Source organism: Malania oleifera, chromosome 10 (genome assembly GCF_029873635.1).
Source record: "Malania oleifera isolate guangnan ecotype guangnan chromosome 10, ASM2987363v1, whole genome shotgun sequence".
Classification (NCBI taxonomy): Eukaryota; Viridiplantae; Streptophyta; class Magnoliopsida; order Santalales; family Ximeniaceae; genus Malania; species Malania oleifera.
The window spans coordinates 79,122,347-79,194,435 of NC_080426.1; the positions used below are offsets into that span (position 1 = coordinate 79,122,347).

Below are 72,089 nucleotides of genomic sequence, written 5' to 3' on the forward strand. Positions count from 1 at the left end.
CACTGGAATGAAATTGCTCTTTTATATTTCTTCCATTTCTAACATAACAAACATTAAATAAGAATCAAATCGATCGTCCCAATTTAAAAATTTATGGAGTGAAGTGCAATTCAAAAAAGAAAGTTTAAGAATTATGTGTTTTCTTGTTATTATTTTTTTGAAGCCTTTTTTTTTTTTTTTTCAAAGGAAATAAAATTTACATTAATTGATGAAAGCACCAAGCTGCCAAAAAGAATGAATTTCAATGAAGTTAAATTTGTAATTTAGTTAATGATCCGGCTAAACTGTTGATCAATGGTTTATCCTCTTTTCATCTGTACGTGTCTTGAAAATTCTCACCGCAGGTTGTGAATTTGCAAACGGAGCTTTCCTATCTGCAAGCCCACCTGTCAACATTGGAGCTCCCATCTCCGCCGCCGCCACCACCTCCAACACCTTCGAGCATAGTGCCACCACCTCCTCTCTCCATAGCAGACCTACCCCCTCCAGCTGCCTCCATGCCCGCCTCCTACGACTTATCCTCTCTTTTTGATCCATTGGTGCAACCTGCATGGGCCATGCAGCAGCAGCAGCTGCACCGCCAAATGGATCCAGGTCCATTCAGAGCCACCAGAAATCCGGCGGAGACTGCCGGAAGAGCGGGCGATCTTCAAGAATTAGCAAGAGAACTCGTCCACGGACATGGCACTCCAGCGGCGGCGATGCAGCCCACTGAAACATCGTCTTCGCCGCACTTCTCAAATTGATGAGACACACCTCTGTGGACTGGAGAATAGAGAGTGAATCTATCTGCAGTGATCAGATAGATTTAGTGGAATTCAATTTTCTTTTTAATTTCAGGGAGCCATCCAGTAATTAATTAAGTTGATGAATAACCAATCTTTATTTTATTTTATTACTACCTTTTTTTCTCTATCTAGATCTATTCTTACTTATTTATAAATAATTCCATAGATAAAACACAAAAATTAATTAGTCAGTTTATGCTTATGTAGCCATGCATGCATGGTTTTTTATGTGCTTTGGTCTCTTATTTAGTATGTACTAAGTCTGCTCAGAATTTGGTTTCTAATTCTCAAAATTAATGGCCAAAATTTGTGGCCCAAACCATATACTAATCCCATATTTGGTTGGGTAATGATTCATTTCATACTTCCACCATGATCAATTATGAAGAAACAAATTAGTATGGATGGAACATTTCATTTGTGAAATAAAAAGAAAAAGAAAACTTAATTTTATAGTATTATCAAATATTACTAAGAATAAAAAGTTATTCAAATATGATTAAAATTAGGACAGAAGTAATGATAGACAAAATAAATTCTTTGTTTCTTTACTTCGTATTTATTTTTCTTTCTTACTTTATAACAAAACATGAAAAAATGAGACAAGTATTTATGTTTTCCTTGATATATATTCTCCACGTTCTATATTTTTTTAACATGGGGTGCAACATACCTGAAGCCCTATAAAAAATAGTACAAACTGTTTGGTGGTTGTACCTTAATTTTTTAGGGATTAAAATTATTTGATGTTAAGCTAGACATCGAGTACAATTTGGAGATCGTAATCATATATAGGCTCCGCTATCTGTGTACAAGATTGAGTTTCTCATTCTCCAAGTATAGGAGAATGGTGATGCCCAAACTGTTAAGATTTAAATATTTTATTTCATATTTATTAATATTTATTGGAAGCTCTAGTCATTGGTAGGAGTTGTGGTTAGTGCTAGCATGTGATCCTATTTTATAGGAGTTGTAGTTAGTGCTAACGTGTGATCTTATAGGAGTTATAGGAGTTGTGGTTAGTGGTAGCATGTGATCCTATTTTATAGAAGTTGTGGTTAATACTAGCATATGATCCTATTTTATAAGAGTTGTAGTTAGTGCTAGCATGTGATCTTATAGGAGTTATAGGAGTTGTGGTTAGTGGTAGCATGTGATCCTATTTTATAGGAGTTTGTGGTTAGTGTTAGGATGAAGTGTTCTGATGTAAAGCCTATTTATAGGCCTTTTTCGTATCAATTTGAAAATATGAGAGTTTTACCATTTTAACTTGTCTCTTTTGTTTTACTCTTACCTTTGTATCAGTGGTATCAGAGCTAGAGTTCTCAAATAAAATCAATGGCTTTAGATTCAAATTTTGTGCAGGCGGCAATCTCACGTTTTGATGGTCACTATGACCATTGGAGTATGCTAGTGGAGAACTTTCTACGGTCAAAAGAGTATTGGCCGATTGTTGAATCTGGAATTGAAGAACCAGCAACAAATACAATCCTGACAGATGCCCAGAAAACAGCATTGGAAGGGAGAAAGCTAAAAGATTTGAAGGCAAAAAATTACCATTTTCAGGCCATTGATCGTCCCATCTTGGAAACAATTCTTAGCAAAGAAACTTCCAAAGATATTTGGGATTCCATGAAGAAAAAATATCAAGGCTCTGCTAGAGTGAAGCGTGCACAGCTTCAAGCTTTGAGAAGAGATTTTGAGACTCTACAAATGAAGGATGGGGAATCTGTCACCAGCTATTGTGCTAGGACAATGGAGATCAGCAACAAAATGCGATTTCATGGTGAGAAGATGGACGATGTCACCATTGTGGAGAAGATATTGCGTTCCCTAACACCAACGTTTGATTATGTTGTGTGTTCAATTGAAGAATCGAAAGACATAGATGCATTCTCTCTTGATAAACTACAGAGCTCCTTGTTGGTCCATGAACAAAAGATGAACCGAAGTTCAACTTCAGAGGAGCAAGCTTTGAAGGCCTCTACCTCTACTCATTTCTCAAAGTCTAGAGGAAAGGGTAAAGGTAAAGGAAGGGGAGATCAAGGCAATAGAAATGGCAGCAGGTATTTCAAAGCAAATGATAATCAATTTTAGGGCAAAGGTAGAGGACGAGATCAACATTTTGACAAATCCAAGGTAGAGTGCTTTAGATGTCATAAATTTGGCCATTATCGTTCTGAATGTTATACTAGGTTGCCTAATGACAAAGAAAAGGAAGAGCAATCGAATTTTTTCGAAAAGAAGGAAGTGGAAACTTTGTTGATGGCTGTTCAAGCTGATTGGGAACCTGAATCTGATGTTTGGTATGTGGATACGGGTTGCAGTAACCACATGTGTGGAAGTAAGTCTTCTTTTTCTTATTTAAATGAAGGCCTTCATTCTACAGTAAGTTTTGGAGATTGTTCCACTGTGAGGGTGATGGGAAAAGGTGATATTGAGATAAGAACCAAGAATGGTTTTGTAGAAACAATTTCTAATGTCCTTTATGTTCCTGACTTGAAAAGCAATTTGTTAAGTGCTGGTCAATTGCAAGAAAAGGGATATGTAATCACTATTCAAAAGGGTGTTTGTGAGATTTATGATCCTACTAGAGGAGCTATTGCTGTTGTGCAAATGAGTTCAAACAGGTTGTTTCCATTGAAGATTGAAAGTGTGCAATCTTGCTTGGTAACTGAAGTAAAAGATCCTTCTTGGTTGTGGCATTTTCATTATGGCCACTTGAGTTTTGGAGGATTGAAGACCCTCCAACAGAAAAATATGGTGACTGGTCTTCCCCAGATTAGTATTCCTTCCCAAGTTTGTGAAGAATGTGTTGTTGGCAAACAATATCGTTCTCAATTTCCCCAAGGGAAGTCATGGCGAGCAAAAGGTGTTCTGGAGCTAATTCATTCCGATATTTGTGGCCTGATAACACCATCTTCTAATGGAGGTAAAAGATACTTAATAACCTTCATTGATGATTATACTCGAAAAACCTGGGTTTATTTTTTACAGAAAAAATCAGAAACTTTTTGTGCATTTAAAAGCTTCAAGGCTCGTGTGGAAAATGAAACAGGAAAGACCATTAAGACCCTCCGAACAGATCATGGTGGAGAATATTGCTCAACCAAATTTGAAGTTTTTTGTGAAGTTCATGGCATTCGAAGAGCGCTGACAGCTACTTATACATCACAACAAAATGGTGTATCAGAGAGGAAAAACAGAACCATCCTCAATATGGTGAGAAGCTTGTTGGCAAGAGGGAGAATTCCAAAACTGTTTTGGCCTGAAGCAGTAAATTGGAGTATTCATATCTTGAATAGAAGTCCTACATTTGCTGTTCAAAATATAACACCAGAGGAGGCTTGGAGTGGAAGGAAACCAGGTGTTGATTATTTTAAAATTTTTGGCTGCATCACTTATGCACATATCCCGGATGAAAAAAGGAAGAAACTTGATGATAAAGGAGAAAAGTGTGTCTTTCTTGGTGTTAGTGAAGCATCCAATGCATATAGATTGTTTAATCCACTAACCAAGAAGATTGTGACTAGACGAGATGTTATCTTTGATGAGGAAAACACTTGGGATTGGAATAGGCAGCAACCTACTCAAGTTCTTTTTGACAAAGATTCTGAAAGAGAGCCAACTCCAACAGCATTTATGCCTGAAAATTCATCAGAAGCAACTCCAACAGCTGCTGAAATTTTGCCAACAGCAACAGAAGCTATTGATACAGCAGCACAATCTCTTCGTCATATTCGAAAAAGGCCCGTATGGATGGAAGACTATGAGATCATGATCCAATCACTCATTTTGCTTTATTTTCAGATTGTAATCCTACAACTTTTGAAAGTGTTGTCAAAGAAGCAAAATGGCGGAAGGCAATGGATGATGAAATTGATGTCATTGAAAGAAATGATACTTGGGAGTTGACTGATCTTTCGAAAGGGCACAAAACCATTGGTGTAAAGTGGGTCTTCAAAAAAAAACTAAAAGAAAATGGTGAAGTTGATAAGTATAAGGCGCGTTTGGTAGCGAAGGGATATAAGCAGGAATATGGGATCGATTATACAGAAGTTTTTGCTCCCGTTGCAAAACATGATACAATCAGATTAATGATCGCATTGACGGCGCAGAACTCGTGGTCTATTTTCTAGCTGGATGTCAAATCGGCATTCTTGCATGGAAACTTGGAGGAACAGATATTTGTAGAACAACCCCTTGGTTATATTAAGATCGGAAATTAGCATAAGGTGTATAGATTAAAGAAAGCTCTTTATGGATTAAAACAAGCTCCACGAGCTTGGTATAGTCGCATTAAGACTTATTTTTTGAAAGAAGGCTTTCACAAATGTCCATATGAGCACACACTTTTTGTTAAAATTGAAGATAAAGGGAAATTGCTCATTGTTTGCTTATATGTGATCTTATATTTACTAGAAATGATGGTGTCATGTTTAAAAAATTCAAGAAATCTATGATGGTTGAATTTAAAATGTCTGACCTTGGTATGATGCATTACTTCGTTGGCATAGAAGTAGTACAATCAGCTAATGGGATCTTTATTTCTCAAAAGAAGTATGTGCAAGATATTTTGGACAGGTTTCAGATAAAGGATTGCAATCCTGTAAGCACTCCAACTGAGTTTGGTTTGAAGCTAAACAAAGATTATGAAGGGAAGAAGGTGGACAGCACACTTTACGAGCAAATTGTTGGCAGTTTGATGTATTTAACTGCAACAAGACCAGACATAATGTATTCTGTGAGTTTGATAAGTAGATATATGGAGAATCCAATAGAAATGCATTTGTTAGCTGCCAAGAGAATCCTTCGTTATTTGCAAGGAACTAGAGATTTTGGGCTGTTCTACAAGAAGGCTGAAAAGTTAGAGTTGTTCGGGTTTACTGATAGTGATTATGCAGGAGACCAAGATGATAGAAGGAGCACTTCGGGCTATGTTTTTATGTTGGGCACAAGGGCTGTTTCATGGTCTTCTAAGAAGCAACCAATTGTCACCTTGTCAACTACAGAAGCTGAATTTATTGCTGCAACCGCTTGTGCTTGTCAAGCTATCTGGTTGAAAAGAATTCTTGAAGAGCTACAATTCAAGCAAGTTGAAGCTCTACAATTTTTTGTGACAAAAACTCAGCAATCAAACTCTCCAAGAATCCTGTGTTACACAGAAGAAGCAAACATATCGATGTGAACTATTATTTTTTAAGAGATCTCAGCAATGATGGAACAATCAAACTGGTTTATTGTCGAAGAGAAGACCAAGTTGCAGATATACAAACCAAGCCTCTCAAGCTGGCTACATTTGTGAAGTTGCGTGGTCTACTTGGAGTTTGTTCACGTGCTGCTGTAAAGGACTTTGGAGAGGGTTGATTTTCTTTTAAACTGATTTCTGTAGATTTCAGTTTAAGGGAGGGTGTTAAGATTTAAATGTTTTATTTCATATTTATTAATATTTATTGGAAGCTCTAGTCATTGGTAGGAGTTGTGGTTAGTGCTAGCATGTGATCCTATTTTATAGGAGTTGTAGTTAGTGCTAGCATGTGATCTTATAGGAGTTATGGGAGTTGTGGTTAGTGGTAGCATGTGATCCTATTTTATAGGAGTTGTGGTTAGTGCTAGCATGTGATCCTACTTTATAGGAGTTGTAGTTAGTGCTAGCATGTGATCTTATAGGAGTTATAGTAGTTGTGGTTAGTGGTAGCATGTGATCCTAATTTATAGGACTTTGTGGTTAGTACTAGGATGAAGTGTTCTGATGTAAAGCCTATTTATAGGCCTTTTTCGTATCAATTTGAAAATATAAAAGCTTTACCATTTTAACTTGTCTCTTTTGTTTTACTCTTACCTTTGTATCACAAACTACCTAAGGAAGCTCATCTAGACCAGAGCTTTCCAAACTATATGGCCTTCTCAAATTACCTTCCCAATCCATGAGGCCCCTTGAATTCCTGGGTCTGCATTTGTTTTGAAGTAGATTTTCTTAAATATGGTTGATCTCTTATTTCATCATTTGTTATGCAAAGTGTTTTTTTTTTTTTTTTATAACCCCAAAACTCCAGTCACCATTGCGCCACTTTAAACACTATGATGCGACACCAAATCCAAGGGAGTGAAAGCCGCCCATCCATTGACGTTTGTTAAGCAAAGTTATCACAATGAGTTATCCGTTTTGCTCGAGAGACCCATTTGCCGAGGGCGATTAATTAGTCTGTTAAGGAGGCTAACTAGGCTATAAGTGAGTACTTAGGGATGTTAGTCCTTTGTCCATATTACTTTGATCCAGTTGACAGGAACATTTTTTCAATTCTAATGGCTTCTCATGTCGAATGAAGTGTAAAGTCGCCAAATGATTATGCATGTCTTCCTCGGATTGGTTTGTGCAGAAGGTGGAAAGAGAGAAGGCATTTGATGAAGGGGTAAAGCATGCATTCTTGCATTGAGAATGAAAGTGAGAAAGAAAATTGATGTAGGGAAAACCATAGAAAATTTAATTGAATTACAAAATTAAATTTTTTTTTTTTTAAACAAAATAAGAATTTGAGGAACTATAATTATATAAAACGAAAAACATAATGTATTACCATTGCATGGATAGTATAGTATAATATAAATAAAATAGCGTGTACTATATATTGTAATTTAGTATATCTTATGAAATTATATTGTACTATCCAAAAAACTTAATAAAAAATCATTTAAACTTAATAAAAGAAATATTTTTCATTTATTTATGAAATTTAATGCATTTAACATATAGTGAATATAATGATATTTGAAACTTCAACACAATTCTAGCAATATTGTTATTCTTTGATTCATACCATTGTGAACTTCCTACCAAATTAGACGGGAGTAAAATTAAAATAAAAAGGTATTACAATATTTTTATTTTATTAACTCCATTACTCCTTCAATAGTCTAGGATGTAAGTTACTTTTAAAAGTTTAAGCCGATGTTTATAATGGATGGTATAGTTTAGGAGATGTAAGCAATAAAAATTAAATTTCACACATCGTTAATATTTTATTTTTTTCTAATTTTTTATCATATTAACAAAATTACATTTTAAGTATATGAAAAATAAACTCTACATATCATTGACCTTTAATATTTTATAGTTATCTAACATATTACAACAAATATTCAATTTTAAGCACAATCTAATGATATAAAGAAAAATATATTAAATAATAAATTTATTTATTATTTTTTTTCTTTTTCCTTCGTTCAAATAAAATCTTTATCCAAACAGAACACCAACCAATTTTTTAAAATTTTAAAAATTCGAAGGCCAAAGCCCCAGACAATGTTTGCAAAATAAAGAGAATCAAAGGTAATGGGGGTAAATGATAATTAAACATTATAGCCCAAACATGGAAATATTAGAGAATGAAAGAAAAGTGTGATAAAATTTACTTTTTAACGTTTGATTATTTAAAAACAAGGAAACAATAGAATAAAAAGCACTAACTTCCCTTGAGATTTGACAAAAAAGACAATGACCCCTTAGGTTTCAAAAATTCTAAAAACCTCCCCTAAAGTTTTAAGATTGACCTCCCCTGAGATTTGTCAAAAAGATACAAATCTTTTCCTATATTTCATAAAAATATATATTTTTTTTTTTAAGAGATGTTTGTTTCTTTTTGACAAATTTAAAGAGAGACCTATGATATTTTTAAAACCTCTGGTAAGGTCTATAATATTTTTAAAACCTCAAGAAAAGTCTTATCTTTTTGTCAAATCTCGGGAGAGGTGAATATCTTTTGCCCAATAATAAAATTTAATTTTATACTTTATTGACTTTAAATTTTTCTAAACTTTTAATTATATTTGAACAAATTTTTATTCATGAGTATTTGACATAGAGGGAATACTACATAAAATGAACCTTTTTTTTTCTTTTTTTTTCACCTCACTATCTAGCCAACAGCAGCCACTGTTAATCGAAAACCCAAGCTATCAAGCTTGGCCATCCCAACACTTGGGGTTAAAACGCCTATTGAATCAGCTTTCACAAGGACAATAATCATGACATCGATTTACAATCTTACATATCCCTTGTGCAAGGTTCCTCTTTATGGTGGCTCTTCACATCCTGCACGCACAGAAGAGCTGGTTATTCAAACTTGGACATGCTGGGGAATGGGAACAAAAAAAATGAAATTACAAATCATTACATGATCCACACTACAAGGAGTCATACATCAAAAACTGAGCACAATTAGATGATTAAACGTGTAGATCTATTTGGTCATTTCGGGCGCAGACTGGACATCTCACCAGAAGATTTGATTTGAGAGTGGAGCCGTGGCCTGTGGAGACGCAACAACACGAGCTTGAGACCAAAGCTAGAATGCAGGGGCTTCCCATTCTGTTCCCTTAGCAGCATACTCTCTCAGCACAAGATCCACCTCTTCGACCAACCCAAGTCGTCGAAACCATCTGGCCAGTATTTCTGAAGCTTCTTTACTGACCAAAATACCATCTCTTTCCAAACCTACCAGAAAGTCTAATGCCATGTTAAGCTTGTTCTCTTTCTCGTATACAGCCAACATCAGGGCTATGCATTTATCGTTAGGTCTAAGACCAGCCCTTCTCATATTCTTGAAAGCAATATGTGCCTCTTGACTTTGACCTGCTACTCTATAAGCATTTATGAGGAGGGCACACAGCTTAGCATTGGGAGATATACCAGCAAATTGAATTGCATCAAAAACTCTCTGAGCTCCCTTGGCATCACCAATCATGGAGTATGCTCTTAACAGCGCTTTGTAAACTTCTCTTCCAGCATAGATTTCTTGTGCTTCCATTTCTCTGAGCATACTCTCTCCTCGGTCAGGTAATCCAGCTCTAATGTAGGCCATAATAATAGAGCCATATGATCTTCTATCCAACGGCTGACCAAGCAGCTTCATCTCTTCAAATGTTTCTTCAGCCAGCTTAAGATTGCCAGCCTTACTGTACATGTGAACCAGAGTAGTTAAAATAACCTGATCACAGGTGACGCCTCTTCTCTTCATAGCTAATAGGGTGTTTTCGGCATCTTGCAGTCGATTTTGTCTTCCATAAGAATCAATTAGCTTTGTGTAGTCACGAACATTAGCTTCAAAAGATTCTTCCAGGAGGGCAACTTCCGCCACCTAAAAATGCAGAACCAGATTTCAATATGTTTTCTTAACAATTTGAATACTTCATTACCCACTACAGAAATATAGATGTGAAACAGAATCCTTCATAGAGCTCAAGGCCTAGATGATAACTAGAAAACAAAACTAGATGACCACAAAGATCTGCAGTGATCCAAATTTTCTTTTTCTTTTTTTCTTACGGACACCATTATATTGGAAAATATTCTTCTCCTGTAAATCATGTTCGTATGTTTTCTTTCTGAACGTTGTTCAGTTACTCGTATCTTTTGCATGTTGTCACCAGCTCCGACTTTACATTGTTCAATAGAGGCTTTAGAATCTAGAGGCGTTAAGATAAGTATTATTGCAATAAACCATATGAAATGCAATTTTATCATTTCTAGAGGAATGACAGAAAAAATAAATAAATAAAGAAACTTGATGATTAAGAAATTCCTAAAAGAAATAGATTTTGTGCCTCGGATTGATCACGCAAGGAAAAACCAAGATGTTGTGCGTGCACTTACAAGTGGATTGATTGATTGAGAAGCACACCTAGTGAGCTAGGTGATCAGCAAATCCATCAAAATTTTAAAAGGTAAAGATGGGCTATATTATGTGGTCAAAAATTGTTGGGCAACTAAGAAACAAAAAGTGAGTATACCTCAAAAATCAGGCAATATAACTTTAGGGTTGTTTGGTTCACAAAATTTCTACTCTTAGAAACAAAACCATCACAATATAAGGATTTGAAAAGACTTACAAAAAATATGTGCTGTCATCCTAAAGCAAATGACAATGCAAAAATTTTTATGAATTCACATGGAATAGACACTGACGACTATTCCCAAATTTCACCATAAGAATATCTACTTATATCCTAGTTTATGTTGAATCACAAGCTTTTGCATGAGTGACTTTTTTTTCTAAATTATTATGTGTACATGATTTTTATTACATTTCCATTTTATTCCAAGGAAAAGCAAATGTACCCAAAAAGAAAAAGTAAGAAATAACACATCAATGGTGACTCCAGAATAACAATTCTCCAAGAAGAAGAATGAGAAGAAGATTTGAACACTTGCAATGTAGATTTGTGACCGTAAGTGATTCGAGGGAAAAGTGTAGACATGGAATAACTTCAATGGAGGAACTAAGCAGTAGTGGACCCACATATTGACAGTGGGGAAAGGTGCCCCACTGAAATTTTGAAAATAAAAAGCATTTTTTGGTAAATTAAGGGGTTGGCTCCAATGAAAAATATACCTAGCCCCCACTCTCAAAGGCAACAAATATGAAAGACCCACAACTTTTAAGTAAATTAAACAAAATAGGGAAAAACGAAATTAGAATCTTCAAACCCCAAGACACTACTAAATTTTTATTGCTGCCCCTCACCCCACTTTCCCGGAGACAACAAGAAGCCGTCAGCCCCTCAAATTTCTCAAATTTCAGGCCATCAGGCAGCAGCCTGCAGCCAGCAGCAACATGCCAGGGAGCGGGCTGCAGCAGCAGGTGCTAACCCAGAGCAGCAGCAAGCTGGAAAGCGCGTTTGACGCCATCCTAAACTGAAATCCTAGCGAACATTCCAAATTTTCAAATTATCATCCTAATCAAAGAACAAAACTCGAATGGCTTATTTGAAAATCCTTGTCAACTGTTGAAGTATAAATTTTCGACAATCAAACTTTGGAAATTCTCTATGTTACTTTAATCCAAATGAATTCAGCAGTTGACCATAAAATCAAAAGATGCAGTCAATATTGTTATAGGTCTGATTCTAGAGAACAAGGGGGTGGGACTCTTTTGTTACTAATGCTTTTTCAAATTGGAGGATAGAGTGCAAGTTCACATTGAAGGTCCTAACAATTCACATAATCAAGCTTGGAGAAAATGTCAAGCTTTAATGAATCAAAAGCAACATATGAAGTTGCCATTTCAAACCGAACATATCAACCCAAACAAGAACACAGGATTCACTTAACTGAAATTTGTTGCTTTCTTTTATGTCAACAACTAGCATTCCAGATTCATTATGAATTTGAGAATTCAAGTAATTAAGGAAACTTTCTTGAACTTTTAATTTTTGCTTATCACAATGGGGAGCCTTGGTGTAACAGTAGAATTGTCTTCAATGTGACCTGGAGGTCATAGGTTGGAGGCGTGGAAATAGCCTCTTGCAAAAATGCACGGTAAGGCTGCTTATTATAGACCCATCATGGTCCATCCCTTCCCCAAATGCCACATATGCAGGAGCTTTATGCACCGGGCTGCCCTTTTTTTTTATCACAAAGGAACATTGATGAAGTGCTGAAAATTGTTCAAGAAAATCTCCAACAATATTGTTAGTGATAACATTTGCCCCATTTTATTTAAGACTTCGGAGATGAATTATTTGTAGTTTTAATTGATGAAGCCAATGATAAATGCTAGAAAAATAGGGAGGGATGTATCATTGAATGGTTTCTAAGCCTCGTTCATGCTTTAGATATAATTGCTCTGTCACTTGAAAGAATCATGTAACCTTCCAAAAACTTCCAACACCCAACTCTTGCTCAAGAAGGAGAAAACATGGCATATTTAGGTGAAGATCATGTACAGGAACAAACTTTAAAAGATTTTTCCTCTCACACAGCTCAGATGGTACAAATGTTTCAATCCTCACAAAAAAAATTGTTCTCTATCCTCCACAAGACTACAAAGTTGATTAATCAAGATGTGATCACCATTAACCAAATCCTCCCTATATCAACTCCCACCATCCATCCAAAGGCAATTCGGCACTTCCTCCAATTAACTTCACCCAAAGTGGAAACAAGGATGCTGCCTCACTCCTATTGAATTTGGAGACAATGACATTACCATGGCTCAAGGAGCCCCCCTTTATTAACACCCCCCCCCCCCCTTTTTTTCTCCCACCCACAATGGTTTCCCAAATGCCTATCCTAAATAGATCATCCCTACCACATCCTCTATCCCCACCGTACTCCCACAAAGCCAACCTACTTGATTCATCTCAAATACAACAAAAACAGCAAACCAAGCCTTAAATCCCACTAAGTGTGGTTGGCTATATAAATCATTTTCCACCAATTTACATATGATCATAGGCAATTTCCTCTAACAAATTTAGGGCTATTAAATCCTTACTATCTCATTCCAAGTTATTCTACATTTTTACCCTTTCTACTGCCCTTTACAATAATTAGCTCACTCCTCCTCACTAGTACACTATTACATTGCACATGCCCAAACCATCTAAGACACCCCTCTATTATCTTATCTTCAACAAAAACTACGCTTAGCTCATCGCAAATATATTCATTCCTTAATTTGTCTTTTAATGTTATACCACACATCCAACTTAGCATTTTCACCTTGGCAAAATTTACTTTTTGGATATGTTGATTCTTAATTGCCCAACATTTTGATCCATATAACAAAATTGGTTTTACAACTGTCCTATAGAACTTCCTTTTTAATTTTAAGAGTATTCTACAATCACATAGCACATCGGAAGCACTTCTTCACTTTACCCAAATTGCTTTAACTCTAGTATTACATCTTCTTCAATCTCACACATGTGCCTCCGACTCCTACAACCACCCACTTCATTCTTGACATTATTAAAAAGGAGTTTGACAAATCCTTCAACAAAAGCAAAAAAAATCCCTTCAGTGTAGATTGGATTTCAAATTTCCCTACACAACCCAAGTTGCCATTAAATCTAACCCCAAAGACTATGTAAGTCTAAGTTTGAACTCTTCAATGAAAGACTAACAATGCTAAGGAGCATCTTATGAAGTTCAAGCAGATAAGAAGCTCAAGCAGATATTTGAATTGCTAGATGATGAGCTAAAACTCAAATATTTCTTTAAACCATTTATGGAGAAGACATATACTTGCTATGTCAATCTCAAATTTGAGTCTATGGAATCGTGGACACATATGTGCCACCTTTCTTGTGAAAATTTCTTTCAAAATTAGGAAAAACCGATGCTATTGGATGTGGGAAAAGAACATCAAAGATCGAAAGAGGACCTTATGCATTATGTTGAACACTTCAGACAACAAATTCTAGACATCCAAGATCATATTAAGGAAAATGAGTTGGTCAAAGCCCACATCTATTGGACGTTAATTGAATACAAATTCAATCTAGAAAATCTAGCCCACCGTCATTTGCCACGTCGGCAAAAGGAGCAACATTTCTATTTAGAAACATAAGAATGACAACTTTTATTTTGAGAGAAGTGCAAGTGTCAATTCCATCTAAGGGGAGAATTCCTAGTTCAATAAGGGGCCAAAAAATAATAGTATGAATGATGGACCCAACCCTCTCCCTTTTCCCCATGTTATGAACAAGGTGAATTTTCTCCTTGATGATGGATTAAGGATATAGTTGTTCATCTTCCCAAATTCCAATGATGGGAAAACAAATCAAATCCAAAATACTGCCATTTTTATTAAGTAGTCAAACACCAACAAAAGATTGTAGAATTCTACTAATAATCTTTGAAGGAAAATATCGTATAAAGAACTTCTAAACAGAATGTTGTGGAATTCTATTTAAGGAGGTTGATCCTTTCTTTGGGAAAAACCTCCACCAATTCATTCTTTAGTGAAAGGAATGTTTCTTTTAGTAGGGTGAGGAAAAAAAAAAGGCTTTTTGACAAAATCAAGAACATCCTCACCATGAAAGGAATGTTTCTTTTAGTAGGGTGAGGGGGGAAAAAAAACTTTTTGACAAAATCAAGAACATCCTCACCGTGAAAGGAATGTTTCTTTTAGTAGGGTGAGGGAAAAAACAAAGGCTTTTTGACAAGATCAAGAACATCCTCACCTCCCCAATCACCATGACAATGCTGGTTAAAGATATTCCTACAAGACTTTGTCTAACCTCTACCAATAATTTTTTAGGCACTTCGTTTGCATGAGAATTGGACAAGAACATCCAATCTATTATTCGAGTCCATCTCTACATAGAAGTAAATTTAATTAACTATTGAGATACATTGCTTTGCACTTTTCATTGCCACTCGGAAGCTTTGCCACCACATCCTTACCCACAAGTTGTTGCTAACTACTAAGTTCAATCCAGTATCTTCTCACCCTAGCTCTATTCACAAGAATATTTAAGTGATTATTATTGATCATGTAAGATGGCATTACCGTCATCCCCCAAGGCAATCAAGACTCAAGCTCTTTAAGATCTTCTCGCTCAATTTTCCTCTCAGTACTATTAAGGCATACATGCCATTATTACTAGTGATCAAGTTCCACAATAAAAATATCATCTATTGGCAGTAATCAAGTTGTAAGGTTTATAATTTGATAGCTCTTCAACATCCTTGGGAGGTTTTGAGATAGTACAATACCCTAATGTCTAGAGTCTCCCTAAGTTAAGGTCAAGAACTAATCTCCCTGATCTTGGGTCAAGAAACCCAATCCGTAGAGCCAACTTGAGAACCCACATCACTGGTCCTAGGTCGAGGATCAACCTCACTGACATGCATGATCTAAACTTTGATGGCTCTTTAACATCCATAGAAGGAGGTGTCGATGTTAGCAGGATAGACAACAAACTTACCATAAATTGTTCTACATTTATTTAGGAAACAAATCTGTGAAACCTACCATAAATTGTTGTATAGTTATTTATGAAACAGATCTGTAAATATCTTTCCGGAATTAGGGATCAATGCTTAATGTTAGAAGATGCCGTAATTAGGATGCTTAATGTTAGGAGATGCTGTAATTAGGAGATATTGTAATTAAGGGATATATTGTAATTAGGGAAAACGACTTCTATATAAGAAAAGGCCCACTCGATTGAGGGTCATCGAGCAAATCTGACATGGTATCAGAGCCACTCTCTTAATCAACCTTGTATTTAGTCCAATTTTCGTGGTTTTAAAATCTGGTTTTATGGTTTCTTGGGTGCGGGTTCTGGTTTGCAGTTTTTTGGTGAATTTTGAGAGATTCTAGTTATGGCTAACAACTCCAACACAGAAGTCTTTCAAACTCGGTTTGCAGGGAAGAATTATGCTGCCAGGGAGTTTCAGTTTCAACTTTTTGTCATGGGAAAGGAGTTGTGGGGTCATGTTGAAGGGAGTGATCCAGCACCTACCGATCCTACGAATTTGGTTCAATGGAAGGTGAAAGATGCTCGCGTGATAACTTGGATTCTTGGGTCTGTTGATCCACTGCTTATTCTCAATTTAAGGCCTTACAAGACGGCTAAATCGATGTGGGAGTACTTGAAAAAGGTCTATCATCAAGATCATTCCGCCCGGCAATTTCAGTTGGAAACTGATCTTGCTGCCTATTCCCAAGGTACACTCTCTGTTCAGGAATATTTCTGTGGTTTTCAGAATCTTTGGGCTGAGTTTTTCGACATTGTATAAGCCAATGTGTCAGCCAAGTCTCTCTCTGCTATTCAATCAGTCCATGAAACTAGCAAAAGAGACCAGTTTTTAATGAAACTAAGGCCAGAATTCAAGTCTATTTGCTCTAACCTGATGCACAGGTTCCTTCACCATTTCTTGACGTATTGGAGCACTTCTTCGAGAGGAACAACGTCTTCTTACTCAATCTTCGCTTCCGCAAGAGAATGTCGTCACATATGCTGCTCAGGGCAAGGGGAGGGGTCGAGACATGCGTACGGTTCAGTGCTACAGTTGCAAAGATTATAGGCATATTGCTGCCCAATGTGCTAAAATGTTCTGCAGCTACTGTAAATAGAAGGGGCACATAATCAAAGAATGCCCAACACGTCCTCAAAACCGACCCATGAATGCTTATCATGCTACTGCTACTGACAGATTATAGTTTACATGTATAGGGCTAGAATCATGCTGGAACTTATTTGCTTCCCATGTATAGCATTCTTGTAAAGTCTATATAATATACAGAACTCAAGGCCAAACCATTCGGCCATTCACACAATACTTGAACATGGTATCAGAGCCAGCCGACTGCTAATTTTTTTCCCCCTCGAATTTTTTTTCTGGTCTTCTTGGTTTCGGAGGTGTCTCTCATTTCTGTGGCTATCGTGCATCTATTCTCTTCTAGAATTTTTTGGTTCTCAATTTTCGGTATTTCTGTAACTGAGTGGCTGTTGGAACAGCTTTCTGTTGCTGTTCTGGTGCTTCTCTGTCCTTGTGATTCTCAGCACAGCAGGTTTCTTGGTTCACAATTTATTTTTAGTGTAGGAAGGTCGATCGGAACAGCTTTCTGTTGCTGTTTCTGGTACTTCTCTGTCCTTGTGATTCTTGGCACAGCAAGTTTCTAGTTCAAGATTTATTTTTTAGTGCAGGCAGGTTGATCTTGGTTTTCTTTGTACCTGCGTTGATTTATTTTTGGGCTTCTCGATTTTCTGGTAGTATTTTTCTTTCCGCACAATCTGTTTTTTTGGGCTTCTCAATTTTCTCCTTTATTTAACATGGACTCCACACTTGTTTGTGTCAAGTTTATGGGCAACAATTATTCTACGTGGGCTTTTCAATTTGAACTTTTCCTTAAGGGATAAGATCTTTGGGGTCATTTTGATGGCATGGATTGTGCACCCAATCCTGATAAATCCAAGGATTCAGCGACTTGTCCTTCATGGGTTGTGCTTGATGCTTGGATTATGCCTTGGCTTCTTGGCTCGGTTGAGCCACATATTGTCCCCAACTTGTGGCCTTATCACACCGCTCAATCCATGTGGACTTACTTAAAAACAGTATATCATCAAGATAACGGTGCCCGTCGTTTTCAGTTAGAGCATGCGATTGCCATGTTTCAACATGACAATCGCTCCATCCAAGACTATTATTCGGCGTTTCTAACTCTTTGGAACGAATATTCTGATCTAGTTACCGCGGATGTTCCTATTGCCTCTCTTTCCATTATTCAATGTCTTCATGAGACTAGTCCTCGTGACTAGTTTCTTATGAAACTCCACCCCAAGTATGAATTTGTTCGCTCTTCTCTGCCAAATCGCTCTCATGTTCCTTCCCTTGATGTTTGTTTTGGTGAGTTACTTCGTGAAGAACAATGGCTTAGTACTCAAGTTACTCTGGCACAATCTCATGGTAGTTCAAGGTCCGTCCCTGTGACTTATACTACTCAACTACGAGAACCGCCTGCGCATTCTAGCACCTTGCAATGTTTTTGCTGCAAAGAATTTGGGCATATCACTACTAATTATTCCAAGAAATACTGCTCTTATTGCAAGAAGGGTCACATTATCAAAGACTGTCATATCCGCCCGCATAATCGTCAGGCCCAGGCATTTCAGACTTCTGTTATTGTACCCCCCACAGTGACTTTTGCGGCCCCTGACACTTCTTCAGGTGACTCCTCTATTCTTGCACCTCCTATAGCGAATTACTACACACCTGAAATGGTGCAATAGATGCTAATTTTGGCATTATCAGCAATGAGGCTCCAAGGTAACAATTCTACAAAACTCTGGTACGTGGACTCGGGTGCCTCTAATCACATGACGAATAATCCCACTACTCTATGTCATGTTCGGCCCTACACTGGTCAATCTGCTATTCAGACTGCCAATGGCAATTCTTTGCCAATAGTTGTTGTTGAAGATGCCTCTTCTAAGTTCACTTATGTGTTCTTGCTCCTCAACTTTGCACGAATCTTATTTATGTTGGTCAATTAGTTGATAACAATTGTGCTATTAATTTTTCTGGTGATGGTTGTGTTGTGCAGGACCAAGGGAACCAATTGCGAAGGGACCTAAAGTAGGCTTGTTTCCACTACTTTTTCCTATTCCAGCACTTTCTCCAGTTTCTTCTATCAAGTCTTTTGCTTGTAATAATGTTTCAAATCTTAGCATGGTGTGCCATTTTCATTTAGGTCATCCCAATACTCAGATCTTATCTCATGTATTGAAATCTGGTTTACTTGGTAATAAAGAACGTTCTCCTTTATCTCTTGAGTGTGCTTCTTGCAAATATGGTAACAACAAAACTCTTCCCTTCCCTTTGCATGGTAGTCGAGCTTCTCAGTGCTTTGATCTTATCCATAGTGATGTTTGGGGACCTTTCCCGGTTAGTTCACATGAAAAATTTAAATACTAGATGACTTTCATTGATGATCATAGCATATTTACTTAGGTCTACTTTCTTCGCTCTAAATCTGAGATTTTTTGTACTTTCACTGAGTTTTAGCGTATGTAGACAATTAATTTTCTACTTCTATTAAGACATTACGCATAGATTCCAGTGGTGAATATTTGTCTACTGAGTTTCAGGTATTTTTGGCTTCTAAAGGTATTATTCATCAACGTTTATGTCCCGCTACTCCCCAGCATAATAGAGTAGCCAAATGCAAAAATCGTTATCTCCTAGATGTGGTACGTACTCTCTTGCTAGAATCCTCTATTCCATCCATGTTCTGGGTTGAAGCTCTGAAAACTGCTAATTACTTGATTAATCGTTTACCTTCTCAAGTCCTACTCATGGAGTCTCCCTATTTCCATTTATTTGCTGACTAGTTATGATAACCTTCATACCTTTGGTTGTGTATATTTTGTTTATTTACCTCCTCATGAGCAACATAAATTACCTGCTCAATTTGTTCGATGTGCATTCTTGGGATATGATGTGTGTCAAAAGGGATCTGTTTGCAATGATCCTACATTATCGTACACGCATTTCTAAGAATGTTATTTTCTTTGAAAATCAACATTTCTTTCTTTTGTCCTCTGTGCCCCCCTCTTCAACTGTGTTTCTCCCCTTCTTTGAGGAGCATTTCTCAGATCCTCATCAAGCCAGTTCTTGTTTTAAACAAGGTATTGTGTATACGCAATGCTCCCGCCCCTAGTCTCTTTTGGTGGCTCATCTGATATCTAATCCTACCACGCTCCAAATTCAGCCAATTGCGGCACCTCCAAAGCCTTTGGTACGTCGCTCTCCCCAAGTGTCTATACCCCCAGATAGGTATGGGTTTCCCTTTTCCAGTTCTGGCAATTCTGTTTCAGCTCTTACGGCTACATTGTCATATTTAGATATTCCCACATCCTACTCACACGCTGCCGAGCATGATTGTTGGCGACAAGACATGTAAGAAATTGCCACTCTAGAGGCCAATCACACCAGAGACATTGAACCTTATCCTCCCACCATTGTTCCTCTAGGTTGCAAATGGGTTTACTCAATCAAGGTCCATTCTGATGGAAGTTTGGATCGTTACAAAGCTCGCCTTATTGCACTTGGGAATAATCAGGAATATAGTGTCAATTATGAAGAGACCTTTGTTCTTGTGGCTAAGATGACTATTGTTCGTACGATTCTGGCTATTGCTGCTTCCAGTGATTGACCACTACATTAGATGGATGTCAAGAATGCTTTTCTTCACAGGGATTTTAACGAGTGTATTTATATGAAGCCACCCTCGGGCTTGTTTCCCTCTTTGACTTCACATTTGGGTAAGCTTCGTCGCTCTCTTTATGGTCTCAAACAAGCTTCAAGGGCCTGGTTTGATAAATTCCGCACCACTTTATTACAATTTTCATTCAAGCAGAGCAAGTATGACACTTCATTGTTTCTTCAGAAATCAAACATGGGTATTGTTGTTCTTTTGGTTTATGTTGATGATATTGTGATCACTGATTCCGATTCTTCTTTACTTGTAAAACTCAAGACTCGTCTCTCAGAGTCCTTTCATATGAAAGATCTTGGGTCTCTCATATATTTTCTTGGCCTTGAGGTGCATCGTAGTCCCTCTGGTATTTCACTCAATCAGCATAAGTATGCTAGTGATTTGGTGGCTACAGTTGGCCTTCAGGAGGGTACTTCTATTGATCCTCCCATGGAATCAAATGTCAAGCTTCGCAAAGAGGAGGGTGACTTACTTGTTGGTCCCAGTTTATACCGAAAGTTAGTGGGTAGCCTTGTCTATCTCACCATTACTAGACCGGACATTTCTTTTGCTGTATAGCAAGTCAGCCAGTTTCTTCAGACTCCTCATCATGTTCATTTGGCTGCTGTCCGTAGGATCATACGCTATGTTCAGGGCACTTCTTCCCATGATTTATTCTTCCCTACAGGTAATTCTACTCGCCTTGTTGTGCGGATACACGTCGCTCCATCACTGGTTGGTGCGTGTTCTTAGGTGATGATTGTCACTATATCCGTGAAGCATTTGAAGCTTGTGTTATCACTCTTCCACATATTTCTACTGAATTACAAATTGCTGATATCTTCACCAAGGATCTCACTCGTCAGCGACATTGCTTCATCAATTTGAGAAGGGCTGTCAATGGAACAGCAAACAGCAAAAGCCTTGTTGTCCACACTTCTTTCCTTATTTCAGCCCACAATTATTTCCTTATTTCTCTATTCATTATTCTGTACAGTTAGCATATATTTTTGACAGATTATAGTTTATATGTATAGGGCTTAACAGATTATAGTTTACATGTATAGGGCTAGAATCATGCTGGAACTTATTTGCTTTCCGTGTATAGCATTCTTGTAAAGACTATATAATATACAGAACTCAAGGCCAAACCATTCGGCCATTCATACAATACTTTGACACTCCAAACCTTCCAATGGGACAAACAAACGAAGATAAATCCCCTACTTTGTCGCAAGAATAAAAAATGTACCCATATTGTTTTCGAATCTCATTCCAACAATAGCCCCCGCCACAGTCAAATTCACTGAAGTTATCACTTTCTGAATCCAAAAAATCGCCCCGCTCACTTCCTTTTCTTTCCTTTCCCCATTGTTGCACCCAACTCCTCCTTTGCAAGAGTCTTCCACTATGCTAACTTCTCCTCTAGAGTCTCTCCTTGGAATCTTTGTCCCTGTCGCACTAGAATTTTCTCTCCTCTCATCAAACACCTTCCTCATCTTGGCACCTATATGAGCTACCTTCCAGCAAGCATACACCTTACTACCCTCAATTCTGTCAAAATTCGGACACAAGATATCATCAATCTCCCTCATAATTGCTCCTGAACTTTTCATCTTTCTTTATTTTTTGAACACTTTTCCGGGCTTGTTACATTTTTAATACTAAATCCTAATTCTAGCTCTAAGCTATTAATAGTCTGGATATGTTCCAAAGTTCAATCAGCCCAATTCAAAGTCTGGAGTGCTAGAAACTAAGCGTGAAGTCTAACCTCCTCTTTCCACTACTTGTTTCTTGAGCTCTAAAGACTGAAATCTAGTCCTTCTTGTTCTTGAAACTCAACACTAACTTATCTAATTACCCATCTCCCCATTCAACATCCTTATTGTCGCCATTTACTTTCCAAATAGGACCCAAGGAATGATGACCGCCCTTAGCTCCTCATTAAAGCCCAACTGAGATACACCTAAGTCATGGGCTTGCCAAGTAAATGACCCAATTTACATTAATATATATATATATATATATATCCAGGTTCAAAACTAGAAGCATACCACCCGGCCCATGTCTCTTCACATCCTCCCTCCTAAGTGCAGCCCTAGCAACCTCTGAGAAGAGCGAAACCTTCGTCAAAACCCTAGCTACCTTCTCAAGAAAATCCAACTGGTATGATTGTAGTCTTCAAAAGTCGAGCATTCTTCATCTGAACCCTAGGCTACTTCACAGACAGTTCCAGCAGATTAACGACGACTGCTACTTGATAAATAAATTCCATACCACTAAATGTGTGCATGCTCCAAATTAACCCATTGCCAAGCAAATGCTCTCACCACTTTACCATCCAAAATCCACTATTAGATAGCCAAGACATATATAATATCTAAATTTTCAAAAGGGCATTCCCTTGCAAGATTACTGAACTTACAAATTTTGATGATAGATACAAGGATGACTAGCATACTCCTATAAGGGAAGAACTCCTCTACCCTTTGACAGAAAATATTTCAGCAATTAAATATTTTCTCCTTATACGTGATGTCCTCTACCTCAGTCTAATCATAAAATAAAATATTAATCATATATTAGATGCTGATTTTACTAAATTTTAGTTCACAATTTTTTGTAGGAGTTGGACCCTCAACGTGCAGTTGGGATTGATCACAAGACATGTGATAGGTCTCCTACCACTCTCGGGTTTTGGGATGTTGTAGGGAGATTTGGATTAAGGGGCTCAAACCAGGGCCCATTAAAGATGGCCCACTCCCCTTAATCGTTCCTTAGCTAGCTCTAGTATCACCCAAAACTCATGGCGTTTCCTTATTATTTTCTTTCTAGCTTCAAGTCGTTATACAATCGAATGACTCAAATTGTCTTTTTCCAATTGGCAGAAACCTCGTACACAACCATGATTCTCCTCTCTTGACAACCTCTATTACATCACCCTTTTCTTGTATGCAACACTAACCCCCCTTCCACATCTAAGAACCCGCATTTTACTACATTATAAAATGGGAGATGAATCGTTAAACGATTGTATGGCTACATATATTGAAAATATATGTTTGAGAATGTTGATAATGAGTAAATCAGTCAAAGGTTCAAAAACAAAACTCGCTACGGACAATTGTAGAAGATGTTTGGGGGAGAGTTGCTTTATTTACTTTTTTATGCTTTTGCTTCTTTTTAATGCAAGCACAAGAACAATGATGTGGAAAGACATACGAGAACAACTGTACAAGATATTTGGGTGAGTGTTGCTTTATTTAATTTTTTATGTTTTTGCTTCTTTTTTATGCAGGTATAAGAACAATGATGTGGAAAGACATACAAGAACAATTGTACAAGATATTTGGGTAAGTGTTGCTTTATTTACTTTTTTTATGTTTTTACTTCTTTTTTATGCAAGTATAAGAACAATGATGTGAAAAGAAATACGAGACCTATTGTGTTGATACACATGGAAGTGTTTCTTTTAGATTTTTTTTGGTAAATAAATATTAGAAATAGTTACTACTAGTGTTAAGTGTGAATATATGTGCATTTTTATCCCTTGCCAAGGTAAACGTATAATATATTTATGGTCTATTATTTATATATTTCTTTGCCCCCAGTGAAGAAAATTTCTAGCCTGCCACTTTGGAGTAAGAACAGATTTGGTGGCACTCCAATTTCAAAGAATGTTACCCTAGATTGATTGATGGAAAAGGATTCATGCAGTTTGGGGCCTTGTTGTTTTTGTTATATGATACCAGTGCGGCAACAAACAGAATCACTTCAACAGTTTGAAAACATTGATATATCCAACAAAATGGAACAACCAGCCAGCCACAAATAATATTGGTTATTGGCATACATATTCCCTGCTGCTGTAAAATCTGAAAATATCTAGAACAGTAAGATGATGAAGATAATAGATAAATTGTAGCCAAATTCTCACACTTTCAGGAAAGGAGTGAAAAAAAAAAAAGTAACAAGAATTAATGGTGTTATATAAAGTTAGAGATGGAGAGAAGGGAGAGAAGAGAAGAGGAGAAGAGAAAAAAGGAGGAAAAAACTGAGCTGCAGTTTCTTGGAGTCTACATATAGCTCCAGGTCTGCCCTATTATATTATAAATAATAATAGTCTTAAGGACAAAAATACCCCCATTAACACAACCTAATTATTAAAATAACATATTCTATTCTAATGCTCCCCTTAAAGTTGGGGGTGTATAAATATCACCTAATCCCAACTTGTAACAAACATTAGACAAGGCAAACTTAAATAAAGGCTTCATAAAAACATCGCCTAACCAATCGACACATTTCACAAAGGGAGTCCTCACAACTATCTTCAACACAGCATCCCTCACTAAATAATAGTCAACTTCTATGTGCTTTGTCCTCCCAGGAAGCATTGGATTGCTAGCAATATAAACAGCAGATTGAATATCACAAAAAACATCTATTGGCTTCATTCCAAGATTTGCATACCTGACATAAGAGACTTCAGCCACATATACTCACTCACAATTTGAGCCATAGCTCAATATTCCACTTCAGCACTAGATTTTGCTACAATAGTTTGTTCCTTTCTGCACCAAGTAACAAGATTACCTCCCACAAATGTACAATATCCAATAGTAGACCTTCAATCATCAACAGATCCAGCTCAATCTACATTAGAGTATCACACAATCTCACAATTTCTATTGCATTTATATATCAAACCTTTGACAGGAGAGCCTTTGAGATACCACAAAATCCTACAAATGACATCCCAATGAGGTTGTTTGGGATTTTCCATAAGCTGACTCACCACCACCACTGCAAAAGATATGTCAAGTCTAGAGATAGTTGAGTTGATCAACTTGCCAACCAACTGCCTATATTGATGTTTGTCTTCGAAGTCAGATTTGAGGACTGATTAGGGGAGGATAAGGGGGAAAAAATGAAAAACAGAGAATCAAAACCAGTTCAGATAAATCAGATCCAAAGGAGATCAATGCTCGGATACCATGTTGTAAGGTTAGAGATGGAGGACAGAAGAAGAGAAGATGAGATGAAGAGAAAAAGAGAGGAAAAAACTGAGCGGCAGCTTCCTGGAGTCCAAGTACAGCTCCAGGTCTGCCCTCTTATATATTATTAATAATAATAAAATCTTAAAGACAAATATACCCCCATTAACGCAACCTATTATTAAAATAAAATATTCTCTTCTAACAAATGGCAAACATCTAGACATGAGGACAAAAGTTAATATAGGTGCATTTTAGAAAATTCACAGAGCGAAATAATAAAGAGTGTCCAACAGGCCAATCATTAGCAGGGGGGAGCACCCTAAGAAAGCATAACTAAACATGAAGTTTTCCACTAAAATATATAATATGTTTTGTTTGGCTCCACATTGAGAAATTGAAATAAAGACCTCTGATCATTTGAAAAAAATTATTCAAAATTTCTCCACCTTTAGTTCTTACTTTTCAGAATTCAAGGAATTGTATCAACAAAATACAGAAAACTACGAGGCACAATCACACAGGGTTACTTCGCCATACTCAAAATGCCATAAACTCAACTTAGGCAGCTAACATTGGAACAAGTTTGGCTAAAAACCAATGAAGCAGATTATATTCTTTAAACAGAAAATTAAAAGCTGACAGTAATATAACCCAATAAAAATACTCATACAAATAGCAAGAATGAAATATATAATTTAAGAAGAGTAATGGAACCAAGCAGAAATTTGCCACCAAAATCAACGGGGAAATACCTCAAGGAGCAGTGGATGGTCCAAACTCCTCAAATGTTTGAGAACCACAAGCCAGTCAGCCCTCCTGGGCTTCATTATCCTCACCCAAGCAGCCAACAAATCAAATAGACTAGTTTTTCGAGGAGAGAAGCAAAAAATCTGTCTCAAAAGGGCCTTGCATCTTTTGGTCATCTTGGGTGGGAGTTGAGATATGGCCAACTTTTGGTCTTCTGTCATTTCAGGGCCAATCTCTGTCCATTTAAACCTTGGTCTCTCTTCTTCTTTGATTTCAGGTTTTTCTCTCTCTTCTAAGTTGGTGACAGCTAATCCAGCTGGTTGAGGATCAAATTTACAAGCACCGAAAGGAATGTGCTTTTGCAAAGTAGATTTCCTCCATACATAGCCGTGGTGCCTTTTTGTAATTCCATTGCTCAGGGTACAACCTACATAGGAACAGGATAGCATGCTACAAGCAAAGAAATCCATGAGCAAAACAAAATATCACAATGCCTATCACTGAAATAAATTAAATAGAGAAATTGGCTTTCTATTCAGATAACATATGTGAGAAATCCATCACATCTAAAGAACACCAATAAAAGAAGGCAGCCCGGTGCACAAAGCTCCCGCATATGCGGGGTCCGGGAAAGGAGCGGATCACAATCGGTCTATAGCATGCAGCTTTACCTTGCAAATTTGCAAGAGGCCGTTTCCATGCCTCAAACCCATGACCTCCAGGTCACACGGCAACAACTCTACTGTTGCACCTAGGCTCCTTTCTAAAGAACAACAATAAGAACTGTAGGAGGAAAAAAAAAAAAAAACAAGCAACATCTCCAAATGGAAAAAACAAATAATACTTCAAGTTGACAGAGACCAAGCAATGCAGTGTTTGAAACCCAAAAAATAATAAATAACAACCCTAAATTAGTGAAAGAACAGCTCAAATTACAAAAGTTCAAACATGCATGCCATTGTAGGAAGCAAAATATGATAAGGCAGACAACAGTAATACTAAACAGATAAAATTGGTTTTTCATTCAGAGAATAAAACGGTACAATCTATGACAATGCAGATCTAAACAGAACCAATAAGTACTGAAGAACAAAAAAGAAAAAATGATATACCCTCTGTGAAGAAACAAGTGACATAGCAAATTGGGCACAGAAGAAAATAATACAATGGATGAAACAAAACCAGAAATTTATGAAGAAAAAACTAGAAAAATTCATTTAAAAGGGCATTAAGCAATGGCTTGCTGATGAAAGAGTAAAATCATAAGAAATTTAGAAAAGGAACATGCCAAAGAAATAATCATCCCATTTAGAAACCATCAAATTCTTTTTTAATCTAAGCACCAATAACAAGAAAATCTACGAGTAATCAACACCACAAGCAACAGAAAATCCTGCTTTGACCAATGAAGAAAGAAAATGATGGATAGATTAATAGTGAGAAAATTCTTGGAATGGTATTGCACTTTTGAATCTTTGAACAGAGGAACTAACAATGAGAAAGTACACAGCTCTTCTTATCTTTAGGAGCAGAAAACACCTTTGTATAGCCTGCACGTACTACACGCAAGCACACACACATAAAATAAAAAAAGTAAAATTCCTGGTGAGTTTGACTGGAACACAGTTAAAAAACTCATTGACATCCTATATTTATCAACAATATATCAAGTATCAACTAGGATTGAGAAAAATACCAAGGGAGATACTTTTTTCCAGTACCTCCCAAAATAATATTAGCAAGCTGCATTTATTGTGAGCAGAATTTTGTTTGTCGGAGACATTCCTGCAGATTGATTATGTCATTAATATCTCATACTATGATGAGATCATGTCACCTGCAATTCTGCAAAGCCACAAGTTTATGCAGGCAGCCATAATACATGTGATTGTGATCTCTCTCTCACATACACACACCCACCCAAACATGGACACATGCTTGTCCCTTTTCTCTTCCCTTTATTTTCTCTTTTTCAGAAAAATGCAAGACAAAATAAAAGGGAACAAACCTTTCCATATTTTTTTCCCTATTGTTATGTCACCATTAAAATCCATTTAGTTAAGTAAAAAAAAAATCAAAAAAAATTTGTAGACTGCAGTATCATAGGGCTAACAGTAGTTTGTATAAAACATATTATCTTAAAATGATGGATACATATTAAATTTGAACACTTTAAATAAATGTATGGTTTGTATTGTATTCATTAATTATTACTATATGTTAAAAAGCAGTCACTGTTTACATATATCACTGACTCATTATCCCTCCATTTATTTTATAATATTGTATCTTTAAATTGCAGTAAGTCTACTTAGTGTTTCTTCAAAGTTCCACTAAAATCCCTGTTTATCTAATAATTTTCATCAATTTCTATTATTCAATATCAACTTTCAATAATGATATCTTCATGTTTCAACTCTCCTTACCTCCATCAATATAATTATTTTAAACCTTGATGGGATGTGAGGGGAGCTGCTAGGATCCTTTCCAGCCCCAAAATTTCAGTTTAATTTTGAAGAGTCAATTTTTCAACTAAATTAAGGCCTCTCTACAAAAATAGGATCCTGCAATTTATATTTTTTCCTTTCAAATTTCACTGAAGTCACGTGTCAAACAGGCAACTCTAGTAATTTTCATAAGATTCTATTCAAGGTAATAATTTCAATATTTCCAATTTTCCATAGATATTCATTGCATAAAACTTTAAATATAGCTACCAGATTGACAACTAAACATAATAGCTAATTTTCAATTGCAACTATTCAAAAGAACTTTTTCTTTTAACATTTTTTTAAAGGTTTCATTCTTAGCATTGCCCAAGCTTAGGCGCAACGGTAAGGCTGTCATCGTGTGACTTGGAGGTCATGGGTTCGAGGCGTGGAAACAGCCTCCTGCAAAAATGCAAGGTAAGGCCGCATGCTATAGACCCATTGTGGTCTGCCCCTTCCCCAAACCCCGCATCCCCCCCCCCCCCCCTCATTCTTAGCATTGCCCATCCTCGCATTAATGATATTTTTATCCTTTAGCTAATCAAAGGAAAAATATTTCCAAACATTCCTCCTACGCACAACTATAAAAGATCAAATAAGGCTGCTAGAAAATATTGAAGGTTTTATACTGCCAATTATTTTCCAATAAAACAGCTCCTCAAGCTTGCATTTCCACTATTTCTAAACATCTGCCCCTAGATTAACTAGTACAATAAAAAAAACTAGTATGCATGCCACGTGCATTGCACATGATTGCACGTAATTAATATGGTGTAAAATATTTTTATAATCTTTAATAAGTTTTAGACATACTTTAAAAACTTATTAACAATGTCATTATCTAGTTTACAAATATTAAAGTGTGAGTATTAAAATTTATTTATAAAAATTAATACTTTTTTTCAATATAAAATATAAATATCAACATGAGATACTACTATAACACCATGTAAATATAGGGGCATAGAAAATCTTTAAAAAAAAATAAAAAATAAGATATGGTATGACACCAATACTCTAATTAAAATTAAGGAAAATATTGAATTTTAATATCCACACAACATTCTAGATTAAAAAATAATAAAATAAGTAGATTTTTCATCATTTTATAAAAATCTCAATATACGACTTCTTCGAATGAAAATATTAATAACTTTATTACAATTTCAAAGTTGTGATTTGCTATCTTAAATCTTAATTATTGTTGTTTTTTGTTTAGTTAATGATCAATTAATGATCTTTTCAAATTTTAAAAAGTTTAATATTTATTATTTAGAGGGTACTTCTAGGTCTAAGTTTCATTTCTAAAATTTATCTTTTAGAAATTATATTATTATTTATTTAAATGATGTTAGACACTTCACAATAATTTTAGAAGAAATAAGCGGAATTTACCTATTCTATTTTGGGATGTACGTTTTATTTAACATTCATAATACCATTGCGTTTATCTTATTTTTCGAATGAAATGGATCTTTTAGGTCCAAATCTTGATTTATTTTAAAGTAAAACTTTTAGATGTAGATTAATGTAATGGCAAGTGCCTCCACCTCGGCATGGGTGGTCTCGAGTTCGAGACTTGGGAGCGGCCTCTCCAAAAATGGGGGTAAGGCTTGCCGACATCCACCTCTCCCAGACCCCACTCAAAGTAGGAGCCTTGTGCACTGGGTACGACCCGACCTTTTTTTTACTTCTAAAAAGATAATAATATTTTTGTCTACAAAATTATTCACACTATTTGTACTTTTATATACGAAGGGTATATATCATGCCATCTTTGTTTTTTTTTTTGGCTAAATAGAGTCTCATTTTAGGTTCAAATTTTAATATATCTAAAATAGATTTTATATTTGTAATTTTATTTAATTTTTGCTGAATTTATTTTCTTTTAGGAATTTTTTATGTTGCTTTTAAAATATAGGGATATTTTTGCCACAAAATGATTTACTTTATTCGTATTTTTATTAATTTATTTTAATATCAATATAGATGTAGATAAATATAAAATGTTAGTTTTAGACCAAATGGAAGTATTTTTTGTAAAGTTCAAACATTACTTTCAAACATCTAAATGTAATTTTATTTAATTTTGGTTGAATTTATTTCCATTTATGTTATACATATTTATAAGTTTCAAGAATAGTTGGTCTTACTTTCAAAAGATAACAATATTTTGATAAAATGATTTACACTATCCATACTTCTATAAATAGTATAGAAATTTACTTCTTTTACGAGTGTTAGCCTAATACAAATAAATTCCTAAAAATAAGGATACTTTGTAGCACAAATTGATTTACAACTACTTCTTTTAGGAGTTTTTATTCTTTCAAAAGGTAAAGATATTTTTGCCTACAAAATGATTTACAAGCTAGGTTGCTGGATACGGGATCCTTGTAGTAGGCTGGACCAACATCTAGCCAAGAGGGGTCAATCGTTGGAAGGAACAGGTTGGAAAATCAAGAGAATGCTTCACGTCTCTTCTTCCCACCCTAAGAGTAGGAGTCGCACAAAAAGAGGGATTAGCATTATTGACCCAATGATAAACCACTAACTCCTTCGTCATTGGGGCTCAGCTCGTACTTTTATACAACAACAACAAAACCAAACCTTAAGTCCCACTAGGTGGGGTCAACTATATGAATCATTTTCCACCAATTTATGCGATAATAGACCATTTCTTTTGACAGATTCAAGGATATTAAATCATTACTCACTATCTCCTTCCAAGTTATTTTAAGTCTACCCCTACCCCGCCTACTGCCCCCCATAGTAACTAACTCACTCTTCCTCACTGGCACACGATGTGGCCTACGTTGCAAGTGTCCGTACTATCTGAGTCATCCCTCTCTTATCTTATCTTCTATATGAGCTACACCTAACTTACCGCAAATATGTTCATTCCTTAATTTATCTTTCAATGTTATACCACTCATCCATCTAAGCATTCTCATCTCGACAACTTTTACTTTTTGGATATTCCAGTGTTTTAAAAGGCGAAGGCGTAAGACGAGGCGTTTTACCCTCCGCGAGGCAAGGCGTAAGCCTCAAGGCGTTGAGGTGTAAGCATTTTGGGATTTTATTCTTTAAAATAATTAATAAATAAAAAAATTTATATATAGTATAAAAATGAGAAAAATGTTAGAATAATGGAGAAAAAAAATAAAAACATAATTCTTAAGTATCATATAGGCCAATTTGCCAATGTTAGAATTAGCTTCAGACATGTTTCAGCAGGTGCAGCAAGATTTAAGCAATTAAAATCTGACACAAAAAACTCAGAGACAAGAGACAAGAACCTCAAACCCGTCGGATAGAGACGAGAAGCTTGAAGGAATCGTCGGAGATGGACGAGAAGCTTGGACGAATCTTGGAGGCAGTCATCGGAGAGGGAGAAGAAGCTTCGCCGAGAGAGGAAGAGTCGAGAGAGCAGAAGCTTCGTCGAGGCTTCAAAGAGAGAGTCGAGGCTACGTCAAGCTTCTTCAAGAGAGCATAGGATAAGAAGCTTCGCGGGAGAGAGAGAGAGAGAGAGGATAGGGTTTCAGTGCGTTCTAGGTTCTGGCCTCTTAAAAATGTGTTTTAAACCAGGAATACCAAAAGGCGTATGCCTTGAATCTGAGGAGTAAAAAGGGAAGTTTTTTTGCCTGATGCGTAGGCCTTCTCACCTGAGGCGTACGCTTTTATGGACTTATACTTTTTCACTTATGCTTTGGTGCGTTTTAGGCCAAAAAAGCTCAATTACGCCTTTTAAATCACTGGGATATTCTATTTTTTCATCGCCCAACTTTCTGATCCATATAGCATAGCTAGTCTTATAACTGTCCTATAAAATATTTCTTTTAATTTTAAGGGTATTCTACGATTACAAAGCACACTTGAAGCACTTCTCCATTTTACCCTACCTGCTTTAACTCTATGCATCACATCATCTTCAATTTCTCCTTTAACTTGCATAATAGATCCAAGGTATCAAAATCTACAAGGACAATTTATTTTTTCATCATCAAGTTTAACTTTGTCTCCAATATTCCTCCTACCATTACTAAAATTGCATTTCATATGTTCTGTCTTATTTCTACTTATCCTAAAGCCTCTAGATTCCAAAGTTTCTCTCCATAATTCTCAGTCTCTACTCCGTCCCTAATTTCATCAATTAATACAATATCATCTGCAAACAACATACACTATGGAACCTCCTTTTGAATACTCTTAGTCAGTTGGTCCATCACTAAAGCAAAAAGATAAGGGCTCAAAGCAGATCCTTGATGTACACCTATGGTGATTGGAAATTCTCTAGTTTCTCCATCTATGGTTCTTACACTAATCATTACTCCATTGTACATATCCTTAATGACATCAGTATACCTACTACATACACCCTTTTTTTTTCTAAAACCCACCACAAAACTTCCCTAGGTATCCTACCATATGTTTTCTCTAGGTCAATAAATACCATATGCAAGTCTTTCTTCTTTTCCCTAAACTTTTCCATTAATCTTCTTAAAAGATATATAACTTTTGTGGTAGATCTCCCAGGCATAAAACCAAATTGATTTTCTGAAACCTTCGTTTCTAAACTTAATCTGTGTTCAACCACCCTTTCCCATAGTTTCATCGTATGACTCATAAGTTTAATTCCACGATAGCTATTACAATTTTGAATATCTCTTTTATTTTTGTGCATAGGTATTAAAGTGATTTTCCTCCATTAATCTGGCATTTTCTTAGTTTTCATAATTGAATTAAATAAATTAGTTAACCATATAATTCCGTTATCACCTAAGCATTTCCAAACTTTAATTGTGATGTTATCTAGTACTATACCTTTCCCATCTTTCATCTTTTTTAGTGCAAACTTAACTTCGTTAACTCTAATTTTGCGAATAAATCTCATATTTTTAGTCTTTTCCTCATTTGACAATTCTAAGTTTAAGCCTTTAATTTGGTTTTCATTAAAAAACTTACTAAAGTAACTTCGCCAACAACTTACTTCGTACTTTTACACATAGTATATATTACATTTTTTGCTACAAGCCTAGTCTCATACTCACAAGTCACAAACCCCAAATTGAAATGAATTTCGAATCAAGTCCTACTTAAGCTGGTAGTTTGGTAAGCTTAAATAAATTACTACAAGTCTAACTAATATATGCAATATTTAAATTTTTCAACTTCATCGAAGATAGTGCTTCTATAACTTCCAAAGATATAACAATTTATATAAATATACTAAATAGGGGCATACCTTGAATAATGTGGAATGAGATAGTGATGCGGATTTAACAACCCTCCATTTGTCAAAGGATGCTGCCCGATATCGTGCTAATTGGAAGAAAATGATTCATGTAATAGATCCCACTTAGTGGGGCTTAAGGCTTGATTGTTTTTGTCGTTGTATAAATATACAAAATAGAGGTTACAATCTATCACAAAATTCACTGCTCAAGGTAATTAATGTATCCACAAACAATGAATTCCTACTATGGCACCAGATTAACTAGTGCCCTTATTGCTTCAATTTAAATTAAAGCAAATACTCAAAATAGTAATATTTCCAAAGACTTTTAGTTTAAATAAAGCCACTATTTAAATTAGTGCAATTTCACATAAGCCAATTTTACCCATGGACAAACTACCTCTTAGCTATAATTCCCACTGAAATTAGGGTGACAAAACTGTCCAAACATGAGACTATAAAAAAGGAATAAAATATCAATGAAAGCAAAGGAATCTCTTCCCCATGATTTACTATAACACCTAAAGTACCAAACTGTTTGCATGCCAATTTAATTTAAGAATCCGCTCTGTAGGAGCAAACCAACTTGGACGTGAAGTAGTATCCAGACATAACCAAATTTGTTCCAAATCACTCGCCCAAGTTCATCACCAATGAAGCATTGACACCAACGCTAGACATGTACATGGCAAGTTACTGATACAGCGGACAATTTTCAAAAAACTAGGATAAGATACAAAGGGAATACGTCAATTAATTCATTCTTTTAAAAAAAATATAGGCATATGTAGCATTGATTTTCCCCTTTTAGAAGTAAAAAACTGAAGTAAGATAAATTTAGAATGAGAATTGCTAGCACTGTTCCACACACATTCTATAAGTAAATTTCATTTATATTCATGTAAAATTAGAAAAAAAAAATGTAGATTTCATCTATATTTCAAGATTTATTTGCATGTAAAATAAAAGACAGTAAAGGATGATAGAACAAAAAGGATAAAAAAAAAAAGAGAAGTTACACCATACTATTAGTGTGATACCCCATGGATGAAAGACTTAAAAGATTAGACGTTACTACCCATATCAATAAGGTACACCGTTTTTTTTGGGAGCTTTCCCATAAGAACTCCATAGTTAAGCGTGCTTGGCTTGGAGCAATCTTGGGATTGGTGACCACCTGGAAGTTTTCTTAGGAAGTGTGTGAGTGAGGACAAAACACACTGAAAAGGACACGTGTTGGTTTATGGGGCTATTCATTAGTCCGATAAGGCCCGCCCCCCTATTGTCTGGTCCAGGTGGAGGAGGAGACACGCAGTACTCCCTGACAGACCCAGGTTGGGGCGTTACAAATGGTATCAGAGCCAGCACCCAACCAGAAGTGTGATGAGATTCACATTGCCTGAGTTTGGAAATATGGGTTTGCAACGAGGACGTTACGTTCTATAAGTGGGGGAGAATGTGATACCCCATGGATGAAAGACTTAAAAGATTAAATGTTACTACCCATATCAATAAGGTGCACCTTTCTTTTCAGGAGCTTTCCCATAAGAACTCCATAGTTAAGCGTGCTTGACTTAGAGCAATCTTGGGATGGGTGACCACCTGAGAAGTTTTCTCACTAAGTGTGTGAGTGAAGACAAAACACACTGAAAAGGACACGTGTTGGTTTGTGGGGCCAGTCTTTAGTCCGAGAAGGTCCGCCCCCCTGTTGTCTAGTCCAAGTGGAGTAGGAGAGACACAGTGCTCCTTGGCAGACCCAGGTTGAGGCGTTACAATTGGATTGTAGAGAATGTAGAGGGAAGAGAGGGGGAGAGAGAGAGAGAGCACAAGAAATCATAAGACATATAGGGGTGAAAGGAAGGAAAACAGGCAGCAAGGCTTAAGCAAGCCAGCATACAAAAGTGAAAGCCAAAGTACCACACCAACACCATAGCCTACACACAGATATATTTCAAGTATTTGTAGTAAGAAGTCATTAAATATGAAAATAAAAACAAAAAGGAATAAAACTACACAATTCTATCAAGATACATAACCAATTTTGCTTTGCTTATGTAAGTAAAGTTGTCACCGTGTGACCTAGAGGTCATGGGTTCGAGGCTTAGAAATAGCCTCTTGAAAAAAAGCAAGGTAAGGCTACATACTATAGACCCATCGTGGTCCGCCCCTTCCCCGGACCCCCCATATGTGGGAGCTTTATGCACTAGGCTGCCCTTTCTTTAATGTAAGTAAATCAAAAGAAATATCCAACTAAACTTTACTTTGATGACCAAATATTAAACTAGGAGCAATGGGAACTAAACAAAGTAGAAAGAAAATTTTCTATCTACTCTAGACACACCAAATATTTTTTTTCCCTCTCTCACATGATTGGGTATCTCATTATTAAACCATAGCTGTTTATTACTAACAGAAATATTTCATAAGGAACTCATAATTAACCCATAACTATAACTCTTCCTTTGGTGCCTATTTTTTAACATCCTAAAATAAATATAAATATCCTTAACACAAATTTTAAAATTCAATCAAGAAAGCCAATATATACACACACACACACACAACAAAAACCCAAGGTCATGACATTAAAGAATTGTATACATGTTGATTGCTTTGACATCCTATTGTTTGATATTTTGTTAGTATGTTTGATTTTGCATCTATAGAATAGACTAAATTTTGGATATCTATGAAGAAGGCGCGGGGAAGGGGGTCTGTCTACAAACATTAGTGTGCTAACTTCAATAAATTGCTAATCCTTGAAAAACAGATATCATGCAAAGATGAGGCCATACCCGCTATATTCAGAGTTTACTACAAATGCGGCTAGAAGTCAAAATAAAAGGGATGAATTATTAATTATAAATAGCACAATGAAAAGAACCTGGACAGTTTGGTGAATTAATAAGATTATCAATTTATGATAATGTATTCTAACAAATTTTGTATCATCATTATTCTAACACATTAAATAAACCCATATAAGAGTTAATGGTGGTCACAAATTCATCTACACGAATAAACAAAATCGAAAAAACCCAAGTGAAAGTTCAAAGCACAAGTGGAAGCCATCCTAAGCCAAAAATGCAAATTTCTTTATGCTATGTTTGGGATTCAAGTCTTAGATTTGCTTTGTGTGGAATTGACCAAATTTTAATATAATTTTGTATTACATTTTGTCTAATCCACACAAATCCAAATCCAATACATCTCCCAAACATGGGGTCAGCAATGAATGCCTTGCAGTGAAGAGCTACTAATATTCGGTCAAGGGTTTTCTGGGATCATTTTTCATTGTACACTTCAATAATGATAAAAGCTTTACACAATCATGAGGGGAATTCAACCTGCATTATTAGATATTTGACGATTTAATGAATTTATGAACTCCAAAATGTATGGCAAAATTAATTCCTGAAAAAGGACCCAAAATCAACAGATTGTCATGCCAGCGAGAACTTGGCTAGCTTGTTACATGGAATAGTGTCACGGGCTAAGCTTGTTTAGAGCATTATGCTTGCCTATGACCGCTTATCTTGTGTGTTTGGGATGGGTTTCCATCATGTAAATACTAGTGTAGGGTTATTTTCTAGTATTTATTTCATTGTAAGCCAAATAAGGTAATATGACTCCTCGGTCACTTTGATGTTTCCTAGTGCCAGAGTGAGAATGGCCTAGAAAGCTCTTTAGGGGAGGGTGAGTGTTCATCAATCATTGTAAAACTCAATAGCAATTGTCAACGTGCTTAGCCTACTTGCCTCCCTCGCTAAGTACAACATGTCAACAGAGGATTTGTTAATGAATTACGTTTGCTTCAATATTTACTGCTTGGTTGCCATGGCTTTCATGAATTGATTATTATTTCCGCTGCTATCTGATTGAATGTTAATGAAAGTGCTTCGTGGATGAATGTTGGTAAACGATTGGCTGGCTAGTTAAGCAAGAGTGTTTTAGCTAGCGCCGCACGGCCCTTCACAATGGTGTGAAAAAGGCGGACCATGACATTTGGTATCAGAGCCAAGTCGGTGACACTTGGTGAGAGCCCAACGTTAAGTTGCTACGTGAATTCAATTGCCTTCGTTGTTGGATTTGGAAAGCTTTGGTAAGTGACCATGGCACCAAACAATGCTGAGAGGATCAGCATGCTGGAAGCACAAGTTGAGGAAACAACCAACACTATGGCCGCGGAGGTGGCCCAAATGAGAGAACTTGTTGATGAAGTGATGGGATCACAAAAACATCAAACAGGTTTGATAGGTGACATGTCAGAGGACTTTCGCCACACTGTGGAAACTTTGCAAGCCCGGATGGCAGATCTGGATGCAAAGGTAAATGTGATGGTTCTTGCTATGGGGAGCTCCAACACTCCGGGAGTTAGCAAGACCAAGGTGCCAAAACCCAGGACGTATGGGGGTGCCCGAGATGCCAAGGTGTTAGAGAACTTCTTGTTTGATGTGGAGCAATACTTTCGTGTTGTGAGGATAGCCTCAGAGCAGGCAAAGGTGGATACTGCAACCATGTACTTGGTTGGTGATGCCAAACTGTGGTGGCGTACCAAGTACAGAGAAATTGAAAATGGAAACTGTGTAATTGATAGTTGGGCAGACTTGAGGAGAGAGCTCAAGGCCCAATTCTTTCCTGAGAACGTTGAGTATAATGCAAGGAGAAAACTAAGAGATCTCAAGCATACGGGGTCAATCAGCGAATATGTGAAACAATTTTCTGCTTTAATGTTGGATATTCGGGATATGTCGGAGAAGGACAAGTTGTTCTATTTTCTCGAAGGGATAAAACCATGGGTAAGAACTGAACTTCATAGGCAAAGGGTTCAAGACTTGTCAACTGCACAAGCGGCTGCAGAACGCTTGACAGACTATGCTGGGGATGAGACCGCTTCGTCCAAACGGTTTGGCGAAGAGGGAAATGGTGGAAAGTCTTTCAAGAATGGCAAACCCAAGAGTAGGGGAGCCGACTCTAAATCATCAACCTCACAGGAAGCTTCGCCGTCTCAAGGGTTCAACACACCTAATGGAAAGGGGAAGAGTAAAATTGAGTGTTTCTTGTGTCGAGGTCCTCATAGAGTTTTTGAGTGCCCTCACAAAGCATCACTTAATGCCTTACAAGCTTCCATTGCAGAACAAGCAGTGGAAGACGATGGGGAAGAGGATGATGCCCCAAGGGTGGGTTCAGTGCGATTGGTGAACGCATTCGAAAAGCAGACAAAAACACCGAAAGTTACACGAGCAAGAGGATTAATGTTTGTGGACTTGAGGATAAATGGGAAGAGTACTCGCGCTATGGTGGATACGGGAGCTACTCATAATTTTGTTTCGCAGTTGGAAGCAGGGAGACTCAACTTATCCTTAGAGAAGGATACAGGACGCATGAAAGCAGTTAACTCTGTAGCCCAACCTACTCTGGGAGTAGCCAAGCAAGTGGCTATAAAGCTTGGACAGTAGGAAGGTCATGCGAATTTCACAGCGGTGCCATTGGATGACTATCCAGTCATTCTAGGAATGGAGTTCCTAATGGGGACGAGGGCAGTGCTGATGCCTTCGGCTAGTTCCCTGTGTCTGATGGGAGATCACTCGTGCATGGTGCAAGTCATTGCAACGAAAGGAGACAACGGGAAGTCCCTTTCAGCCATACAACTCAATGAAGGATTGGGTCAGGGTGAGCAGACACGTCTAGCCACGGTGGTGGTAGACAAAGAAGTAGGCCAAGAGCTGGAGCCTACGACCATCCAAGCGGTGTTGGATGAGTCTAAGGAGGTGTTGCCGGATAAGGTGCCTCAAAATTTGCCTTCACGACGGACTGTGGAGTAAGAGATCAAGTTGTTATCAGGAGTGAAACCACCTGCTAAAGGGCCATGTTGGATTGCGCCTAGAGAGATAGTAGAGTTGGGGAAACAGCTTGATGAAGTGAGGCGGGATGTGTTCGCCCTTCCAAAACACCGTTGGGAGCATCGGTGTCGTTTCAGAGGAAACATGAAGAGCATCTACGAAAGGTGTTCGACAGGTTGAAGGGAAACAGCCTGAATGTAAAGAAGGAGAATTTCTCTTTCGCTCGGCGGAGCAACAAATTCCTTGGTCAAGTCGTTGAACAAGGTCGTATCCGGAGGGATATGGAGAAGGTAAGAATGATTCAAGAACGGAAGATCCCCACGACAGTGAAGGAGTTGCGTTCCTTTCTTGGCCTTACTGGATACTACAGGAAATTCGTTGAGGGGTATTCATGGAGAATGACTCCAAGGACAGGACTACTGGGGAGGTATTATTGGCCGCACACGCGGGATGATATGGTTGATTATACCAAAACTTGTCTCACTTGCCAACAAGACAAAGGGGAGCGGAAGAAGTATGGTACTTTCATGGCTGCACCAAAGTACTGTTCGGCTGAGGGGATGACACAATTGTTCCTTGTGACCGTTGTGAAACATTGGGGTGGTTTTCCCCAAGTTATTCTTTGTGACCAAGATTTAATGTTCACTGACAACTTCTTGATAGAGTTTTTCAGGATATTCAGGTCACACCTTGACATCTCTTCGAGTTATCATCGACAGACAGAGCAACTACTTGATGTGGCTCCATTCTGTGGCAACGCCCAAAGGCGCTCAACAACCAACAAGAGCCCTTTTGAGCTTGTTACAGGCCAGCTGCCGTTGTTACCTCACACAGTGGGCGAGCCATACAGACGAAAGAGTCCTAGGGCCTACATCTTCACCAGTGAAGGGAGACAGAATGCGGACTTTTCCCAAGCCTATCTGGAGAAAGCTTCTAAGCAGATGAAGAAGTGGGCAGATCAGGAGAGAAAACCGCAATTTCATGTCAATTGCCTCAAGCTATTCAACGCCAACACCAACGACCTGAGCAGAAGTCAGTCAAACAACGTAGAGTTGAAGACAAAGCAACCTGACAGACATGATGTTGAAGAGATCCTTGCAGACAGAAAGTTCCTATCCTCAAGGAAGAAGCAGCAGAAGTTCCTAGTGAAGTGGAAGTGCCTTGATGATAAAGAAATCAGCTGGATTTCTGCGGAAGATTTGAAGCCATTCGTGGACAAAGTTGAAGTGTACCTATCGCCAAAAGTCTATGAGGACGTCGACCGCATAAGTGGGGGAGAATGTCACGGGCTAAGCTTGTTCAGGGCATTATGCTTGCCTATGACCGCTTATCTTGTGTGTTTGGGATGGGTTTCCATCATGTAAATACTAGTGTGGGGTTATTTTCTAGTATTTATTTCATTGTAAGCCAAATAAGGCAGTATGACTCCTCGGTCACTTTGATGTTTCCTAGTGCCAGAGTGAGAATGGCCTAAAAAACTCTTTAGGAGAGGGTGAGTGTTCATCAATCATTGTAAAACTCACTAGCCATTGTCAACGTGCTTAGCCTACTTGCCTCCCTCGCTAAGTACAACATGTCAACGGAGGATTTGTTAATGAATTACGTTTGCTCCAATATTTACTGCTTGGTTGCCATGGCTTTCATTAATTGATTATTATTTCCGCTGCTATCTGATTGAATGTTAATGAAAGTGCTTCGTGGATGAATGTTGGTAAACGATAGGCTGGCTAGTTAAGCAAGAGTGCTTTAGCTAGCGCCGCACGGCCCTTCACAACGGTGTGAAAAAGGCGGACCGTGACAAATAGTCATTACCGACGTTACATATTGTCTTGGTGTCTTGACAATTTGATCATGGTAGATGATTGGTAATCAACAAAACAATCACCCGAGGTCCACAAGCCCCCAACTCTACCCATATCTTAACCATATCCGTATATAAATGAAATGTTAAAGCACACAGCCACCAGTTTAAGTTTGTATCTTTGCTTTCTTTCAACTATGTATTGCCACCATTTTTTCAGCTTAATTTCTTTTTGCAATTCTCGCCGGATATATGGAGCCACCCTGGCGCCCATAACCGGCAGCTGTTTTGCAGTGCCTACAAACTCGTTCAGTTTATCAATCAAACACCTTACCTGCATTAGTGGAACGTGATATTGCGGCTGGTTCTTTCGAGCACTGCAGCTTCACAACGGATTCTCACTTCTCTACCAGAATAGCTTCCAACCCTCTCACGACAATGAAACAGGCGGAGAAAGAAAGGGAGAATTTGAGCGATGGAGACTGAGCTTGGGGGGTCAATTTCAGGCGTGCTTCGTTGCGGTCACCTTTAGTAGATTTGAACGGACAACGTTGAAGGGCACGAGAAGGAGAGGGATAAAAGGGTCAGTTTCGTATTCCATTTCTTAAAAAACAGAACGCTTATGCTTCTACTGTAAATTCCCGAGTTTTTTCCCGTTTTAACTTTTTTTAAAAAAAATATATAAAATAATACCTAAAAGTATTTCCCTAAATGACTCTTACGTAATCTCACTACTTTAAGTAACGAAATTTATCATGTCTCACTTCAAAAATTATTTTCCTAAAAAAATATTATTTAATATATTTTTAAAAAAAAATGATAAATGTAAAAACACTCTAGGCCTCAATAGAAAACAAAAAATTGTTTCGTCTCTAAAGCCCTAAAAAAACCCAAAATAAAAAAGTTACAGCCTATAGACCTAGACCTGCAAAACCTCTCCTCCAAGCCCCCACCTTTCCTGCCACTCTTAGCTCTTGTCTTTCTTGTCAATTGCAGTGCATGTCTAATCACTCTCTGCCTTCCCCAATCCTCCATCATCCCCCCCCCCCTCCTCTCATCTTATCCTATTTTTATTCTTGAGGCACATGTTTTTTCGTCAATGCATTCTTTATTTTTTAATAAGATTTTTATATTTTGAAAAATTTGAAAATTTATTGCGAGAAATTGTGAGAGAATCTAGTTTTTATATGTTCCTTGAGTTAATAAAAAATATAAATTTTATTTAAGTATTTTTCACATTTTGAAATAATATTTAGTTATTTTTCATAATTTATCAACTTAACTAAATTATGCTCCTAATCAGCTTAAGCTTAAGGTTGAATAATACAGATGGCCAGAATGATTGGAGTTTTTGGCTGAAAATGGGCTCCTCACACTAATCACCACACAGGTAAGAGAAATTGGAGTTGAGGTGAGCTCTTTGTGTAATAAGAGATATATAAGTCAAGGGATTATATAGAGGACCTATCATTTACTACAAATGATATATTGGACAAAATTAAAAAAAAATTAAAGCTCATTAATTATAAAATATCACATTAAGACTAAACCCGAATAAGTGATAAATATGATTAAGAATGTTACCTAAATTGATGTCAGTTTCACAACGCTCTAATGAGTTTAAATATTAATAATATAACATCTTATGAGTATTGGGTGTTAAATTTTACATAGAAGAACTGTTTCTTACACGTTTTTTTTTATTACAAATTATAATTAAATACCTATTTCTTGTGCTATCTCAATGGATCAAAAGACAGTTCTCAATCGTACAAAATATATATTAAAATGAAATATATTATCCTATGCAACTTGATCTTTTTTGGTTTTAGCTGAACATCAATTTAATTATTTGTAAAATTACTTATGAAATTTAAGTAAACAAACAAGGGGGTTTTTTACAAAATCAAAAAAATACTATAATTAAAACACTTCTAACATACATATATATAATATAAAATTTACATTTTTTTAACAAAAAAGTAAATTGCGTAAATATTTTTCTTTGACATATTAACCCAAAATTCATTCATATATAGTTAAAATACCAAATTTGAATCAATAAACACAGCTTTGATTTTCTTTGAATCTTAGTTCCGAAAGAAAATGCCTTGCACATTTAAAAGGAAACAAAAATGACAAATTTGTGACAAATGGCCACGTGATATTTCAATTCTAAAATATTGAAGGAGGGGGAGTGTTATGGGGGGGGGGAGAGCAGAATGGAGGAATGGGGAAGGCAGAGAGTGATTAGACATGCACTGCAATTGACAAGAAAGACGAGCTAAGAGTGGCAGGAAAGGATGGCGGCTTGAAGGGGAGGTTTTGCAAGTCTAGGCCTATAGGCTGTAGCTTTTTTATTTTGGGTTTTTTTAGGGCTTTAGAGATGAAATAATTTTTTGTTTCCTATTGAGGCCTAGAGTATTTTCACGTTTATCATTTTTTAAAAAAATATATTAAATAATAATTTTTTAGGAAAATAATTTTTGAAGTGACACGTGATAAATCTCGCTACTTGAAATAGCGATATTACGTCAGAGTCATTCTGAGAAGTACTTCCCCAAAATTAGGTATTATTTAATTTTTTTTTTTTTTTAAGTTAAAACGGGAAAAAACTCGTAAATTTTCTATTTCGTTTTCAGTTTTTTATTAAAAAATTAAAAATTATATCATTAATTATTTTGACAACCTATTCTTATAAATTTTAATATCTATAAATAATTTATTTAAATTAAATTATTTATTTTATATACTTTTAAATTAAAAGTAAACTTAGATTTAAAATAATATTATATATATATAAATTTTAAAAAATAATAATAAAGTCCATTACAAAATATTTTTTATTATTTTTCAATTGTCATGACTAATAAATTTTTTGTCATAAAATAAATTTTGAAAGTAAAACAATTAAGTAAAATAATTTTAATAATTTTTATTTTTATTATAGTAATTTTTTAATGTGTATTATTTGTAATTTTATTATTTTAATCATATTTTTATAATATTTTGATTTCAAAGATGAAAATGAGTGTTTTTTAATCAAATTTTTAATCTGTATTAGATTTATAAATGTTAACCAAACAAGTTACTAGTTTCTAGTTTTTAGTTTCTATTTCAGGTTTTTGGTTTTCATTTTTAATTTTCGTTTCTCTAATTTTTAATAGTGATACCAAATAGCCCCCTAAAATTTAGAAATAGAAATTAAAAACTAAAATCATAACACGTTTGAAATATTTTTAAAAGTAAAATAAATTAAAATTTTGATCAAATAATTGTTTACTTTTGTCCTTTCATCTAATAAGACATTGACCAAGATTTGACAAAAAAGACATTGACCTATCTTGAGGTCTAAAAAATCTCATAGATCTTGTCGAGGTTCAATAACGTATTTCATTAATATTTCTAAAATTAAAAAAAAAATGGATCAAATAAATGTTCATTTTTGTACTTGAATCAAATAACAATTACAAAAATAACATTAAAATAATAAAAAAAAACACAAAGTAATATAAAGGATAAAAGACATTGACCACCCCTGAGATTTAAAAAAAAAAACACTAATCTTCCTTGAGGTTTCAAAAATCCCGGACGTTAACTGAGGTTTCAAGAATTTCAAGAATCCCCACTAAGATTTGTCAAAAGACACAAATTTTCTCTTATATTTTGCCAAAAAGTAAGTACTTTGAAGGAAGGTTTATATTTTTTTTAGTAAACCTTTGGGAAGGTCTTTAAATTTCTTGAAACCTTAAGTGAGATTCTTAAAATTTTAAAAACCTCAGGACAAGTCAGTATCTTTTTATCAAACTTCAAGAAAGGTGAATGTCTTTTATCCTAGTATAAATTGAAAATATTTGTCAACCTTATGGGTTATATCTCATTTTAATTATAACAAATCCAAGGTATCTTACTTGTGCATCTAGTATTTAAACAAGTATTTCTTGGATGACACAAATAGTGGAGATACTATCAAAGCCATAAGGAGCTGAAAGATCAATTCATTAAGGATATTGTTTAGCATCATAAAGAGCAGAGAATAAAGACACTTTCATTTGTATTATGCATTTATTTGGGTATGTAATAATGTGTGCATATATGATGGGAATGGAAGCTCAAATTCAACCATAAATTGACCTTAGGGAACACATTACTTTCACGAAAAATCCCTTACCAAAATTGCTAAACACTTACAAGAAACTTTAAGGCCAAAAAGAAGACATTTTCTCAAAGTTATAACTTGGTTCGGTCGATCGAATCTGTAGAGACCCGAAAAATTAAAATGATTAAAATAATTAGAAAAAAATAATAAATAAAATTAATTAATTAATTAAAATTATTAATCAATTAATTAGTTAAACATTATTAAATGTATTAAATAAATAAATAAAAAGAAGTAGTATGAAAGAAATATAAAAAAAAACTAACTGAAGTAAGATATATATATATATATATATATATATATATATATATATATATATATAAAAAGAAGTAGTATGAAAGAAATAAAAAAAAAAAGAAAACTAACTGAAGTAAGATATATATATATATATATATATATATATATATATATATATGTAAAGGTTAACTTCTTGAAGCTTTGCTTCAGGAAGGATTTTGTCTTCTGACGCACGCCAACCCCCCCCTGAATTTTTTGTCCTGCACCCTGGTTGCCTTTCCGTCTCCATCTCTCTCTTCTTAATTTCTTGATGGGTTAGCGGCGGATTGAGAAACATAAGGTGTCGTTGGATTCCTAGTAACGCCATCGACATTTCTACTGAAGCGAATTTGTCGTGGGAATGACTTAGGCACCACTCTTGGGGAAAGGTAACTTTTCGTCATTTTCTCAATTTCGCTTTAAATATGCCGCTAAATGGGATTTTCTAAGCCCCACTCCAAAGCGAGAGTGAGATTTGGGAAATTTGGCAAATTGGGTATATTTGCGGGTATAACTATTTATTTGGAAATTATGACCCTAGGAAATATTTATATAATATTTTATTTAGGAATAATTTAATGACTAGGGTTTCTGAATCAGGGTCCGGATGAGCGCCGCAGGCATTTGTGTGGGATTCCTATTGGTGTAGTTTGAAAGTCAGGTAAGGGGGAAATTTATGTATTAAATCAGGTTTTTATGAATTAAAATGGATTATGTGTTATTTATATATAAATATTTTTATGTGGGTTTAAAATGCCAACCATGAAATTTATGTTTTCTGAGCTTAGAATTGTTTATATAGTTATGTATATATGAAAGTAAATGAATGAAAGTGAAAGGAATTTTCTAAGGAATTAAGTAAGAAATGAAATGTATTTTCAGAATATAAATGTTAATTATGGGTTAGTGTATTTTGTAATGAATATATATATATATATATATATATGAATTTTATTGTTAAATTGTGTGGCATGAGATTTTGTGCAAATATATGTTAAATGTATGAGATTCGGGCTAAATAAGTAAAGTATTGAGAATAAAATATGATATGGACAATGTTGCTTGTATATGTTAAATGCAATCATGTAAATGTACGACAACTGAAAGACAGTCATGTTAACAGATTCTAGCGTATTTCTATGTGGACTAACTGTAGCAAACTCTAGCGCATTTCTATATGGACTAACTGTAGCAAACTCTAGCGCATTTCTATATGGACTAAAAAATGATGGCTAAAGACCAGCTGTAATACAAAGGAATGAAATGAAAATGTTATGCAATCGAATGACAATGTAATGAAATAAAATTTGAAACGTGAACGATACAAATGGGAAAGAGTCACTTAAAGTGAAATGCAATGCAATGTTAAGTTATGAACATGAATGGATGTGTATGATTAAATAAAGATAGAAAGAATGATGTATTATGATATTAGAAGTACTTATGTACGTAAAATGTGCTATGATTTAAGAAGGGCGTTCTCTTTGCCTGAGGGCTTGTTAAGAAAAGCAAGTGCACTCGTAGTTTCAGATGTAGCAATAGCTGCATAACATACTAGGGCAGAGGGAACTTACTTATATGGGCGGGTAGATTTCCCTATCCTTAGAGTCTTTGTCGGTAAGCTATTGTTGAACGGTGTGAGTACGAGATCAATTTAACACTTGAGGGCTTGCTGAGCAAGGTGAGTGCTTTGGTATGCTTCAGTAGTGACCTTCAGGTTACCTAAGTATTAGAGTAGAAGGGTGCTACTTGTATGGGCGGGTGTCACCCCTATCCTTAGGTAATCTTGTGGGTTAAATCTTTGCATGTGATTGTTTAGATTCAGAGAATGATTTCAATGTGTATGAAAATGCTTTACAAATATTATTAAAATGATATTTATATACCTTATGTTAGCCACACGCTGTGTTTAATATATTATTTCTTCCCTTACTGAGAAGTGTCTCACCCAAATATGAATGTTTCTTTTTCAGGACATCCTCGAGGTCGAGCTTAGGAGCTCGAGGGTTTATAGCATTTTGAGGGTTGTAAAGAGAAAAGGGTATATTTTTGATATACTGAGGAGTTGTATAAAGTTTAAGTTTAAGTTTAAGTTTATGTTTTATGTCTTTATATTTTAAGTCTGTTAAGAAATGAACGATTGTGAAAATACTGAAATGTTTTGGAGATGTGTGTATCCATGGAAATGCAGGTGTTGGATGATTTACTATGGATTATAGTTAGAATTAGTAAACTCTGGTATTATGTTATATGAAGATTATGTTTATGTTTTCCGCTACGTATGTTATAGAATATGATTTATTAGAATTTTATCAGGTATAACGCACTGGACTCGAGTTTTAGGGTTCAGGGCGTTACAGAACCCTTATGTACTAAACGACTCGATCGACCGAATCTGCACGTGAGGCATGTGCTGTGAAGCCTTGGTCAACCGAACCATTTTATACTTAAAGAGCTCAGCCGACCGAACCTACGTAAGTAGGTATTTCGCATTTGGTTCAAGTGAGCAGCTATGTGCCCAGCCAACCGAACCTTCAAAATAATTTGAAAATTACTAAGAGGCCAGCCAACTAGTTGTGTGGCCAGTCAACCGACCCTATGGGTCTACTTTAAATATTCAAAGGATGGTCGACTGAAGGTTTCCCTCAGACAATCGAACCTCTCGGGTTGACATTTTTTTTTTTGTGTGCTTAACGTAACTAATTTTTCTATTAATCTTTTCCAAAAAGACCATTGTGTCCCTAATGGTCAAAATACTTGGGGTGTCTATATATACCCCATTCATTAGTTGGTTCAAAGGGGGATTAGCATTTTGATTAGCAATTTTTTCTCTCTAAAATTTTAAGTGCTATTTCTTCATTTTCACTCACATTCAAGCCATATTCATATTCTTTTTCACATTATTATTTGCTTACTTAGTTTAAAAGAGATCGTATTATTCTCACCTTCTTCATTTGCACTTTGATTGCATCATGAGTGTGTGTTATTGTGATCATCCTTAGCATTCCATATCATACTTCAAAGCTCAAACTCTTCCATTGCTTTTGTTGAATATTGAATTTTGAGAGTGAGCTTGAGTTCTTCCTATTGTATTTCTCTCATAAGTATTTACCTGGGAAAAACTCATTATTTTCTTGTGAGTTTTTGCATTCTAGTTGCAAGATTCAAAAGTTTGCTTGGTGCTTAATGTTGTGAGTGTATTGTGCTTACTGTTGTAAATCATCTTCTTGTGTAGGAAGCAATTTATTTGTACACAAATATTACTGAATATCCGTTGTATTCCCGGCATGTGATCGTCAAAAGAGGATTGCATTGGCCTATAATGTGTACCGAATTGCTTAGTCCCGATTAGGAAAGCACCAGATGGTTTAGACCCGGTTAATAAAATCAGGAACACCTTTCTAAGGTGTGGTTGTAAAGGTTGGGATCAGCCCTGTGAATATAACATGGGGTATTTCTTGTGTAACGCCCCAAATGTCACGCCCCGAACCCCGAAATGGGACCCAAGGGTGAAAATGTAATCTAACATATCCCTGTATCATACAAACCATCCACAAATACAGTATAAAGGATGAGGGTCCAACCCCGTGGGGTTCCTAGGCACCCTATACACATCTAAACACAACAAAATATATGCAATGGAAATACGGTCATTCTAAGTACATAGTACCATACCAGAGTCTATACACGAACATAATCAAGGTTCCATCAAACTACATACAATCGGGCATCCAACACATCTTAAAATGGCAACCCACAAGAAATGCAAGTCCTAGCACTTACCCAAGCGCTACCCGCAGTACACCGGCCACTACGCTCTCGACACCAGGACACTAGTTTCGGTTACTTGAAGGACCTGTAAAAATGTACATACAGTAGGGGTGAGACACCTCTCAGTAAGGAAGAATACAGGTTATATCGGTGTGTGGCATTTGAGTATTATCATGATGCAACATACACGCAGTTAAATGCAGTACAATACTAATTTTACATAGTGCATACACGCACGCGCACGCCCATGATCAGCACACCCGGTGTCGTCACACCATTCGGGCCAAATCCGGCCTGCGACATATGGGGTTGGGCCGTAGCCAAACCGTGAACACGGCGCCACCAGCACATGGCTAGTCCCTGACTCCCATGGCATCGTACCGGTGCTAAACTGGTGGATCCACACCCTTTGGCCTGATCTGCCGGGATAGGCTCACGCCCTCGGATATAGAGTCGTACACTCTTCCAAACTATGGCTAGCGATTTCATACGCCCTCGGATATAAAGCCGGACCCTCTCAGTACCTGGAACAATTCGGAATCGCGTTCCTACTAGCATTTAAACCAATCACACACACATGCATGCTCATATAACCAAACAAACCACACCCATTTGGTAATCTAAAATCATGGTTTTCCAAACATATACAGTTTAAAACAAGTCAAGGCACAAGCATCCCTATAACACAGTATAAATCAACATATACGTTCGGTTTTCAACAAAACTAGGGATGCAGCTCGTCGCCCCTTTTTTCCCAAAATGGTAATCATGAAAAACCCATATTTTTTCCATTTAGATCCCTCCAAATGAGTAGCCAAAACACACACAGGACTGTGAACCACAGTTCTACCGAGTCCAATTTAAAAAATAACCGATATAAACACAATTCCCCTTACCTTTCACCAAATAGCAAATCTCGAACTCTAAGGCCCCTAAACAGCGAACTGAGTTCCAAAACCTACAATCAATAGTATAGAATATACTCACAACACTGTTCCCTACAAAACTACCAGATCATAATTGAAAATCGACCCTTACCTCGATTTTAAGTCGAAACTCGAAAATCTTCGAAACGGGCTTCCGATCCATAGAACTTGTAGAGAATCCTTCCACGATCCTCGTGGTAACTTCAGATTTACGATTCTCGCGATGAACGGCGAAGAAATCTAGAGAGATAGAGAGTAGGGAGAGTTCTAAAGAGAGAGAGAGAGAGAGAGAGAGAGAGAGAGAGAGAGAGAGAGAGAGAGAGAGAGAGAGAAGATATTTGAGTTTTCTTAGCTTGGAAGTAATGAAACTTCTATTTATAGCCCTTTGACCCAACCACTTCTCGTCGACGAATTATGTCCTCGTCGATGAGGCTTTATAGTCTTCTTGTCAGCGAAATGGTATCCCCGTCGACGAGTCTAGGATCTCTGATTTTTTGAAACCCATCGGCTTCTCCTTGTTGACGAGCCTCTAAACTTCGTCGACGAGAGATACATGGACTTCATCGACGAATCCTGGCTTCGTCGACGAAATCAACCAAATTCCCAATTTACCCCTCTCTTATTTATTTAAACCCATATATCACGATTCAGGTTGTTACATCCTCCCCTCCTTACAAAAATTTCGTCCTCGAAATTTTCCATCTCTCATTCACAAAGTCATACATACAACTAAACACATATATGCAACGCTAGAGTAAACTGGTGACTATCACAACGTAGCCCCATCATACACATACACATACATACCCTCACTTATGGCGGAGGAATACCGTGGCTCATATACAACCGTCTCAGGAGTTCACAATACACACACTCCCGATGACTAACCACCTATCCCAACCCAAAGTAGGATAATATACAAGTGCTCAAAACAACTGTGGATGCTTCCGGCGTATTTCTGTTTCTAGTTCCCAAAAAGCTTCCTCAACCTCGTGGTTTCACCATAGTACCTTCACTAACAGTATTTCTTTAGTATGAAGCTTCTGAACTTTATGGTCCAGAACCTAAACAGGTATCTCCTCATACGCTAAAGTATCCCCAATTTCCAACTCATCATAACTGATAACATGTGAAGGATCCAACACGTACCTCCTCAACATGGATACGTGAAACACATTGTGGACCCTCGAAAGTGTTAGGGGTAGTGCAATCCTATAGGCTACCGAACCCACTCGCTCAAGTGCCTCGAATGGTCCGATATACCTCGAGCTCAACTTGTCCTTCCTCCCAAATCTCATCACCCCTTTCATCAGAGCGATACGCATAAATACCTTACCCCCCACCTCGAACTCCAACTCACGGTGGCGAACATCTGCATAACTCTTCTGCCGACTTTGAGCTGATATAATTCTCTCCCGGATCAAACCCACCTTATCAGATGCTTGCTACACGAGGTCAGGCCCTAACACCTGACGTTCACCAACCTCATCCCAACACAATGAAGATTGACACCTCTGACCATACAAAGCCTCGAACTATGTCATCCTGATACTAGCCTGGAAGCTATTATTATAAGCGAACTCTACTAGTGGCATAAACTATATCCAGCTACCACCAAAGTCTAACATACAAGCTTGCAACATATCTTCCAAGATCTATATCGTCTTCTCCGACTGTCCATCAGTCTGGGGGTGGAACGTTGTACTGAAAGTAAGCTTCATCCCTAGTGCCTCCTACATGCTCGTCCAGAATCGAGAAGTAAACCTCGGATCTCGATCTGACACAATGGACACCGGTACTCCGTGCATTCTCACAATCTCATGCACATACATATCTGCTAGCCTACTCAAAGGTTAGCCAACCTTCATCAGTATGAAAAGAGCAGATTTCGTCAATCTATCCATGATCACACAAACAGCATTTTGCCCGTGAAGTGCTGGCGGCTATCTGGTCACAAAATCCATGGAAATATGCTACCATTTCCACACCGGAATAGGCAAAGGCTGCAACGGCCCTGCTTGCCTCTGATGTTCAGCTTTCACTTACTGACACGTCAGACATTTCTCCACAAATTGAGCAATCTGTCTCTTCATACTAGATCACCAGAAGGTCTTGCGCAAATCTCGATACATTTTTGTACTACCTGGATGTACCGTATATAAAGAACGATGCACTTCCTCGAAAATCATCCTTCTAATCTCATCATCGTTCGGAACACATAACCTAGTCCCAAATCTCAGCACACCTCCCTTAGAGATGTTAAACTCTGTAGCTAGTCCCTACTGTACATTTTCCATAACTTCTGCCAACTCTGCATCACTAGCCTGCGCGACCTTAATACGCTCAAACAAAGTCGGCTGGACCACCAAACTAGCAAAGAAAGCCTGATGATCACCAGACACCAACTCTATTCCTGAACTCCCTAGATTTTGTATGATGTGACACTGAGTTACAACCGTAGATACAGTCGTAGGTTCTGACTTCTGACTCAACGCATCAGCTATCACATTAGCCTTCCCCAGGTGATAACTGATCGTGTAATCGTAGTCCTTAATCAACTCTAGCCACCGCCTCTGCCTCATGTTCAACTCCTTCTGCGTGAAGAAATACCTGAGGCTTTTATGATCAGTGAAGATCTTATACTGCACGCCATACAAATAGTGTCGCCAGATCTTTAGTGCATATATAACAGCAACCAACTCTATATCATGAGTATGATAATTCTTATCGTAGACTTTCAATTGCCGAGAAGCATATGCTACTACCTTATCCTACTGCATAAGCACACATCCGAAACCTTTTAGAGACACGTTGCTATAAATCACAAATCCCCCATCCCCCGAAGGAATGGTCAACATTGAAGCAGTAACCTGCCGGTGCTTCAATTCCTGAAAACACTACTCATAATCACTGGTCCACTGAAATTGCACCCCCTTCCTAAATCGACTTAGAGGCCCAGACAGTTTAGAAAACCCCTCCATGAATCGATGATAATAACCCGTCAATCCTAGAAAACTCCGAACCTCCTGCTCATTCTTCGGCCTCACCCAATCGACCACAACTTCGATCTTGCTAGGATCAACTGATATACCATCACCAGCAACCACATGACCTAAGAATACAATCTGACTCAACTAGAATTCACACTTTTCAGTTTTGCATACAACTTCTTCTCCTGCAGAATCTGTAATACTAACCTCAGATGGTCCTCATGCTCATCTGAACTCCTCAAGTATACCAGAATGTCATCAATAAATACCACTATGAAATGGCCTAGGTACTCATGGAAAACCCTGTTCATCAGATCCATGAACACCGTTGGAGCATTCGTCAACCCAAAAGGCATGACTAAGAACTAATAGTGGCCATATTATGTTCGAAAAGCCATTTTCGCCATATCCTCTGATCTGATCCTCACCTGATGATATCTTGACCACAAGTCGATTTTCGAAAAGACCCGCATCCCCTGCAACTGGTCAAAAAGATCATCGATACGAGGTAAAGGATAACGATTCTTCACAGTTACCTTGTTAATCTCACGGTAATCAATGCATATCCGCATCGACCCGTCCTTCTTCTTCACAAACAATACCGGAGCTCCCTGAGGTGAAATACTACGTCGAATGAAACCCCTGTCTAGTAATTCCTGCAACTGCTCCTTCAATTCTCGGAGTTCAGCTGGAGCCATTCGGTACGGAGCTTTAAAGATTGGTGCCTTGCCAGACAGCAATTCTATAGCGAACTCCACCTTATGATCCGGAGGTAAACCGGGTAAATCATCTAGAAACACATCCGAGAACTCGCTGACTATGCGAATATCCTCGAGCCTCAACTCATCCGCGGTGGTTCCTTCACACAAGCTAGGTACCCCTAACACCCGTCTAAGAGTATCCTCCTCGCTTGTAGTGCCAATAGAATTTGTGGTGTCGAACGCACACACGATCCCACGAATTTATACTCCTGCTCCCCAGGAGGTCTGAAAACTACCACCTTTCCACAACAGTTGATCATAGCATAATTGGAGAACAACCAATCCATCCCCGGAATGATATCGAACCCCGACATGTCGTATACCACAAGATTTGCCAGTACCAGCTTCCCCTAGATTACCATAGGGCAATCTTCCAACATCCTCCGATAGAATGATACACTCCTAGATGGCGTAGTCACCGATAACACCCTACTCATGACTTGGGTCTCAACCCCACACCATCCAACAAAATTCACAGATATGAAATACTGGGTTGCACCCAAATCAAACAAAACATAAGTCTTATTTGTAAGCAATAATAAGGTACCTGTCACTACGTTCCCTGCATGCTCAGCGTCCACTGGAGTAAGAGAATATACTCTAACCGGAGCTGTATTAGTCTGAATGGTTCCCTGAGGTATCTGGTTGCTCCCTCGGTTCACACTGGATGCAGGCAGGTCTCACTTTTGTGCACGACAATCATCAAACATGTAACCTGGCTGGCCATAGTTGTAACAGTTACCCCCAAATGATCGGCACTCACCCTCGTGCCATCTATGGCATCTGGTACAACGACCACTAATCTAGCTCTCCAGAGAATCCTGGCGCTTGGTATTCTAGCGATAACCCGAGCCCTTGTTCCTCTTCTTCCACGATCCTTGACGAAGTCCTATCTGAGAACCAGAAGGTACTGTCCTCTTCCTCGATTCCTGATCCACCTCATCCTCTCGGATACCGGTCTCAATCACCATGGCTTTATCCACCAACATCAAGAACTTGCAGATCTGAAGCATTCCCACTAGTCTGCAGATGTCCTTCCTCAAGCCCTTTTCGAACCTCCGAGTCTTCTCATACTCACTCAAGATAAAAAACAATGCAAATCGGGACAGCTCTATGTACCGAGCCGCATACCCCTGCGCCGTCATACTCCCCTGAGTCAGAGCAGAAAACTAATTCGCCTTCACATCATGCATAGAAGCCAAGAAGTATCTGTCGAAGAACACCTCCTTGAAATGGCTCCATGACATCTCCTCAGGACCAACCCTCTGCTTCTCCAGCAGACTCACCACCGTCCACTATCGACTCGCCTCCCCAGATAGCTGAAAGGTAGCATAGAGGACTCGCTGCCTATCCATGCAGTGTAGGACTTCCAAGATCCTCTCGGTCTTTTCCACCCAATCCTATGCTATCATTGGGTCAAGTCCTCTAGAGAACGTCGGAGGATGCATGTGTGTGAACCTCTCAATGGTGCACCCCATAGTAGTTGGAGAGCGCTCGCGTCTCCTCACACTCCGCCCGATCTCCCGTAACACCTGCCTCATCAAACCTTAAGGCACAGAAGGAGACTCATCACTCGAATTCTCCCCGAAGCCACTTCCCAGGTTATTATCCTTGGGCTCCATTCTACAGCACGATAGGAAACTATCAGTATCCCTACAACACATACAGTTAATACAATGATCTACACTAATCGTGGCCAAAATCGAAGAAAAATGGGAGAGGGACCGTAGAGAGAGGAGAGAGAGAGTCTCTGCTAAAAATTTTTGCATAAAAACTGAGTTTAAACACTATTTATACTACGGGATTCATTGACTAGCCACGTCACCTCGTCGACGAGTCCTATAGAAAATTCATCGACGAACCTGCACCCTCATCGATGAATTTCAGACTTCCAAAAATTTGTTCTCGGTATCTTCTCATTGACGAAACTTGTCTTCGTCGACGAGACCCTAGGTTATCCTCATCGACGAATGCCCTGTGTTCGTCGATGAGGCTGTCAGAAAATTCCTGAATTATTATACCCCTAAGTGCAACACCGTTGACGAATGCAAAGCGTTCGTCGACGAAGTCGGCTTCCTCCTTCTATTATTGTTTCCATTTCTCTCCCTCTTTATTATTTAAATATCATTATTCTTCAGGTGGTTACAAAAACAATTTTGGAAATAATAATATCATTACATAAATATATAGATATGCATGAAAGATACACCCTGGAACTACTTGCCATGTATAAATCCCTATGGTCAGGGTTGTGTGGCCCGAAGGCTGGACAAAAATCCGGGGGATCAACCTAAGCCAAGTCAACTCAACTCCCTGCATTCACCGATGGCAGGCTTTTGCAAACCACTTGCGAGTCCGATTGCCTTACCACTTCTTAGAAGGGTACTACATCTACCAAGGTCAATTGGCTAGAACCACCCAACACCACACTCTCATAAATGTGGGCGCACGTAATCAAATGGTGCAACTCTCTCTCTAGCAACGGTACCATGCTCACAACACTAGGTTCTCAGGTTTCCTAAAGCATATCGTGAAATTTAGGTAATTAAAACTATACTTTAACACATTTCATAAAACTCAGGCTGGCCATTTAATACAAACTCAACCTCGACCCTCTTATAAAGTTCCTATAATTCCCAAAATAGTTCCAGTATTTCCGCAAACAGTTCAGTATTACACAAATGTACCCATCCTGGTATTTCCATCACTCTAAAAATCATATTCACATGCCACACAATTTTTCATATTTAAAATATCATATCGTATATTTTAGGTTTGAAAACACGCATTTCGAACAGTTGGTTTTCAAAAAAACAACTGAAAACATAAATTCTCCACTCCACAACTATTTCCATCAAATTAAAAACATTAAAACACTACATTAAACATAATCCCCTTACCTGATTTCGAAACAGAAACTGAAATGCTCGAAAATCTAAATCTGGACTTTTCACGAAAACAAGAATCTGCTCCACTAGTACTGTAGATCTTAGCTCCCTGATCCTCGTAGTAACTTTCGATCGTCAAAACGGGAGACGAGTGGCGAAGCATCGTAGAGAGAGAGAGAGGGAGAGAGAGAACTCGTCGGTTCTAGAGAGAGAGAGAGAGAGAGAGAGAGAGAGAGAGAGAAAGAGAATTTTGAGCTTCTTAACCTTTAAGCAATGAAAAATCCTATTTATAGGCCTTTTGACACAGTCAAATTCGTTGACGAATTGGTCTTTCGTCGACGAACCATGGAAGATTGTTCATTGTTGAGCCTCCTCCTTCGTTGATGAACCCAAGCCTGATATTTTTCCTGTCGGTCGGGATCTCTTCGTTGATGAGATTCTGAATTTTGGTGACGAAGCATTGAAGGGCCTTCATCGACGAGAACATTGACTTCGTCTACGAAGCCTGCAAAAGTCTCCCTTTTTACACTTTTCTTTTTTTATGGGTTTGGGTCTCTACAAGTTTACCTCATCATCTTTTGCCATGAAGTAGATGTTTTCCATTTCTTGATCGCTTGATTCATCCTTTGATTCACTTGAGCTCGAGTTATCTCATGTGGCTTTCATAGCCTTCTTTTTCTTCTTCTGAGCATCTTTCTTCAGCTGTGGACAATCAGGTTTAATATATCTAACTTTCTTACAATTATAACAAGTAGGGGGTTCATTTTTAGTTTCATTTTTACGTGTTTCTTCTTTATCAAATTTTGAACCTTTAAACTTATGAGTGAACTTCTTATTCTTTTTGAAAAACTTTCCAAGTCTTCTAGTGATTAGTGTTACATCATCATCATTTAGTTCATTGTCTTCTTCTTCACTAGAACTTTCTTTTGTAGCCTTAAGGGCTATTGATTTCTTATGTTTGTTACCCTCTAAATTTATTTCATTTATTGTCATCTCGTATCTGAGAAGCGATCCAATTATTTCATCTAGGGAGGTGTTTTTTTAATTTCTACCTTCCGTAATTGCAGTGGCCTTAGGTTTCCAAATAGGTAGGAAAGCTCGCAGAATTTTTTGAATCATTTCATACGCAGTGTAGTTTTTCCCTAATACATTTAGTGAGTTTATAATATGAGTGAACCCAGTGTACATATTAGTTATGATCTCATCAGGGTTCATCCTAAATGTTTTATGCTCACTAGTGAGCATGTCAATTCTACTATCCCTAACGTCAACTATTCCTTCATATGCTACTTCAAGTTTATCCTAAATTTCTTTTGCTGATTTACATCCCATAATTCTATTAAACTCATTTACATCTAATGCACAATATTGTGTATTCATTGCACTAGAATTTATTTGCAACATCTTAAGGTCATTGCCGGTCATCCCTTTTTCTTCTTTAGGTATTTCTTTACCATCTATGGTATTAGTAGGGATAAGGTCACCATGTGTGACAACATCCCATACTTTCCAATCCATAGTTTGTAAATAAATTCTCATTCTTTGTTTCCAAAAGGTGTAGTTTATACCACGGAAAATAGGTGGTCTAGATGAGGATTGACCCTCGGCAAAGGGAGATACACCTAGGTGTGTCATAGGGATCTTTATGTAGCTTCTAGTTTAAGATTTACTACAACCTAAGGCTCTGATACCAATTGAGAAGATGTACTCTCAAGAGAGGGGGGGGTGAATTGGGTTTTTAAAAATTTCTTTGGAAACTTTAATATAGTATAACCCTTTTTAGATTAAATTAATTGCAATCACACTCTCCAATTAACAGCACAATTAAATTTATCAGCAACTTCACAAGTACGATTGATTTGCAATGACCAATACTCAATCCAAGTTTTAGTATTTATTAATGAATGACGATAAAGGTTAAAACTTCAATATTTAGAATTCAGATTTTCAATATATCAATCCAATTAATAAGGTAAGCTTGATTTCATGATATGAAACAAAATAGAAATTTCAGTAAACTTCTAAAATTCAGATTTTGATATCAAATAAGTTACTTGAGTTTAAGTATTTTAATGAGCTTTGATATTTATCAACATACTCCCTTTAATCAAGGTTTCTGCAATCAACGTACTCCCTTTAATTAAGGTTTCCGCAATTCCCAATAACTATTTATTTTCTAGCAATTAAGTAAACATCTACGCAATTTATATATGCAGAAAATTAAAGAGATTTAGGGAAGAGAAAGACACCGAGATTTTACAAGGTTCAGCTATATCCGCCTATGTCCTCGCCTTAGGCAACCCACCCAAGGATTTCACTATACCACTCCCTTAACCGAGTGGAGCAAATCGTTTACACACTCCTTCAAGTAGGATGAAGCCCTCCTCTCCAAGCAATACCCTACGCTCGGTAGTCCAACAATTCAACAATCCTAAACCGTAAAAAACAACAAGAAGAATAAGAACAATCTTTGGTTTGTATAAGAACACTCCCAGTTAGAGCAGAATTGTACACAATAAAAACAATATACTTCACCAATATAATTAATATAAAGATTTGAAACTCAATGTAAATATCACCCTGGATTTATCTTAGATTGAAATCTTAGTAGAAAGCTTAGAGTACGGTGAGAATTGATTAGCAAAATTTCAGTAAAGAACTTTTAACAAAGTGTATTTAGTAAGAGAGCTGAGAGTATGACTGTAAGCTTGAATGCTGATTGCTATTGATTGTTGGTGTGTGATTCTTGCAATTAAATTGTATTTATAGAGTTAAAAAGTAATTTTCATATTGCCCAAGTAACTTGGAGTATTTCTCAAGTTTTCACAAAGTTTGGGGGCCAAGCAATCATTTTTTGAAACATTCCCTCGCTGTGTAAAATTTAAATTTAAGAAGGTTAGTCACCTGTTTCTTTAAAATACAACGTATTTTAGAAGTCAGTACTGGGTCAGTCGATTGACTCGATTCTGTTTAAATATATTAACAACCCAGAAAAACGTTAGTTGCCTAAGAAGATTTCCTCAGTTGCCTATCTCGGTTTTATTTGCATTCTTAAAAAACAGATAAAAGGTCAGTCGGTTGGGCTTGCTTAGTCAGTCGCCTGAGCTTGCATTTTTCTGTTTTTAAGAACTTTGTTTTCAAAAACTATTTAACTTTTAAATTTGGAATTTTGATTTGGAACTTTTAAAATATATTTTCCAAGGTTTTTAAAAATGGGTTTCTAAGTCAATAACTATTCCTAAGAGCTTCAAACGTTTATATCGAAAATGTGAAGTACTTACATGAGACTTTTAATATTTTAAATTTTCTAATCACTAAGTCTTCATGTATTGGCTTCCATTCTTTGTATCTCTCTTGAGCTTTCTTTCTTCAATTGTCTTTTGCTTCATCATGGGCAAGTCTTTAAGTATAATCTTCATGCAAGTGTCTTTAAAAACACTTGAGTTTGATCTTTTAGGAACTTGATCTTTTATAACAACATTTGAGCTTGATCTCTTTATAAAAGTTTTTGAACCCTGAAACTTATCTTAGTAAAACATGTTAAGTTCCTTTGGTTTGTTATCATCAAAATAAGATTCCAAATCTTGTTAGGCTAACAATCTCTCCCATTTTAATGATGACAAACAAAAAACAAAATGGAGTAAGTCATAATAAGACTCCCCCTTACAAGAAGCACAATTTTAACAATGTTTCTTAGGTCAATTAAGATCAAAGTTGTTGTTATACTCAAAAATCAATATCATATGAATATCATATCATGCTCATGGATACCAATATCAAGAGTAATATCAATATCATATCATGCTCATGGATACCAATTTGTTATAAAAAAAATTACTCTTCTTTCTATCACAATGCAATAGAGACCAAGGCCATTTGTTTTTTTTTTGTTTTTTTCTTCTTGTTTTCGTATAAGACGCATATACTCAAGTGTTGTTGAGATTTTGAGAATTCCTATGCCATGCATCTCTTGGGGGAGGAGCTAAAAAAACTAATTAGGTTGGATAGAAGCCTTTCTTTTGATATATTTTGTCTAGCTCTTGCTATTAGTGTCTACCAATATGAAGAGCTATAAACCAAATAACTTTTAAATATTCAATTCTCAACCCTAACAAAATTGTTTGTACTATACCTTAGTGGCATTCAATGTCGTATCTCTTTAGTTAATAGATTTAGTAATAGTCATGGTAATAGTAGTAGTAGTAGTAGGGGCATTCATGCACCCCATGCATAATCTATACTAGTTTGTCTCTATGTTTGCATTCCATTATTTATCCTTAGACCTTAGGTGCAGTTAGTTCCTTGACTAGTGATCTTGGTAGTTGCGATACCTCATAACTTTAATATTCTATAATCTACTATAAGTGGATAAAAAAGTTATTTCCTAAAATTATTTCTGCATTATGAATCTAAAATCGTTTACATGAAAAATTTATGTTTAAAAACTATATTTAACATTATTTGGCATGCATTAAATTTTTTTTTTTTGGGAATTAAACATTAGTTAGAAAATTGACTAGATTTACATCATTTTTGGAAATAATTATTATTTTTATAATTGTATAATTGTAGTAAATAAATAATTGATTGTTTGGCCTGTTATTATGATTTCAGAGTATGAGGACCAACTTAATGTGTCCCGCTCCAATTTTTTTTATATCTTTAATATTTTGACCTATCTATATGAGTACGACGCTTTTGCACTGTTTTTACTAATCTCATAAGTTATATATCCATTACTTGGACTATGATGTATATAATCTTATAAATTGAAATGTGAAATTTTTTTATGATAAGCATAATCTAATTCCTCGAATAAAAATTAACTATTTTGAATATTTTTTAAATAGGTCAAACCTCTTTTGATCTTTTATTACCATTCATTGAGCACTGTAGAAGGACTATAATACATCCAATTCTTGCTCTTTGTACTAATTGGTCCACTACCCTTCAAACAATTACCTTTTTTGCATTTTCTTTTATTATATACTTTAGCATAAGCCCCTTATAAGATTTATGTCTAGGTTGTGGAACTAAACTTTCTCTTACTTGGTTTCCTTGTCTTATTTATGGGGTATAATTTTTGAAATAAAACATCTACCTTAGGTTTGAAATTATGTCGATTAAGTCAATCCCACTCAGTTAGGGCGTGATAATTGCTAGCTGAATGCATGGTTAGCGAAGTCCCCCTTTTACATGGCAATTTAAGACCATATCACACTAAATTTATTGTCCCACGTAAGCCTAGACGAAGAAAAATTGAAAAATCAAATCAAATCACAAAATTGAGTCAAACCAACCTAAAGAATCTGTTAACCATTTTTGGGTTTGAAATTTTTATTTTTTTTGTTATCGATTCGGTTTCAATTTCGATCCGTTCAACAGCCACAATTAACCAAACCAAACCAATATATTATAAATATATATATAAAAATACATATATATATATATAATATTATATAACATTTTAACATTTAAAATTAAAAAAAGTTTTACTACTCTAAGATTGATGCTTTATTTTTAATGATGAATATTTTAAATATGAAAGAAAAAAAAATTTCTTATAGTGACTCTAAAATTTTAAATTATACTAATGGTTCAGTTAACCATTGCATATTGGTCTAAAAACTAGTTAAATTTTGATTAATCGTTTTAAATGGTTTGATTTTGATTTGCATTTTCTAGTGAACTGAATTTCGATTCGATTAACGATTCAGGGGTATGGTTCAATTAATGGAACCATGCCCACCCCTAGTCCCAAGAACACTTGCGCAACCAAAAAAAAAGGTTGAAGGACCTATGTGCAAGCAAAACATAATTCTAGGATCAATAATGTTATTATCAACTTAAATTAAAAAAAGAAATTAGTTATCTCGTACAACCTTCTTGGCTACCTATCAATTTGAATAAAAGATATAATTTCTTGAGTTATACTATTTATCATGAAGTAGCGACCATCATAGCTTATGTGAAACAATAAAGTAAGAGAAAATTATTCAACAACATAATCATGTCACATTTTAGACACTAATTAATCCGTAGGTAGATGGGCACAAAGGCCCCTCTCCTCCTCTTCCCGACACTTTGGAGCTAATCCCCATCATTTTCGATCATCTTTCTTTTCCACTCTATTTCTGACTAATGCTAAACAATGTAAGTACTTGTATGACAATACCTAAATGGATGAAATTGGTGAGCATCACAACTCGAGTTGTTTAGGGGTTGTTTGGTATCACTATCAAAATATATGAAAATAAAAAAAAGAAACAAAAATTAAAAAAATCAGAAATAGAATCTAAAAATTGAAAATCAGCAACCTGTTTAGTTAATAGAACTAAAATAAATTAAATTTTTGACTAAAAAATGTTTATTTTTGTCCTTGAATCAAATAACAATTACAAAATGTTATTAAAATAATAAAATAAAAAGTAATATAAATTAAAAATACTATAATAAAATATCAATTATTATAATTATTTTACTTAATTGTTATATTTCAAAACTCACTTTACAAGAACAATACTATTGTATATGATAGTTACAATATAGTAAAATTAAAAAAAAAAATAGATTTATTACTTTTTAATATTTTGAAATTTTATGAGTAGTTTTATTTTAGGTATATTTTAAATTTATATGAATATTTAAATTTTATTTCAATTTAAAAATGTGGATAAAATGAAAGATTTAATCTAGAAAAAGTTAATTTTGGATACTAAAACGTTCTACCAATGAGTTGCCAAAACAGTTTAAAATCACAACATCTGATTTTTTTTGGTAAATAGGTAAAATCCTAAACAAAAAAAAAAAAACTGACAATGAAAACGAACACATTTTTGATAATCTATTTCTTCACTATAAAGAAATAAAAATAGAAAACTCAAAACAAAATGACACCAAATATCCCTTAGGGCCCATTTGGTATCGTTGTTATTTTTTTTAAATTTTTTTTATCTTTTTTTCTGTACAGTGAAAAAATAGATTATGAAAATGCATTTGTTTATATTATTAATTTTTTGTTTTTATTGACGATTTTCAAGTTTTTGTGGAAAAATTGAAAACTAGATTTTATGATTAAAATTCTTTCAACAATCTGGTACCAAAATATTATAGTATCCAAAATTGAATTTTTTGTGAATTAAATAATTCATTTTATCCATGCTATTAAAATAAAAATATTACATAAATTTAGAAAATAATTCAATTAAAAAATGCATGCAAAATTTTTATAAAATAAAAAATAGTAAAAGTCATTACAAAATATTTACTATATTTGAAATTTTCTATACAATAAAGTTTTTCTCATAAAGTGAATTTTAAAATATAGTAATTAAGTAAAATAATTATAATAAATTATATTTTTATTATAATATTTATAATATAATATATATTTTTATTATGATATTATTGAAATTTGTGTATTCCTAAGAGGGGGGGGTGAATTGGGTATTAAGAAATCTTTCTAGGTTGATTCCAAATCTCAATCAGTATTTTGCAACCTAAGGTCTAAGCAATCCCAATAACAACAAATATTTGACTAAGTAGATATTTAAACAATAAAAGTGACTCAATCAAAAAATGAGCAGTTCAGGAGCTATTCCAAGTATAGGAGTTTAGTTGTGTAATAATCAGCCCAAAGGTCAGATCGTCTCCTCAGGGAATGCAGTCTAATTCCAAATTTTATGTATTCCCAAAGAAAATAAGAAAAGAAATTTCGGGTTTTTTGGGATGTTTGAGATTTCTTTTGACAAATTGAAGCAACGTGAAATTCAAACTATGAATCCTAACACACACTAAATTTGACAACGAAAAACGAAAATCTTATGCTTAATGAGCCAAGCAAGAATTAAAACCCACGTTTGAACTTCGGAAAAAACTAAAGATGATGACTTTAAGCAAAAACATAAGCACGCAATTAAAAACTCAATCAATCACAAACTCAAACAAAAACCAATTTTAACGCGATCAAGAACGTAAACTAAAATTAATTCTTAACAACTAAACAATAAACTAAACATGATAAAAATTCGAACTTTAATTAAACAAACTTAATTTAAATAGAATCTAACAAAATTTAATTTCTAAAGAATATTTGTTTTCTTTAGAGATCAAAACGAACTTTAACGATGCAAAATAAAGCAAGTAAAAATTAACTCTAACAATAATGCTGAATAAGAAGAGAAATAAAATAAATTAACTTTAATAATAATAACCCAACATGATTTTAAAATCTTAAAACTTTAATTGAAACTCTACTAAAAATTAACAATTTCCATTCAAGTATTTAAAAACAAGAATAAAGAAAGAGAGAGGGAAAGAAGAGAGAGAGAGAGAGAGAGGAGTGTAGCATATGGGAGAAAGGAGCTGCTATTTCTGCTACGCACCTCCTCCAACCCCACCTAAAAAGAAACTAAAGAAAAATTAGCTAAACCTACCAACTAATATATATATCCCCCTTGCTATGTTGACTTTTCAACCCCACAAAGAAGACTCCCACGCACAATTGAAGACTAGTGCATGGCAAGGGCTGACATCACATGGTCACCTCACTTTTTTTTACTTTTTTTTTTTTATTATTTTATTTTTTTTTTATTTTTTTCTTTATTTCTTTTGTTCACATATAGTCGATTATGCACTTTGAAACCCGATTTTGACCTTCCTACAACCCGTAACTGTAATGACCCAGAAATTTAAAATGATTAAAATAATTATAAAAAATAAAAAATAAAATAAAAAATATTAATCAAATAATTAATTCAGCATTATTAAATTGAAGTAATTAAATAAATGGTATGATAGATATATAAATATACACACACATATATATATATATATGATAAAGTAATATGTAAATGTGTATATATATGTATATAATATGATAAAGTAAGTTATAATACTATGTTAGTGGACGTTAGTAGTTAAATAAGGTTGCATTTAATAGTTAAAGTAGATATTATATAAATAATAATATAATATGTTAGTGGGCTTTGGTTGTAAGCAATCTAAAAAGAAAGTAAATGAAATTGGAGTTATATGATATAATATTAGATATAATATTATTAAATTGGTTAGTGGGTTAGTAAGATTTTACTATTGCATGCAATCTGATTAAATTAGAATTTGAAATTGGAATTGACAATTTGCAAACAGAAACCTACACTTTCTCTCTCTCAACTCTCACTCCTCCACGGCCATCTCTCCTTCTCTCTAAGTTTCTGGGCCCAATTTGCGCCGGTTCGACAATCAAAAGCTGCCACGGTACTCCTGGCAAGATTCTCTACAATACTGCTGATTCAGAATTTTGGCTCTAAGTACTTGGGCATTATCCCAAATTTGAGGTACGGGTTAGGAATCCTGGATATGGGGATTTTAAAGCTTTATTTAAGGTTTATGGGTTGAGAAATATTGAATTAATAGTTTGTTTGGGGCTTATGGATTTAAACTAGGACATTTAGTTTGGAGTTCTGGGGTAAGTTGGGTATGATGAATAAATGCATATAGGTTACATATGGGTTCTAGAAAGTAAAATATGAAAATTATTGTGGAGGTAAATTAATTATACTAGGAATGAAATTTTAGGATTTGGGTGAGCACCGCAGGCATTTTATCGGGATCCTGCGGGTGTAGTTCAAGAGGCCGGGTAAGGAAGAATTTTATATTAAACCAAGTTTTTTTTTTTTAAAAATGGATAAATTAATTATGTATGTATATGTTTATGTTATTTATGGGTTAAAATGCCAACCGGATAAATGATGATTTCTGAGCCTAGGGATGTTTTAATAGATATGTATATGTGAAAATGGAATGATGAAAGTGGAAATTATTTCTAGGATAATTATGTGAGAACTTTAAGGTATATTTATAGTATATGCACAACGTTGGCTTATTTTATAAGACGCATATGAATTTTACTATTAAAATTGTGTGGCATGAGGGAAACAGAGATTTTGTATTGATTTATGATATATGTATCAGATACAGGTTATACGAGAAATGTATTATGAATGATAATGTTCATGAATTATGCTGCATGTGACTATTAATGCAATCTTAAAATGACAGCCAAAAGGGTGTTGTATGCCGTGAAATAACAGCCAAAAGGGTGTTGTAGATCATGCTCATGATAGCCAAAAGGGAGTTGTAGAAATGACAGCCAAAAGGGAGGTGTAGTAATGAAATGAAATGAAAATGAAACGAAAATGGAAATAAAATGTGAAACATGAATGATGTTAAATGAAAGAACCACGTAAAGTGAAATGCTATGAAAAGTCTAAGATAAGAACATAAACAGTTGTGTAATACAGAATTAAGGCAGGCAGAATGATGTACTATGAAATTATTAGTACTTATGCTAGTATCACATGTTATGTATTATGGGCGGGGTACACTCTTCACCCAAGATCTTGCCGAGAAAAGTGAGTGATCTATTGGTTTCAGATGTAGCAATAGCTGCATAACGTATTAGGGCAAAGGGAAACTACTTGTATGGGCGGGTAGATTTCCTTATTCTTGGGAACCTTCACTGGCAAACCTTTGTTTAAATTGTGTGAGTATGCGATAATTAATCCACCAAAGGGCTTACTGAGTAAGGTGAGTATCCCGATATGCTTCAGTGGTGACCGTTGGTTGCCTAAAGTATCAGAACAAAGGGGTGCTATTTGTATAGGCAGGTAATCACCCCTATCCTTAGGCATTCTCGTGGGTAAATACTTTGCATGTGTATGAATAGGTTTAGAGAATGATTTCATAAATTATGTTAATGGTTTTTAAATAATAAATGACATCTTATTTATAAACTCATGTTGACCACACACTATTTTAATATATTATTCTTCCCCTATTGAGATGTGTCTCATTCGAATGCAAATTATGTTTTTCAGGACCTCATCGGAATCGAGCTTAGAGAGCTCGATGGTTTAGTAGCATTTTTTAGATAAAGGAAAAGGGTATACATTTTGGTTGATTTTTTGTTTGGGATGTAAATGTTATGTTTTATGTTTTAAGTTTCCTGGGTTATGTATAGATGTATATGGTTGTGATTACTGGTTGAAAGTTCCACTTTTGGGAGATATGTATGTCTATGGATATAGTTGATTGATGTTGATGGAAAATAGAAAACTCTAGTATAGTTATTGTTGAGGATTATAGTTTATGTTTTCCGCTGCATAAATTATAATGGACTATCATATTTTATTCAAGTCTAATGTACCCAAATAGGTGTAGAATTTCGGGGCATTATAATTCGGTATCAGAGTAATGATTTTGGGATTTTGAGAACTTAGGAAATAATTTATACCAGAGTATAGGAATGAGTTAGGTTGAAAAATAGGAGATGGGTAGGTTAGATGTTGATAATTATAGGATTTTGTCTTATAGCTTGGAGGCAGAAATCTCTTGGCGGACTTCTGTGATTTTCTGATTCAGTCGACGGTTTTAGAAAACCACAGTAAATCCATCGACGGTTATGTTTCTTAGCCATGAGATTGGTCCTTATATGGAGATTTTGGATTTTTATTGGATTTAATTTAATGATTATGTTGTTTGGGGTTACGATATGGAATTCCTAACTCCTTTCTATCCTATTTTCAGGATGGATCCTAGGAGTGAGGATGTTGAACCTGAAGAAAGAGATGATGAGGAGACTTCTAGTGAGGAGGAGTTGGAAACCTCCATGGTGCTAAAGGATATTGCCCGTCAAGTCAGGGCCGAAATGAAGAAGGATTCAAAAAAGCAGAGTTGTTCACATGTGGGTTAGGGTTACAGCATTAAAGAGTTCATGAGGATGAATCTTCCGGCCTTTGTGGGAGGACTAGATCCAGTAGCTGCAGAAAATTGGATGCAGGAAATAGAGGAGATTATGGTTGTACTCGACTGAACAGACGAGCAGAAGGTTTGTTATGCCGCTTTCAAGATGATCGGGGAGGCAAAGCGCTGGTGGCTTTCTACGAAGCTGCAAAAGGACCAAAGACCGATAAAGATAGCTCTAACCTGGAAGCGATTTAAGGAGCTTTTCTTTGATAGGTATTTTTCTTTATCTGTCAGAGAGCAAAAGATCGAGGAGTTTACAAATCTAACTCAGGGAAATATGACTGTGGGGGGAAAATGCAGCCAAGTGTATGGAGTTGTTGTGTTTTGCTCCGTTTTTTATTCCGAACAAAGCAAGGAAGGCCAAAAAAATTGAAAAGGGCCTGAGGTGCCAAATTTATGAACTGGTGGTGGGATTTCAAGTTCTGAATTTTTCAAACTTAGTTGATAAAGCATTTGTGCTAGAAAAGAGCGTCCACGATAGTGCAGAGCCTGCAGAGCAAAAGAAAAGGTCCGCACCATCCAGCTTTTAGTCTAAGGGTGGTCAGGGATGTGGGAAGAAAGGGAAAAATGTAGTGGGCTCGATGCAGGAGATGGGAGTTCAGGGTTATTTAGATCAGCAGGGTAGTCAGGTTTCCTCCGTATGCCAAAGATGCAATAAGAAGCATAGGGGTGAGTGCTGGTATGGAACTTCCAAATGTTACAAGTTTGGAAAACAAGGGCATATTAAGAGAAACTATCTGGAATTGCAGATGATTGTACCTACACTGAACCAGGACAAAGGGAAGCAGCAGGTACCATTAGGAAGAGGTGCTCCGGTCCGAGTGTATACACTTTAGGCTGAGGAGGATGTCATCAGAGAAGCAGGTATGGATTTATGATTTAAAAAGTAATGATTTAGTTAAATTATGGATAGTTGGCAAAGTTATATGATGATGTTATGTTATGAATGGTATGGATATATGAAATAGGATGAGAATTTATGAATGTTTGAAATGAGGAAAAAATGAATTGGTAAGGAAATTTTGAGGACGAAATTTTTTTAGGAGGGGAGAATGTAATGACCCGGAAATTTAAAATGATTAAAATAATTAGGAAAAATAATAAATAAATAAATAAATAAATATTAAATATTAATCAAATAATTAATTATGCATTATTAAATTAAAGTAATTAAATAAATGGTATGATAGACATATATATATATATATATATATGATAAAGTAATATGTAAATGTGTGTGTATATATATGATAAAGTAATATGTAAATGTGTGTATATATATGTATATATTGTATAATATGATAAAGTAAGTTATAATATGATGTTAGTGGAGGTTAGTGGTTAGGTAAGGTTGCATGTAATAGTTAAAGTAGATATTATATAAATAATAATATAATATGTTAGTGGGCTTTGGTTGTAAGCAATCTAAAAAGAAAGTAAATGAAATTGGAGTTATATGATATAATATTAGATATAATATTGTTAAATTGGTTAGTGGGTTAGTAAGATTGCACTATTGCATGCAATCTGATTAAATTGGAATTTGAAATTGGAATTGGCAATTTGCAAACAGAAGCTTACGCTTTCTCTCCCTCAACTCTCACTCCTCCATGGTCATCTCTCCTTCTCTCTAAGTTTCTGAGCCCGATTCTTGTCGGTTCGACGATTGGAAGCTGCCACGATACTCTTTGCAAGATTCTCTACAACACTTCCGATTCAGAATTTTGGTTCTGAGTACTTGGGCATTATCCCAAATTTGAGGTAAGGGTTAGGAATCCTGGATATAGGGATTTTAAAGCTTTATTTAAGATTTATAGGTAGAGAAATGTTGAATTAATAGTTTGTTTGGGGCTTATGGATTTAAACTAGAATTTTTAGTTTGGAGTTCTAGGGTAAGTTGGGTATGATGAATAAATGCATATATATATATATATATATATATATATATATATATATATATATATATTACATATGGGTTCTAGAAAGTAAAATATGAAAATTATTGTGGAGGTAAATTAATTATACTAGGAATGAAATTTTAGGGTTTGGGTGAGCACCACAGACATTTTATCGGGATCCTGCGGGTGTAGTTCAAGAGGCTAGATAAGGAAGAATTTTATATTAAACCATGTTTTTTTTATAAAAAAAAAAAAAGTGGATAACTTAATTATGTATGTATATGTTTATGTTATTTATGGGTTAAAATGCCAACCGGATAAATGATGATTTCTAAGCCCGGGGATGTTTTACTAGATATGTATATGTGAAAATGGAATGATGAAAGTGGAAATTATTTCCAAGATAATTATGTGAGAACTTTAAGGTATATTTTTAGTATATGAACGATAAAAGTAGGTTGGCTTATTTTATAAGACGCATATGAATTTTACTGTTAAAATTGTGCGGCATGAGGGAAATAGAAATTTTGTATTGATTTATGATATATGTATGAGATACAGGTTATACGAGAAATGTATTATGAATGATAATGTTCATGAATTATGCTGCATGTGACTATTAATGCAACCATGTAATGATTGCCAAAAGGGTGTTGTATGCTATGAAATGACAGCCAAAAGGATGTTGTAGATCATGCTCAAGACTGCCAAAAGGGAGCTGTAGAAATGATAGCCAAAAGGGAGCTGTAGTAATGAAATGAAATGAAAATGGAAATGAAATGTGAAATATGAACGGTGTTAAATGAATGAACCACGTAAAGTAAAATGCTATGAAAAGTATAAGATAAGAACATAAATAGTTGTGTAATACAGAATTAAGGCAGGCAGAATGATATACTATGAAATTATCAGTACTTATGCTAGTATCACATATTATGTATTATGGGCGGGGTACACTCTTCACTCGAGAGCTTGCCGAGAAAGGCGAGTGCTCTAGTGGTTTCAAATGTAGCAATAGCTGCATAACGTACTAGGATAGAGTGAAACTATTTGTATGGGCAGGTGGATTTCCCTATTCTTGGGAACCTTCACTGGCAAACCTTTGTTTGAATAGTGTGAGTACGAGATAATTAATCCACCTAAGGGCTTACTGAGTAAGGTGAGTACCCTGATATGCTTCAGTGGTGACTGTTGGTTGCTTAAAGTATCAGAGTA

The 72,089-nt window shown here is 36.0% G+C and overlaps 3 protein-coding genes across 7 annotated transcripts in view; 2 read left to right on the plus strand and 1 right to left on the minus strand.

The window, feature by feature from the left end:
• Positions 1–915, plus strand: part of LOC131166062 (LOB domain-containing protein 30) — a 3,307-nt gene extending 2,392 nt beyond the window's left edge. The window contains exon 2 of the mRNA XM_058124295.1: positions 345–915. Within this exon, the coding sequence (XP_057980278.1) occupies positions 345–746 (402 nt within the window). The 3' untranslated portion in view covers positions 747–915. The remainder of the gene's footprint in view (positions 1–344) is intronic.
• Positions 916–5,250: 4,335 nt separating this feature from the next.
• Positions 5,251–5,976, plus strand: LOC131166744 (secreted RxLR effector protein 161-like). The gene has a single exon (XM_058125317.1). It carries the CDS (start codon positions 5,251–5,253, stop codon positions 5,974–5,976), a length of 726 nt encoding a protein of 241 aa, XP_057981300.1.
• Positions 5,977–8,577: 2,601 nt separating this feature from the next.
• On the minus strand, positions 8,578–41,974 carry LOC131166926 (pentatricopeptide repeat-containing protein At1g01970). Of its 5 annotated transcripts, XR_009139906.1 has the most exons (5): positions 41,732–41,946; positions 27,522–27,578; positions 26,034–26,478; positions 9,066–9,925; positions 8,578–8,880 (listed from the first exon to the last, which is right to left on the minus strand). XR_009139906.1 is itself a non-coding variant. In XM_058125575.1 (2 exons), the coding sequence occupies exons 1-2, from the start codon at positions 26,496–26,498 to the stop codon at positions 9,134–9,136; spliced, it is 1,257 nt and encodes a 418-aa protein (XP_057981558.1). In that variant the 5' UTR covers positions 26,499–27,566; the 3' UTR covers positions 8,578–9,133. The 5 variants fall into 5 exon arrangements, 1 of the variants encoding a protein (XP_057981558.1); XR_009139905.1 differs by lacking the exon at positions 27,522–27,578 and having other exon boundaries at positions 41,732–41,974; XR_009139907.1 differs by lacking the exon at positions 27,522–27,578 and having other exon boundaries at positions 26,034–26,455.
• Between the last annotated feature and the right edge of the window lie 30,115 nt (positions 41,975–72,089).

Coding starts and splice junctions, on each gene's coding strand:
- LOC131166744 (XM_058125317.1), top strand. CDS start 5,251: ATGGTTGAATTTAAAATGTCTGACCTTGGTATGATGCATTACTTCGTT.
- LOC131166926 (XM_058125575.1), bottom strand. CDS start 26,498: ATGGATTTCTTTGCTTGTAGCATGCTATCCTGTTCCTATGTAGGTTGT. Junction 9,926..26,033: donor ACCATCCACTGCTCCTTGAG/GTATTTCCCCGT, acceptor CTGCATTTTTAG/GTGGCGGAAGTTGCCCTCCT.